Source organism: Enhydra lutris, unplaced genomic scaffold (genome assembly GCF_002288905.1).
Source record: "Enhydra lutris kenyoni isolate GAN:26980312 unplaced genomic scaffold, ASM228890v2 scaffoldscaffold24, whole genome shotgun sequence".
Taxonomy (NCBI): domain Eukaryota; kingdom Metazoa; phylum Chordata; class Mammalia; order Carnivora; family Mustelidae; genus Enhydra; species Enhydra lutris.
Window position 1 is genome coordinate 18,578,944 of NW_019154108.1, and position 70,918 is coordinate 18,649,861.

Genomic DNA, 70,918 nt, shown 5'->3' on the forward strand with positions numbered 1-70,918 from the left:
CCTACCCCAAACACAGTTCCAGCCAGCCAGCCAGACAAAGTCACCAGCCACACACAGACTACACAGGAAATGAACATACACAAGACCATTCTTTCAAGTTTAGGAGAAGCAGGTGTTCTGCCAGATTCTTAGAAATAAGCACAGAAACACAGAAAGTAAAGCTAAATTAGGAGATAGAGAAATAGGATCCAAGCAAAAGAACAAGCCAAAAATCTCAGAAAAAGAACTAAATGAAACAGAGATAACCAATCTTCCTGATAAAGAGTTCAAATTAATGGTCATAAAGATATTTACTGCACTGGAGAGAGGAAGAGATGAATTTAGGACTTTGACAAAGAGAAAATTTAAAGAAATTTAAATTGAAGAAAATAATAACTGAAATGAAAAATACACTAGTAGGAATCAACAGCAGATTAGAGGATGCCAAACAGATCAGTGACCTGGAGGACAGGTAATGTGAACACCCAAGCTGAACAGCAGGGAAAAAATAAACAATAAAAAAAAAGAATAAAACAAAAGGAAGATAGGTTAAGGGATCCTTGGTCAACATTAAGCAGACAACCATTTGCATTATAAGGGTCCCAAAAGGAGAAGTGAGAGAGAGAAAGGAGCAGAAAACTTAGTTGAAGAAATAATATCTGAAAATTTCCCTAACCTGGAAAAGGAAACACATATCAAGGCTCAGGAAGCACAGAGAGTTCCAAACAACATGAATGTAAGGAGAGCCACACCACAGACACATAATAAAAATGTCAAAGATTAAAGATAAGGACAGAATTTTTAAAAGCAGCAAGAAGCAACTAGTAATGTACAGAAGAAACCCCATAAGTCTATCAGCTGATTTTTCAGCAGAAAGTTTGCAGGTCAGAAGAAAGTGGCATGATATATTCAAAGTATTGAAAATTAAAAACCTACAACAAAAAATACTCTACCCATGGGGCACCTGGGTGGCTCAGTGGGTTGAAGCCTCTGCCTTCAGCTCAGGTCATGATCCCAGGGTTCTGGGATCGAGCCCCACATCGGGCTCTCTGCTCAGCAGGGAGCCTGCTTTCTCTTCTCTCTCTCTCTGCCTACCTCTCTGCCTACTTGAGATCTCTGTCTTTCAAATAGATGGATGAAATCTTAAAAAAAAAAAATACTCAACCCACAAGATTATCATTCAGAATAGGAGAGATAGTTTCCCAGACAAACAAGAGTTAGAGTTCATCATCATTAAACTGGCCTTGCAAGAAATGTTAAAAGAATTTTTCCAAGTGGAAAAGAAAAGTCCATAATTAGAAGGAAGTTATAAAAGGGAAAAAAAAAAGTCATCAGTAAAAGCAAACATCTAGTAAAGGTAGTAGAGCAATTATTTATTCAACTACTATGAAGGTTAAAAGGCATAAGTAGTAAAATCAATTATATCTTTAAATTAGGTAAGGGGACTCAAAAAAAGATATAAAATATGAAAACAGACACATCAAACATGGAGTAAAAATGAAGTTCTTCTAGAACATATTTGAAATTAGGTTATCATCAACTTAATATGGACTGCCATACACTGAGGATGTTATATATAACTTCATGGTAACCACAGACAAAAAACCTACACAAGGAAGGAGATTACAAGAAGAAGAAAGGAACAGAGAACTACAAACACAAATGGAAAACAATTAAAATGGCACTACATACATACTTACCAATAATTGCTTTAAATGTAAATGGTCTAAATGTTCTGATCAAAAGACACAGGGTGGTTGAATGGATTAAAAGATTAAAACAAAAGACTCACTTCAGACCTAAAGATACATACTAAAAGTGAAATATCCCACATAAGTGAAAGCAAAAAAACAAACTGGGGTAGCAATACTTCTATCAGACAAAATAAATTTTAAAGCAAAGACTGTAATAAAAGACAAAGAAGGGCATTACATAATGAGAAAAGTGTCAATCCAACAAGAGAATGTAAAAATTGTAAATATCTATGCACCCAACATTAGAGCACCTAAATACATAAAGCAAATATTAACTGACATAAAGGGAGAATTTGACAGTAACACAATAATAGTAGGAGACTTTAACACCTCACAAAGATTAATGTAAAGATCTCCAGGCAGAAAATCAACAAGCAAACAGTGTCTTTGAATCACACATTAGACCAGATGGACTTAACAGATATATACAGAGCATTCCATTCAAACACAGCAAAATACACATTCTTTTCAAGAGCACATAAAACATTCTCCAGGGTAGATTGCCTGTTAAGCCGCAAAACAAGTCTTGATAAATTTAAGAAGACTGAAGATCATATCATGCATCTTTTCTGGCCACAATAGTACAAAACTAGAAATCAATTACAAGAAAAAAAAAACTGAATAAAACACAGATGCACAGAGGCTAAACTACATGCTACTAAGCAACAAATGAGTCAACTGAGAAATCAAAAAGGAAGTTTAAAAAAAAAAAAAAGACAAACAAAAATGAAAACACAATGGTCCAAAATCTGGAGATACAGCAAAAGTAGTTCAAAGAGGGAAGTTTATAGGGATATAGGTCTACCTCAAAAAAACAAGAAAAATCTCAAGTAAGCAATTTAACCTTACAGCTAATGGAACTAGAAAAAGAAGAACAAAACCTAAAGCTCATAGAATGGAGGAAATAATAAAGGCCAGAGTAGGAATAAATGAAATAGAGACTTAAAAAAAAAAAACACAAGGAAACTAAGAGCTAATTCTTTAAAAAGATAAACAAAATAGGTAAAACTTTAGCCAGACTTAGATCATCTAGCTGGCTCAGTAGGAAGAACATGCAACTCTTCAGGGTTATAAGTTCAAGCCCCACATTTGGGTGTAGAGATTACTTTAAAATAAATAAATAAAATAAAATAAACTTTAGCAAGACTCATAAAAAAAAAAAAAAAACAAGACAGAGGAGCCAAATAAATAACATCAGAAATGAAAGGAGAAATAACAGATACCATAGAAATACAAAGTAGTATAACATACTACTGTGAAAAATTATATGCCAACAAATGGTCAACACAGAAGAAACAGAAGAATTCCTAGAAACATACAATCTTCCAAAAATGAATCCAGAATAGAAAACCTCAACAGACTAATTACTAGTAACAAAATTGAATCTGTAATCAAAAACTCCCAACAAACAAAAGGTCAGGACCAGGTAAATTCTACCAAATATATAAGGAAGAGTTAATACTTATTCTCAAACTATTCCAAAAAACAGAAGAGGAAGAAAAACTTCTACATACATTCTATGAAGCTTGTATTTCCTTGATACCTAAACCAAAGACTGTACAAAAAATAAAATAAAATAAAATAAAAAAATAAAAACCTACAGCTCAATAGCCTTGAGAAACGTAGAGGTAAGAATCCTCACAAAATATTAGCAAACCTCATTCAACAATATACTAAAAGCCTCATTCACCATGATCAAGTTAGGAATTTATTCCAGGGATGCAAGGATGGTTTGATATTCACAAATCAATCCATGTGATACATTAACAAAAGGAAAGATAAAAATCTAAGATCATCTTAATACATGCAGGAAAAGCATTTGACATAATTTAACAGCCATTTATGATTAAAAACTCTCCTCAAAGGAGTTTAGAGGGAACATACTTCAACATAATAAAGGCCATATATAGCAAACCCACACATAACATTGTATTCGGTGGTGACAAACTTGGAGCTTTCCCTCTAAGTTGAGAAACAGGAAAGGAAGATCCACTCTCTTCCCTTTTATTCAACATAGTGCTGGAAATCCTAGCCATAGCAATCAGACTAACTAACTAAATAAATGGTATCCAAATTTGTGAGGAAGTAGTAAAACCGTCACTATTTGCATATGACATAATATTATACATAGAAAACCCTTAAGATTCCACCAAAAACTATTAGAAGTAATAAATGAATTCAGTAAAGTTCCAGGATCTAAAATTAATACACAAAAATCTGTTGTGATCCTATAAACTAATAACAAAGTACCAGAAAGAGAAATTAGGAAAGCAGTGTCATTTACAATGGCATCAAAATGAATAAAATACCTAGAAATAAATCAAAGAGGTAAAAGATCTGTACTCTGAAAACAAACTATTGATGAAAGATACTGAAGATGATACAGATGGAAAGACATATCATGTTCATGGATTGGAAGAATTAATATTGTTAGAAGGGCAAAGGATATACAGATTCAGTGTAATCCTTCTCAAAATACCAACAGTATTATTCACAGAGCTAGAACAAATAATCCTAACATTTGTATGAAACCCAAAAAAAACACAAATAGCCAAAGAAATCTTGAGAAAGAAGAACAAAGCTAGCAGTATCACAATCCCAGATTTCAAGACATACTACAAAGCTACAGCATGGTACTTGCACAAAAATTAAAACATAGATCAATGGAGGGGCACCTGGGCAGCTCAGTTGGTTAAATATCTGACTTCTGCTTAGGTTATGATCTCAGGGTCCTGGGATTGAGCCCTGCATTGGGCTCCCCACTCAGCAGGGAGTCTACTTGTCCCTCCATCCCTCCCTCCACTCATGATCACACCCTGTCACATGCACATTCTCTCTCTCAAATAAATAGATAAAATATTTCTTTAAAAAAACATAGAGCAATGGGATAGGACAGCCCAGAATAAACCCAGACTTACATGGTCAATTAATAAATGACAAAGGAGGCAAGAATATACAGTGGGGGAAAAAAATCTCTTCAATAAATGGTGTTAAGAAAATTGGACAGCTACAAATGTTTTTCAAGTAGACCTTGGGAAAATATTTGATATTAAGGCTAATTTAATGTTGTTGGCTTAATTAAACAGGTCTTTAGATTTATCAATATTAAATCTGACACTCTTATTCTTGAGCTTACTAGCCAAATAAGTTTATGTTACCTCTTATAAGATCTGTCAACAAAAAAAGAATAGCTTGGAAGAATGGTTAACATTGTCTGATAGCTCATAAAATTTTCATGGGTAATTGAAACATAATTATTGAGAGCAAAATGATTTACACATAAGTAAAACAAGAGTTTGTGGATACATGTTTTTTAAGATTTTATTTATTTATTTGGCAGAGAGAGAGAGACAGCAAGAGAGGGAACACAAGCAGGGGGAGTGGGAGAGGGAGAAGCAGGCCTCCCGCCTAGGAGGGAGCCCAACATGGGGCTCAATCCCAGAACCCCGGGATCATGACCTGAGCCCAAGGCAGCCCTTAATGACTGAGCCACCCAGGCACCACTATGCATATATTTTTCAACTATTACATCTTATGGTATATGTAGTTAAAAACGGTTTCCCCAAATCTTTGTGGTAACCTGAATCGAAGTTTTACTAAATCAACTGATGAGTTAAATTCACTAAATAACTAGATTATTTCCACATAAGATAAGCTACTAAACATTAATTAATGAACATAGGTTTATGTACTTTTGGCTTCCATTACAGAGAAACTAAAAATAAATTCGAAAAATTAGAAAACATATTTTGTGACTTATTGAAAGCTACTAAACATTAATGAATATAGGTTTATGTACTTTTGGCTTCCATTACAGAGAAACTAAAAATAAATTCAAAAAATTAGAAAACATATTTTGTGACTTATTGAAAGACTGTACTATGAAGAAGGATGTTTCTAGAAATTATAAAATGTGTACATAAATTTATGAATCTAAAGAATACTGGTCTAACAGTTTACAATTGCTTACTACTGAGTTTTACTGAGTTAAGGCTTCTAACGGTTAAAAATTCCAATTAATGTACATAACTAAAACTACTAAAAATAATAAGGGAAACATCTCCATATGCCAGGAAAGTACCATGTGTTTTCAGTACCAGAAAGTATAAGAAATGGAGATGCAAAACAAAGAGGCAACGCACGGAATGGGAGAAGTTATTTGCAAATGAGACTACAGATAAAGGGCTGGTATCCAAGATCTATAAAGAACTCTCAAACTCGATACTCAAAAAAACAATTAATCAAGTCAAAAAATGGGCAGAAGACACAAGTAGACACTTCTACAAAGAAGATATACAAATGGCTAAAAGACACATAAAAAAAATGTTCATCATCATCAGCCATCAGGGAAATTTAAATCAAAACTACATTGAGATACCATCTTACACCAGTCAGAATGGCAAAAATTGACAAGGCAAGAAACAACAAATGCTGGAGAGGTTGTGGAGAAAGGGGAACCCTCTTGCACTGTTGGTGGGAATGCAAGCTGGTGCAGCCACTTTGGAAAACAGTGTGGAGTTTCCTCAAAATGTTAAAAATAGAGCTACTCTATGACCCAGAAATTGTACTACTGGGCATTTACCCCAAAGATACAGATGTAGTGAAAAAAGGAGCCACATGCACCTCAATGTTCATAGCAGCAATGTCCACAAGAGCCAAACTCTGGAAAGAGCCAAGATGCCCTTCAACAGATGAATGGATAAAGAAGATGTGGCCCATATATACAATGGAATATTACTCAGCCATCAGAAAGGATGAATACCCAAATTTTGCATCAACATGGACAGAACTGGAAGAGATTAGGCTGAGTGAAATAAGTCAAGCAGAGAAATTCAGTTATATGGTTTCACTTATGCGTAGAATATAAGGAATAGCATGGAGGATATTAGAAAAATAAAGCAGGGAAAATCAGAGTGGGGAGATGAACCATGAGAGACTATGGACTCTGGAAATCAAAATGAGGTTTTAGAGGGGAGTGGGGTATAGGGATGGGTTAGCCCAGTGATGGGTATTAAGGAGGGCACGGATTGCATGGAGCACTGGGTGTTAAACGCAAACAATGAATCATGGAACACTACATCAAAAACTAATGATGTACTGTATGGTGACTAATATAATATCATCATCATCATTATCATAATAAAAAGAAATGGAGATGCATTTTTTTGTAAGCGTAAGAGTGGAATTTTGTTCCGGGGGAGGCTTGTCATTTTTTAAAAAAGAACAAAATCAGAATGTAAAAAAGAAAGTTATAAAAGTTTTGTGGAAAATAAATCTTATAAAGAAAAGTTAATATGTCATCAGCTGATTTTCACGTAAAGACAGCAAAAACAGCACCTATAAAGATTGTGGCATATTTAAAGTCCACTCTGAGTCTAGAAAAAAAAACGGCCCCTCACTGCCAGACTTTTGCCATCCTTATAATATAGCAACACTGTGCTCCTGAATCAGAGAAATTAAGGTGCATTAAAAATGGCCGTAAATTAAATAAAAGTCCGGCCTATGGAAAAACCAAAACCGTCACCTGGTTCTTCCCAGCTCCCTAACAAACCCCATTGTTTGATGTTTACATCCCTTCACCCCTTTAAGTGCACTTAAGAGGACTCAAATTATAAATACACATTAGTGGAGAAACTTCTATAAAACACAAAAACATTCTACAAACAACATCTGACTGCTCAGGTCCATAATCCTGGAAAAAACAGCTTTTGTCCCCAGGAAGCATCAGACCTCCTCCCTCTGGGCCCTTTGTACATCTACATCGAGACTTCTTTCAACTGCCATTTGGTTTGCATTACTAATATATTTTTATTATTGTGTGTATGTTTTTCCGGAGGGGTTAAAGCCTTTCCTGGCCATAAGGCTGATGCCTTATGTGGGGCGGGGGGGGGGGGAGGTAGGGGGGGTAAACTGTTCAAAAATATGTTTCCCATTTAGGATATATGTATCTTTAATCTCCAGTACCTGAGGCAGCAACTTCACTGGGCAAATCACACAAGCCTTAACAAAACCTTACAAACTTAGAATTGTCCCATGCTGGTATGACCAGCTCCTTAAGTCTCTCACATGTTATGTTCACACCTATCATCCGCAGGCTAAAGAAACCTTACAGATTACAATTCAGTGGATCCCGTTGGCCACAGTTCAGAGCCTGGTGATTTCAATATTTTATAAAGTTCAACAGAGGAAAAAAGAGCTCTTGAGCCCCATAGGAAGGGACTTTACCAAGTGCTCCAGATCGCTGACACTGTGGCCAAATTAGATGGTATTGAGCCTTGGTTACACATCACATGCCCCAAAAAGGCTCCAACTACCTCCTGGTCCTGTACAGACACTAAAGGCCTCCAGATCAAATTAACGAGGAAGAAATGTCACTGACATTGAGGCAGACTATTTCTACCCAAGACAACGAATCAAAATTTCATACTTTAACTGAACATAAAACCCCTTCTCCTCCTCCTTCTTTCCTTAAGTCTGGCATTAGCCTGGAAAGATAATACCCTCATCTTTATCCCCCAGGCCCATGCTAAAGGGGGTAACCTCTGGAACTTAATAAAACCTTTTATTTCAAGCTAGGAAAAGAGCAAAATAAGACTTCTCATTGGCCAACTCCCCTGACTTTACCTTGTTGAGTTACAAAGACCAAGCAGGAGGTTTTCACAGGATTCACTCCTTTGGGCAGGTTCCCACCTTCCTGGTTAGGGATAAATATAAATGAGGCTAAAATTAAAAAAAAAAAAAAAAAAAAAAACTTCTCAATTCTTAAAATTATTGCAGAAACTGCAAAGAAAAAAAGCTGCTCAACAAAGATCTTTAGATTGGCCAAAGTTGTTCTTGATAATAGGATGGATCTTGATTATTTTCTAACGAGCAAGCAGGTGTCTGTGTTGTGGCCAACAGCACCTGCTAGGCCTGCCTGCATTAACACTGCTGGGGAAGTGAAAACCCAATGACATCAGGTCACAAAACAAGCCACTTGGCTTCAGGAGGGGACTCCTTCCATAAGGGGTTTTACTTTGACTTGTTTAATTTTAATTGGTTTGGGTCTTGGGTTCCATGGCTTCAAACTGCTCTCCAAACATTGGGAATTATGGTTATAGTAACCCTAATAACCCATCAAAAGCTTTAAATACATCTGTAGAGCCACTAACCACCAAGCAAACGATCACCCTAAACCTGGAATGTCAAAAAAAAGGAAGAAGAGGGTGGCCAAATTAAAGAAAGTAAACCTCAAGTCTTAACCTGTAAATATCACAGAATTTAAGCCAGAAAGTCACGACCTATGCATACCACGCAAAGGAACCACAGAAACATCAAGAACTGTAAGGCCGAGGCTGAGAGCGGCGCTAAAGCCTGAAAGTTTGATCACAGCTCTCAGTTAACCTGGGGCTGATCAAAAGGGGAAATTTTTTAAAAAGAAAACCGCAGGCCCAAAATACCATCACCTGGGTCAAGGAACCAAGTCAGTAAACCAAGACTTAATAGGCAACCTAATTGCAGCTCCAACCCCCCCACCCCCACCCCAGGAATGTGACCTTAAATCAGCCGACATGGAATTTCCTTGTCAATATCAGGAAATTGACCCATAAACCTCTTCCACTCCCTACAGAAAAGCAACCTTACCTAAACATAGCATTCCTTGCTAATAAATTCCTTTCTCTCTCTTTTTTTAATGACTTCTCTCTGCCTTTAAAAGCCTTTTTCTTGTTTAGCTCAATGGAGATCTCCTCTGCTTGCTAGACGGGTTGCTGCCCAATTCACAACTCATTTAATAAGGCCAAGTGGAGCTTCAGATTTACCAAAAAACATTTGACACTGGCAAGGCAGTGTGGTTTCCTGCAGCCTTGCCTTCTGTGGGTACACGCACATTTGTGTAGGTTAGAGCTTTGACTATGCAGGTGCTTTATACCCCACCAACCATCCCTTGTGACCAGGCTTCTCCAGACACTTCCCCTGCAGCGAGGCCCCGGCTATCCTAAATGCTCAATCCCAGCATGCACAGAAGGCACTCCATCATCCCTCAATCCGCCCTGGGCAGCCAGGAGACTTCAGGCCTCTGCACCTCTGGCTGGTCCTCAGCCACCTGCATATCCTCTAGGGTGGAGGGTGCACACCCCCTGAGAATAACTTCTGAGGCATTCTAGAAAGAACCAGCCCCCGTTTGGACCGGCTGCCTGATGGGGTCCCAGGCTTACCAATAATCAAGACTCCCAGGTGTTTCAGTGGAGGATAGCCCCGGACAGGCCACCTGCCCCCCTTTTGGCAAGGCTATCCAGATGATTCCAGCTTTTACTAACTTCGTGTGAATTTGTGTACATTAAGGTTTAAAATTAGGTCGATGCCATGGACCCCCCAAAGAGCCCACTCATGAGACCTGAATCCCCCAGTTTTGCCGAGGTGCATGTCCCTGGCTGTTGTGAGATGTCAATCCCTTGCATGAACATTATGCACCCTGTGCCCCAGACTTGTTGAGCCGTGGTCCTCCTGGCCTATGGAGCTCAGGGTAAAGAGCCCACATGGAGAAATCATTCTGAAGTGGCAGCTTTAAACTGGTGACTGTCAGTCCAGGTGTGGACCGACTGACCAGCTTTCTGCTGGTGTCCTGGGCTTTTAAGGCTTCAGCTGTCCCTTACTGGAGCATACCCTGGGCAAGGCAGTCCAGAGTCCTCCAGCTCTGCCTTCAGCATGAATATGTCCATTTGTGTAGGCACCTGCTTACAATTAGGCAGAAGCCTTGTAAGGACAAGAGCCCACTCCTGCCACCTTCCTTCTGACAGGTTTCTGACTAACCTGACCTGGGAGGCCCGCACATGCCCGCAGACAGGCCTTGGGGAGTCATGGCCATCCAAGTCTTTGAAACTGGCAGGGCCCCAACCACCTGCATGCAGGCTTCCGAAAATCACTCTGAGCCCAGAGCTGCAAATGGGTGATAGTTAGTCCCCATGGGGACCGGTAGCCAATAGCCCCCTACAGTGACCCGGCCTTACCTGCTCCAGAAGCCTGGCTGCCCGAACCTGCACAGTCGGCCCACTGTCCGCCAAACTCGGGCTGCAGGGGCGCTCCAAGTCTGGGTACTGTCGGCCAGAAGCTGACCACCTTAATGGCCTCAGGATGGAGGGAGCCCACTGCCCCAAATCCTTCTGAGGTGGCAGGTTGAAACTGGCAATAGGCAGTCCCCACTGGGACTCGAGGCCTGATGGAGTCCCCGGCTTCTCCAGCAGTTAAGTCTCCCAGGGGTCTCTTACTGAAGGATGCACCAGATAGCCTTCCCAGCCCATAATGGCAAAGCAGTCCAGATCCTCCCGCTCTGCCCTCAGCGGGAACGTGCCCATTCGTGCGGGTGAAGGCTTAGAATCAGGCAGATGCCTGGTACTTCCAAGAGCCTGCCCTTCTCACCTAGCCTCTCTCCCTCTCTCCAGGCTCCCTGAGCAACGCATCTCACACCTGTGTATTTCCTAGCCCATCAGCCATCCTCGGGAGGCGGAGGCCCTCCAGGCCTGTGCAGCTAGAGCCCATCCCTAGTCCCGTGTGGACTTACTGCGCGCTGGGCTCCCAGGTGTCTCTTATTCACGATACCCAGCCGGCCCGTGGGATCCAGCCCTGGCGAGGCAGTCCTGATGATTCTGGCTTGGCCTTTGGCGGGAATACACACACTTAGGTAGGTGAAGCTCATCACCAGGCCGTTGCCTTGTAACCCCGAAAGCCCGCTCCGGGGACCCAGCGGCTCTGGAAGCGGGCGCTCCAGAGGCTTGGCTACCCCAGCCAGCACAGCCCACACATGCGCAGTAGACACCATAAGCCAGCCTCGGGCCAATCCGAAGCTCCAGCCAGGCCGTAACCACCAGCAGAGCCTCAGGCATGGAGGGAACCAACATTCTGAAAATCGCCCTGAGACTGCAGCTGCAAATGGGTGACTGACTCCGTGCTTGTCGGATGGGGTCCAGGGCTTCTCCGGGAACGAGGACTCCCAGGTGTCTCCAAAACCAGGATGCCCTTTCATGCCTGCCTGGCCCCTCCCTCACAAGGCCGTTGAAAAACTCCCGCTTTGCATTAGAGTAAATATTCCACATTGTTAGACTGGCCTTGAGATTAGGCCCACGTTTCGGACCTCCAGCAGCTCTCTGCTGGTCCCGAGCCTGTCCTGATGCTTGCCCTGTTCCTGGTCCCTGGCGAGCCTCATTGCGCCTCCCACGTGCCATATATAAATACATATATGTACATATATGTACACACACACACACACACGTGTGTGTGTGTGTGTGTGTGTGTGTGTGTGTGTGTGTGTGTGTGTGTGTTTCCCCCCCATCAGCTGCACTTGGGCCGCTGGGACCCTCAGGCCTTTGAAACTGGGGCTCATCCCCCAAACACCTGCATTGTCTTGAGGGTGGAGGGAGCCCACCCCTCTGCCCTTCCCCCGCCAGACTGCTCTGAGGCGTCCGCTGAAGTGGGCAACAATCAGGCCCCCGGTGAACTGTTTACCTGATAGGGTCCCAGCTTCTGGTGCCATCAGTTCTCCCAGGAGTCTCTTATTGGAGGTTACCCCAGCCAAGCCCACCAGATCTAGCCCTGGTAAAGCGGTGAGGCCTCCGCTTTCAGGGTACGATGCGCGTGTGTGTAGGTTAAGGCTTAGAATTAGGCAGATGCTTTGTACTCCTAATAGGCCCCTCCTGTGACCGCGCCTCTCGGACCTTGCCCGGATCCGGGTGCCGGGTTATTCCCCATCCGCAAAGCCAAGGCCTGTGCAGTCGCGGGCTGTCAGCCAGTTTTGGCCTGCAGGGGGCACTCCAGGCCTGTGAAACTCAGGACTTACCCCAAGCACTTGATTGGCCTCAGGGTAGAGAGCCCTGCCCATGGAAATCATTCCAAGGTGCTGACTTTTAACGGGTGAACTAGTACACCAACCCCCAACCTTCGTCTGGACTTCCTACCTGATGCAGTCCCAGGTTTCAGCAACCAGCGCTCCCTGGTGTCTCCTGCTCGCACGTAGCCCAGCAACCCAACCCGGCCCACCTTGGTAAGAAGTCCAAACACGCCCAGCTCTCCCTTTCAGGGGAAATATGTCCACTTGTGTAGGTTAAGCTATGGAATTAGGTAGATGCCAGGTTATTTCCTGATAAGATTTTCCTGATTTCCTTCACGATGTGGAAGAAGTTGTTTTCTAAGTGTGAACAAATATGTTTGATAATTTCCGGTAATGATTAGTGCTATGTCTTCAAAAATAATGACAGTTGTGAACAACTCTGGAGAAGGAAGTCCTGTTAGAGGACAGTAGTTGAGGCCTAGCATAGGAAAAGGAATTACCACGCCAAGATCAGCAGGATAAAACTCCAGGCAGAGGGGACCACAAAAGCCACGGCCTTTGAGAAGGCAATGGTGTCAGCATTCTTGAGGAACAGAGATAAAGTCAGGATGGGAGGAGGTGAGCCTACAGGACAGGAGAATGAAAGCAATGGGCCGTGCATGTAATGGTGACTGTTTGGTTTTATCCTAACTGCAATGAAAAGTCATTGAAAGATTTTAAGCAGGAAAGTAACCTGATCTGATTTCCTTCTTTTTTCTTTTCTTTTCTTTTCTTTTTTTTTTTTTTAGAGGAAATACTTGTTAGGGAACAAGTATGGAAACCCAATAATCAGTTTGAGGCTTATGCTTCAGCCCAATTAAAAAAAAATCATGGCGGCTTGACCCAGCCAGTGGACACTAAATGTTGTGAGCAGATTTGGGATTTATTGTAGATGGGGAACCAACTGGACTTAATAGATTGGATGTTCAGAGGTTGGAAAAAAGAAACAAAACTAATAATTTGGGGGCAATTAGGCAGAGGATGGTAGGAAGAGTCATAGATAAACCTGCATTTCCAAACATGGATATCATCTGCCAGTTTGTGATATCAGTCAGTCACGGTATTTGAAGAGGTCATCTAAGGAGAAAGGGAAAAGGTGAGTTGTTCAGAGATTAAGTCAGGGACACTCAATGTTTAGGGATGAGCAGAGAAGGAGCTGGCAAAAAAGGACACTGTGGAGGAGCAATCAATGGAGAGAAAAAGCAGGTGAGCATGGTGCTAAGGACAGGTGACAACGCAGAAGAGTAGCCAGCTGTTAGATGAAAACAGAGACGTGCCTTTGGATTTGGTGCTATGAAGGTCATGGGTAACTTTGACCATCTCGGCTTCACTGGGGGAACAGATAAAAGCCCCAATAACCACTACTCACAGTGATCATCCAACCCGTCCGAACTCACTGTGTCTGGCACTCCAGCAAGCCCACACCCTATGGGCTTGCAGACCTGGGTTTTGCATCCTGGCTCTTCCATTTACCACGTACATGAACTCGGGCAACTTATCAATTCTTTCTGCACAGTAGTTGCCTATTCTGTAAAATGGGAATAACTGCATCTCATAGCATTGCCCTGGGTGTTGCCAGATGTCATGTATGAAAGCAAAGCATTCGGCACTGGAAACCAGCAGGTGCTCAAGAAGTGGAGATTGTGACCTTACTGTAATTTTCTCCCCTATGGGGCTTGTCCAGTACATTCCAGGCAGGCAGCCTCCCCTCAACTCTATGTAACTGATGCTTCTGCCTGACAAGCTCAGGCATAGAATCACCTTGCCTAACAGAGCACCTAACACGAGCCACATACTCAATTAAATGTTTGTGATAATGACGACTGCATGAGAAATATTTGCAGAGTGTCCACAGAAACCTTCAGAGAATTAAAGCAAAGGTTAAAACGTTGAGTTCCTTCCTTCCCTCTCTACAAAGACACCCAAGCTGCCTATTGTTACAGAATTACTGGAGGGCTGAAAATAGGCTCCTTTTCCCATTACTAAAGAGCAAGTTGCCCTTTCTTAAAACTTACCCAGGCATTACTCATTGAACATTTTCTATTATAGCTATCACTACTCTTTCTAGTGAAAATATCACGTTGAGAAAATCACACTTAGATGATTCCAAGTTTTATTAAATATGCTTTATAAATGGGCATTTTGATTGATGTATCCAGAGATTTACAACAAATTGGAAAACCAAAACGTAATTTTAAAACCCAAAGCAATATTCCTGCTCCTAAAACCTTACAGAACAGCCTAAAATTTCTTTCTTCCAGTACTTCCCTTTTTTTAGCAAGGAGAGAATGACCCATACAGTTACGGATGAGCGGAAGACATCAACGTCAATTTTGTTTACTTTAACTCCAGCACTTCTCGACTTTAAATGAAGTCAATGAAGTCTGGTTCAGGCCACCATCTCTTCAGAAAGAACCTATGATACCGTGTTTGTTTCGTTTTGTTTTCCTTGATCTTCCCATTACAAAGCTCCACCTTGACCACCACAACAAGAATGAGTGGAAAATACATCAGACTTAATGCCAAAAATATGCTCAAATCAAGACACTGGTACTTCCTAGCTATGTATTAGAGTAAATCAACATGTCTCTATCCTTACCTGCAAAACGAGGATAACAGGACCTACCTCACAGGATTGTTTTGAAAACTAAGAGAGAAAATATGTGGGTGTAATTTATAAATTATCAAGCACCATTAAAATGTAAGGTAGCATTATTATTCATGTATGAAGATGGTTCATTCATTTTTCAATGAATATGTATGTGGCAGACTTTTGCTAGGCATTAATGATACAAATAAATTATAGATATCTGTCTCATTTTCTATATCTATATATCTATATAGATAGCTATATAGATATATAGATATATAGATATCGATATCTATTTATCTGCTATATCGGCCCTTAAGATCTTACATTCCAGTAGGGAAGAAGCATGCGAAGGTGGAGAGAAGCATGCTCTGGTGTGGCTATGGGTGCTAGGGAGCCAGAGAGAGCCCCTGGACTGGGGTGTGGAAAGTGAGGGTGTTCAGGGGACTTCTTGGGAGGTGACACTGGAATTGTTTCACTACAAATTCAGAAGCAAGAAAACAAATCCAAGTCACTCCTCTGTGAGGTGGTCCACATAATCCATGGTCCTGGGCCCCAAGTCAGTTCCAAGGTGTCCCAATCCCTTAAGGCAGAGTTTCTCAGTCTTGGCACCACTGATATTTTAGGCTTCCGGATAATTCCATGCTGTGGGGGGCTATCCTGAGCATCGTAGAATATTTGGCATTATCCCTGACCTCCACCTGCCAGATGCCAGTAACACCCCCTTATCTCCCAGATTTGAAACCAAAAGCATCCCCGGACACTGCCAAATGGCCCCTCAGGGGCAAAACTGCCCCCAGTTGAGAACTACTGCCATAAGGTCATGGAAAAACCAATGTAGGTGGTTCTAGAAGGAATGCAGTTCATACAATGCAGTTCATACAGTTCCTAGGCTTATTCTTGGTGATCAAGAAAGAGTGAATGAATGAATAAGTCGACTCAGTGAATGAATGAGCTTCCTGGAAGCCCCTTGACATATTCCTTTTGGGATCCATCCAGAAGATCCCTGGGCTAGTAATTAAGTTCAAAAGTACCCACATGAGAGATAACAATAACACGACATGCATTTATATAGGGCTCTGTGCACGTTGTATGATCTTGGGCAAGTAGGTCCAATTCTCTGAGTCTCAGGTCTGCCAGTTCTTGTGGGTTTTTTGGTGTTTTGTTTTTTTTAAAGATTTTATTTTTTAAGTAATCTCCACACCCAACATGGGGCTCAAACTCACAACCCCAAGACCAAGAGTCGCATGCTCTACCGACTGAGCCAGCCAGGTGCCCCAGGTGTGCTAGTTCTTCAGTGGAGATGAGAAACCCTAGCTTGCAAGGCCATTGGGAGAACCGAATGAGATAATCCAGCCCTAGAGGTCTAGGCACTGGTTCCTTTGGTTCCACTGACAAAAGAAGTCTTAGCAGGGTACCCCACCCCCCAGCTCCTGCCAGTAAGCTTTACCTGTGAGAAGGTCCCGGAGGGTAGTTTGAGCGTATTTGTCTGGTCATAAACATGTGGGGAATACTGAACACTGTGCCAGGACCTGTCACATCCTCACCAGCAATCAGGTTAATTAAGAGGCCCAGAGAATTGTGATGTGCCCAGGATCACACAGCTAAATAAGGGGCTCCCTGAACTCGAAAACCTCAACCACCATGCAGAGGCTGACCTGCATCACGCCAGTGCTTTTTCGGATTGTGAGTTTTTGGGGAAATGCTTTCTGTATTCCGTGTTCTGTAGTTTTTTATAGACATACATGACCAGATCGGGAAATGTCTTTTGCAAATACTGGAAAGGTTCTCCAATTCTCAACTTCATGCTGAAATGAAACATAAATATATTCACGTGATTGCACCCCAGATCGTCTTCCCCCTTTATAGCATCTGGGCCTGGAGATTTCTTTGCTCCCTCCATTTCTAGAGCAGAGCAAGTAAGGATTTTGGAATCCAACAAAACAAGATTCATGTCCTAACAACTCTTCAGCTAACTAGCAACTTAATTTTTGTGAACCCCAGTTTTATCATCCAGAACATGAAGATGATACAGTTTCACAATCTCTTACCTACAGTTCCAAAATCCAAAAGAGCCATAAAAACTGCAAGTTTTTTTGTGAGTTTGCAGCTACCATTTTGGGTCGCAAAATCTGATTTCACTAACACAGGTCTACTTTTTAGATGTTTACAGCACTACATTCACCTTACGCAGCTGCTCGGTCCCCAACATTGCTCCCCACAAGGGAGTTACCACCCTTCTGTTCAAGAGGGCTCAGCAAAAGCTAAGAAGGAAGAGGAGAGCTTGCTGGGCATGTCCATTCATTGTAAGACCCTTGTGTTGGCCCTTTTCCAAATAGGGGAAAGGAATTACTTTTCATTTCATCAAAATAAATTTTCTTCCTTCTAACAAATAGCAGATATCAATTTAGAATGGGATTTTTTAATCATCCTCGTGTCATATATGACTTCCAGGAACAGAAATAATACTCACTCTTTATTTTTGTCTTCATTAATATGTTCTCCCAAATTCCGGATGAACTTTAACAGATCACTCAGAGTGTTCTTATAAGTACGCTTTTTGTTAGCTCTATAATACTTATTCATTTCACGCATAACATGTCTGTCAATCTAAAACACAAAACATTACACAAAAATGTGGTAGCACCACAGAATAAATCCTCATGGGACGTTAATACAAAGAGGCAAATTGCAAATTTGGATATATGCCCAAATTACCACTAACTAATAATGCAAATTAATAGAAAGAAACAAATGGAAGTAAATACCATACACCAAAATGCTATCCATAGTTTTGTCTGGATGAAGGATCATAAGTAACTCTACATTCCAGTCTCTATTTTCCAAGCGAACTATTTTCCATGAGAAATTAAATGTATTGAAACATGGTTTAGGAATTCTTTGGCTACTGTACTGAGAAATTTGTTCATCATACTACGCAGTATTTTTATCCTTGTGGCCATCCACCCGAGTTGGTAATTGGTTACGTTTTCCCTTTGAAGAGGATTCATTCAGACTAACATCAGACCTGGCAGCCATTGCCAAAACGAGTGTCCTTGTTTTTGTTTGGCTTTGTTTTGAATTCTATTTCCAGAGGTGTCATGTTTCTCCTTGCCTCTAAGTGTCCCAGAGCAGCTTCTCTCAAGTCAATGCCTCTCTCTTTGTGCATGCACCCGTGTCGATAGCTGTCATACTTAGAAAGCGTGTCTGTGTGGCAGGATGGGGCGGCCTCTGGAGAGGAGGCAGCAGCAAACACGGGAAAACTTGGCTTCTCCATGCAGTCACAAAACTGAACAACCAACCATGAAAATGGGCAAGTCACAAAAAGCAAATCAAAATCTCACGGGGGAACGAAGAGATAAGACTTGAAGTCCTCAGAATTCAACGTAAGTCAGTGAAGCTTAGGGGAAAAAACTGATGAATTGGGAAAAGAAAGAATGGGTTTTCCATCCCGGTTGTGCCAACCTCCACCTCTCCAGCCCTGCCTATTTCGGATCACGCGTCTGAGTCTCCATGAGCTCAGCCGTGTAATGCACTGGTGGACTTGATGGCATCACAGTGTCCTGCAGTGAGCAGCTTTAGCACACGGCCTCAGCAGCCAGACTGCCTGGCAGCAGATCCTGAGGCTGGTTCTGGACCTTTGGAAAAATGCTTTGTCTGTGCCTCCGTGGACCCACCTGTGACATGAAGGTAATTAGCTCAAAGGCTGTTATAAGGATTAACTGTGCAAACTCTCAGAAAGTCCTGGGAACTGTAACCACCGTCTAGTCAGCACCACAGAATTGTCAGCTGTTATTGTTATCTGCTTTGGTTTCCAACATCTCTGTTCCTACAAGTTTACATTCCAGCTCAAGTTTTTCTTCCAAAAAAAAAAAATTTATTTATTTATTTATTTATTTATTTGAGAGCGAGAGAGAGAAAGCAGGGGGAAGGGGCAGAGGGAGAGGGTGAAGCAGACTCCCCGCTGAGCAGAGAGCCCCCACATGGGGCTCAATCCCAGGACTCTGGGATCAGGAACTAAGCTGAAAGCAGATGCTTAACTGATTGAGCCGCTTAGTCACCCCTTTGCTGAAGTTTTATAGACATTCATTAGCAGAGTTATGGCACTTTTACTCCATGCCAGGAATTCAGCAGTGGACAAGACAATGGATAGTCTCTTCCCTTGTGGAATTTAAAGGGGAGCAGGAAAGATGGACGCCAAAGCAGCAATTATGAGTGTGATGTATCATCTAGAGGTAAGTGAGGGAAGGAAAGCAAAATGAGACCCAGAAACAAAGAGGTGTGGGAGAAGCCGTCCTAGATCAGGCATAGGATAGAGCTATGGGTCTCAGTCAAAGACCTGAGGATTATGGATTTTCCCATAGTGCTTTGCACAGTCTCTGAGCTCCCCAGCGTGCATCACACAGGCAGTGCTTCTGTGGGTCTCTCAGCCCCCCATGGACCATTCTGTATTCTGCTTCACATGCCCATGGGCTCGCGTAGGTTCAGCAAGTAACCGGTACTTGATAGATGTCTGCTAAGTAATAATAATGAAAATTCTGGGGGGCGCCTGGGTGACACAGTTGGTTAAGCATCCAACTCTTGGTTTTGGCTCAGGTCCTGATCTCAGAGATGCAGCCCTGCCTTGGGCTCCATGCTCAGCGTAGAGTCTGCTTAAGACTCTCTCTCTCTCTCTCTCTCCATCTCCCTCTCCCTCTCCCCCTCCTACCTCCCTGCTCTCTCTCTCACACACACACACACTCACTCTCTCTCTCTCTGAAAATAAATAAGTAAATCTTAAAAAAAAAAAAAAAAATGAGGGGCGCCTGGGTGGCTCAGTGGGTTGGGGCCTCTGCCTTCGGCTCAGGTCACGGTCCCGGGGTCCTGGGATCGAGCCCCACATCAGGCTCTCTGCTCCGCGGGGAGCGTGCTCCCCCCGCCCCTCTCTCTGCCTGCCTCTCTGCCTGCTTGTGATCTCTGCCTGTCAAGTAAATAAATAAATAAATATATTTTTTTTTAATGAAAGTTCTGATAGCACTGACTAGATCGAGATGATGACTGATTTGTTATGTTTTAATATTTAGTTCATTAGATGGACCCTTTCCTGAAGAGGAGGAATTTGAAAGATCCCCTTTTCTTCATGGTGTGTTTTCTCAGGCGGAAGGGAGGTGTGTGCAGCTGCTCAGAGCTGGGTTGTATATAGCGGCGGCCGCCAGGCTCTCCCTGGATGAGAAGCCTCACGGTGGGGCAGCTCCTTGGGGATAACCTCATTTAATCAGCTACTCTTGTCCCAACGGTAATAGGATCATTAGCCAGGCCTCTCAGAACCAGCGCTGGAGGGAAAGAGCCCTAAGAAAGGAAAAAGTCTCCTGGCCTGGGATAAGGGAATCCTAAGGAGGAGTCTAGGTGAGAGTCTGTCTGTCAGGAAGGCCTGGCCTCTGACCCAACAGGGCAGAGGGGGACTGGGCTGGAGAGGAAGGCAGGAAAATCACCTTTTCCACCCCTTGGTTGAGCCAGGCCTACAATATAAAAAAAAGTTAGAAAAACTAACATAACACATTACATAGATCCTTATTCCTGGAATAATTTCCACACCATAGGAATGGTTCATACCTTAGAAGTCCACTTGGCAAAACTTCTGGAAAATTCAGATTCTTCAGGTTGCAGTAGTTGGACAATCTTGCTTTTAACCACACCCTTTTTAATGTCAGATTCATTTCCCACATCTCTCAGGGTCCTAAAGCGGCTGAGGATGACAGAATTATCATGGTCATTCCATTCTGCCCTCTCTTTTCAGAAAGAAAACAATGTTACATTTTGGTGTTTGATGAAAGTAGTAAAACCATTCTCTAAAAATTCTCTAAAAATTCTGCGTGATGGGAGAGGCAGGCGGGCGTCTTTCTCCCTCTTTCTCTCTCTCCCTCTTTTTCTCTTCTTCAGAAAACAAAACCAGAATTCAGAGAGGTTAAGTCTCTGTTCCAAAGATACACAGCTAGGAAAGGCCAAGTTGAGAGGAGAGCCTGGGTCTGTTGACTCTCAGCCTGACTCCTTCCCATACCACCCTACCACTATGGTTAATACTAGGTGTTAAATTGTCTGGCCACAGGGGGCCCAGATTAAATACTATTCTAGGTGTATCTGTGAGCTGTTTCTAGACGAGATTCACATCTGAACTGCTGAACTCAGTAAGGCAGATCACCATCCCCAATGTGAATGGGCCTCATCCAACCCACAAAAGATGGAATTGACCCCTGCTTATCTGATTTCTTCAGCTGGGCCATTAGTCTTCTCCTGGCCTCAGCCCTTCCAGCTCTCAGGCCTTCAAACTCTTACTGGAACCCACATTCAGTGCCCCTGACCCTCAGGCCTTTGGATTTGGACTCAGTTACACTGTGGGCTCTCCTGGGTCTTCAGCTTACAGAGGCAGATGGTGAGAATTCTCAGCCTTCATACTGCATGAGCCATTTCCTTATTTAAGCTCCTAAGTAAAAAAAAAAATATATATATATATATATATATATATATAGGCACCTGAGTGGCTCAGTTGATTAAAGGGCCTGACTCTTGATTTCAGCTCAGGTCATGATCTCAGGGTCCTGAGACAGCACCCCACATCAGGCTCCCTCCTCAGCACAGCATCTACTTATGACTTTCTAAATAAGTAAATAAATAAAATATTTTTAAATAAATCTATATTTATATTTATCATTTGGATATAGATAGATAGATATCATGACTAATACACTCACTGTCTCCCTTCTGGAGGAGGCCTGGAATATGCAATAAACTTTTACTTACTTCTCCCAACTCCAAAAGAAGGGATGACCCAGCAGGCCGTTCAGGTGCCCCTGCACGTTGTCTCCTGTGTTAAACAGGCAACGAATGAGGTCTCGAGTTTCCTCATCTGGAGAAAGTCGAATCACCTCTTCATTGCTTTTAGTCTTCAGTGTCTCAAAAGGGAGTTCTCCCTTCCTTACCACATACAGGACCAGCCATCCAAGGGCCTGCAGGAAAACCACAAATCAAGTCACAATTCACAAAGTTATCTGTGAATCATCACTTTGTATGGAGGAGTAATGCAGGTTATGACCAAATGGAAAGTGAGAGAAATCTCGAGGAGTCCACAGGCTTGGTAGGGACAGAAGACACGGGTTCAGCATGGAGAACCCTTCAAGACAGTATATAGTCCCCATGGTTTAGGATTATAAGGAGCAAAAGATAATCCTAGGTCAGAGAGGTCAGGGAAAACTGCTTAGAGGAAGAGGAATTTGAGCTGGACCTTAAAGTTTGGATCGAATGTCAATAAACAGAGGAGAGGAAAACTGTTTTCAACAAGGGAAATGCCAGGACTCTGGCTGGAAACTGGGACTTTGGGTTGGGACTATGTCAAGTGGCAGAAAAAGGAGCCAGTCCAGGTCCATGGGACAGGATGACAGCCCCAAGAGTTTGGGCCATGACAGGGAAAAAAGGCCAAGGAGGGGGCCAGCATAGGCACTTCCTATAGCAGAGAAGGCACCACTCAAGGAAGGAGCTAAAATCCTTTTAGCAGCAAGGGCCAGAGGTGGCTGGAGAGCTCTTGCCCCAGGGTTGAACGTTCTGCATCCTGGACAAGCCCCCAGGACCAAGTTGCCTGGACAGTGTCAGAGTCAATCTGGGAGCTTTGGTCCCCAGGGGTCAGGCTGTTTCTGCTGTCTCCTCCCAGGAAAAACAGCTATTTCAGGCTCTTCACCTCTGTGGCCAAGATTAGTCTCTTTCAAGCGGGGGATCAATCCCATCCCTCCCATGGGTTTCAGAAGGCCTCCGTATCTGGCCCTCCTAGGAGTTCAGCATACAAGTTCGAAGGAGTGGGGAGGAAAAATCCCATTTGCTTTGTCTTCAGGCAGGAAATACCTCCTGCAGGAACTCTGGAGGTCACCTGGACATATCTCCTGGAGGTAATTTTAGAAGCGGTGTGGCATGCTCAATTCATTTACTATCTCGCCGGTGGAGGAAGAGAGGGAACCAAAGAGATACAGAAAGGAGCCTCTGCAGCCCAGAGAGATGCCATTGTCTGCAAGGGCATGAAGGCAGTGAACCCTGAGGGAACACCTTGAAAGTCAGTTAGAAGAGTTAAAATAGAAATGATGTCTAATTGACCACAGGCAATAAGGGAAGGAACGAAACAAATAAGGAAGCAGAGAGATGGGAAAGTAAACCAATTGTAGAAATTACCTGTAGATCTCTCTTGATTTCCTGCGGCTCTCCAGCCCACTTGACACTTTCATCAAAATCTGCCAGGCAAGTAGCATTCTTGAAATCTAAGGAACAGTTTGTAGAGATGCCATGAATATCCTCTCTCTTCACCTTGTAATTAACTTAAATAAATATGTACCACGATGCGCTATCCTCTCTGAAGAAGGCAATAATAAAGCTTATATCTGCATGGCTGTTTACTCCTCAAAAGAGTCATGTACACTGTGTCATTTGACCTGTTAGGTATCTGCCAAGGGCAGGATTTAAATTTCATTTTTTTCTAGACCTGGAGGTGGGGAAGGTTGAGGATAAATTTAACCAGTTCCCGCTCGGGCAATTCCTGGGGGCAGTGAGCACAGATTTATAAAGGAACTGCTGGCAGGAGATACGGCTGACTTCCTGAAGCTAAATAACAACTAACCAACGAGACTCCAAATCCAAGAGCAGCTCGCCACAGCCCCCCACTCAGTCAAGCCCACCAACCACAGCCCCTGTGACACTGTCTTCAGTTATCATGGATTAACCATGTGCTTGGAATGAGCCACTGCTTATTTGCCCTCTTCAGAATCGTTCTCCCTTGAAGGAAGCCACTGAGTCCTCCGGAAGAAGGATGCATGGATGGGCGAGGTCGGGAACAAGACGAGAGGAGAGCAAGTCAGTGATCTGTCCTTGAAGGAGGGGCTCCTGCTTCTGGCTTGAAGGTATCTAGGAAAGCCGCTGGGTAACTCTGGGCGGTAGGATGGTCAGCACAATTGTGTGCTTCTCAAACCCCTTTGGTTCTGAACTTAGATATCAAAGTTGGGTGGAAACTCACAGTCTAGCGAAAACAAACCCATTAAATTATTCAACAAGGGTCCAGAGAGGGGAAGAATGACAGTGAAGGAGGAGAACACAGCACAGGCCCTTTGGAGTTCTGAGTCTCTGAGAAAGGAGACAAATGCCAAGTGAATGTAAAATTACTTGCAACTTTTGGGGCGCCTGGGTGGCTCAGTGGGTTAAGCCACTGCCTTCGGCTCAGGTCATGATCTCAGAGTCCTGGGATCGAGCCCCGCATCGGGCTCTCTGCTCTCTAGGGGAGCCTGCTTCCTCCTCTCTCTCTGCCTGCCTCTCTGCCTGCTTGTGATCTGTCAAATAAATAAATAAAATCTTTAAAAAAAAAAAAAATTACTTGCAACTTTATCTTTTTTTAAAGATTTATTTATTGACTTCCGAAAGAGAGAGGGCGAGGAGGGAGGGGGCAGAGAGAGACAAGCAGACTCTGCATGAGAAGCATAGAGACCCATGTAGGGCTCAATCCCAGGACCAGGGGATCATGACCTGAGCCAAAGGCAGACCCTTAACTGACAGAGCCACCCAGGTGCCCCAATTGCAACTTTAAAAATGCTAGTCAAGGCGCCTGGGTGGCTCAGTGGGTTAAAGCCTCTGCCTTCAGCTCAGGTCATGATCCCAGGGTCCTGGATCGAGCCCCGCATTGGGCTCTCTGCTCCGTGGGGAGCCTGTTTCTTACTCTCTCTCTGTCTGCCTCCCTGCCTACTTGTGATCTCTGTCTGTCAAATAAATAAATAAAATATTTTTAAAAAATAAATAAATAAATAAATAAATGAAAATAATAAAAATACTAGCCAAAAGTGCAGAATGCTCGGAAACTGTAATTAACAAGAGCCACATGGCTGTGTGTGGGAGAGAAGTTTCCTTAAGGAATGACGCTCGGACAGAGAGCAGTAGAATTCACGTGGATGAGTGGAACAGGGAAGAGAGAATTCTAGATAGCATTTCCCAAGGCAGAAAGGAACCTGAGGAATTCCACTCTGACAGAAAGGAGGCCCAAGAGCCTGGAGAGGAGGGATGAAGTTGGAAGTGGCCTGCAATGAGGTTCAAGCGGTAGAGGGTGCACCTTGGAAACCTGGGACTGGTTTCAGCTACTGGAACTGATAAATCCCCTTCACTATTTAAGCCACTGTGAGTTCTCTTACTTAAATTTCAAGTGTCTAATGGAACACTTCACATCTCTTCTAACACTTAATTTTTTTTAACAAGCCCCAGGTTTGTTTGTTTTTTTTTAATTTTTAGATTCAATCGACTGTTAGAGTGCTATAAAAATTTTTAACTCTTACACTTAGTTTCTGCACTTACAGAATCACAGACTGCTAGGAGTTGATGGGCAGAGTTAGGATAAGATTTGCACACCCCACCCCGCTGTCAGTGAATCAAGAACCCCTTCCTCCTCACTCCTACCCGAGGGATACCATCTAAGATGATATTTTTTCATCAAAAATGTTAATTAAAAAATAATTTTTATTAAAGAAATTTTTAAATAACACATAATTAGGTTACTTAAACAATTTTTTTGTTTGTTTGTTTATTCTGTGCTGCTTATAAGTCACTGTTTTCTTCCAGGCTCTTTCTCTCCTTCCTTATGCGTATCCTCTAGCAGTTCTTTCATATATAGTCTGTGGGTAGAAAGTCTTCCTGGATCCTTAAATGTTTAAAAAAAATCTATTTCAACAAATGGTGCTTAGGAAAACTGGACAGCTACAGGAAAAAGAATGAAACTGGACCACTTTCTTACACCATACACAAAAATAAACTCAAAATGGATTAAAGACCTAAATGTGAGAACTGAAACCATAAGACCCCCAGGGAAAAAAAAAAACAGGCAGTAATTCTTTTGACATTGGCCATACAAACATTTTTCCAGATATGTCTTCTTAGGCAAAGAAACAAAAGCAAAACTGAACCCAAATAAAAAGCTTCTACACAGCAAAGGAAACTATCAGCAAAACGACAAGACAGCCTACTGAATGGGAGAAGATATTTGTGAATGACATATCCGATAACAGGTTAATATCAAAAATGTATAAAGAACATATGCAACTCAACACCAAAACAAACAAACAAGCAATTTGATTAAAAATGGGCAGAAGTCCTGAATAGACATTTTTCCAAAGAAGACATACAAACAGCCAACAGACACATGAAAAGATTCTCGACATCATTCATCATCAGGGAATGCAAATCAAAACCAGAAAGAGATATCACCTTACACTTGTCAGAAAGGCTAGAATCAAAAAGACAAGAAATAGTAAGTGTTGGCAATAATGTGGAGAGAAAGGAACCTTTATGCACACTGTTGGTGGGAATGTAAATTGGTGCAGCCACCGTGGAAAACAGTATAGATGTTCCCCAAAGAGTTAAAAATAGAGCTACCCTATAATCCAGCCATCCCACCACTGGGTATTTACCCAAAGAAAACAAAACCACTAATTTTAGTTAACCACTAAGGTTAACAAAACCCTTATGTGCTCAGCGTTATTTACAATAACCAAGATATGGAAGTATCCCAAGTGTGTATTAATAGATGAGTGGGTAAAAGAGATGTGGCATATATATATATATATATATATATATATATATATATATATATATAATTACTCAGCCATCAAAAAATAAGATCTTCCCTTTTGTGATAACATGGATGGTCTTGGAGAGTATAATGCTAAGTGTAGTAAGTCGGTTAGAGAAAGCCAAACACCGTATAATTTCACTCATAACGTGGAATTTAAGCAATAAACAAACAAAGGGGGGAAAAGGACAAACAAAAAACCGGACTTTTTTTTTTAAGATTTTATTTATTTATTTGACAGAGATCACAAGTAGGCAGAGAGGCAGGCAGAGAGAGAGAGGAGGAAGCAGGCTCCCAGGGGAGCAGAAAGCCTGATGCAGGGCTCAATCCCAAGACCCTGGGATCATGACCTGAGCCGAAGGCAGAGGCTTTAACCCACTGAGCCACCCAGGTGCCCCAAAAAACCAGACTTTTAAATACAGAGAACAAACGGGTGGTTTCCAGAGGGGAGATCAGTGGGGGAATGGGAGAAATAAAGGGAATTAAAGTACACTTTTCATGATGAACACTGAGCAATGTATAGAATTGTTGACTCATTATACTGTATACCTGAAACTAATGTAACACTGCATGTTAAAAATATCAAAATATTGTATTTATTTTGAATCATGTGTGAACAATAATAATTTGATAGTTGTCTTAGTCAATTCTGTATCCTATAACAAATTACAGTAGATGGGTGTGGCTTAAACAATAGAAATTTATTTCACACAGCTCTGAACATTGGAAATCTGAGCTCAGGGTATCAAGAGCATTGGCTTCATGGTGAGGGCCCTCATACTGGTGTATAGACAGCCACCTTCTTTGCTGTATCCTCATATGGTAAAAAGACAACTAGCTAGCTCTTTTTATAATGGCACTAATCCATCCAAAGCAATTTTGAGAAAGAACAAAACCAGAGGCATCACACTTCCTGATTTTAAACTACATTACAAAGACCAAGTAATCAAAATAGTACAGTACTGGTATAAAACCAGACACACAGATGAGTGAAACAGAATAAAGAGCCCAAAAATAAACCCACCACACATATGCAGTCAACTAATATTTGACAAGGGAGCCAAGAATGCTCAATGGGGAGAAGAAAATCTCTTCAAATAATGATGTAGGATAAACTGGATAGTTACATGCAAAAGAATGAAAGTAGACCCCTATCTTATGCCACTCACAAAAACTAATTTGAAATGGATTAAAGACTTACATGTAAAACCTGAAACCATAAAACTCCTAGAAGAAAACATAGGGAAAAAGCACCTTGATATTGTTCTTGGCAATGATATTTTAGATATGACACCAAAAGCACAAGCAACAAAGGCAAAAACAAACCAGTAAGACTACATCACACTAAAAGCTTCTGCACAGCAAAAGAAACCATCAACAAAATGAAAAGACAATGTATAGCATGGAAAAAAAAATTTATGAATCATGTATCTGATATGGAGAATAAATTCCTACTGTTTTAAGCCACCACGTTTGTGATCATCTATTCCAGCAGCCATAGGAAACTAACATACTCAGTTAGCTTTGTTCCTTTGGGTCTAAGTTCTTCTCTTTCATGCACCTCTTTTATGGTATCAGCACATCATAAATATCTTCAGTGATTTTTGACCATAAGCCTTACTTTGCAGTTGAGAATCCCTGATGCCCTTTGAACTGCTTCTGTTAATGCCACCCAACACAGCGCAGAGATGGAGGCAGTTGTCAGAACTTCTGCTTTGTGTTCTACTCAGTGAAACTTGGAGGTAAGCAGGACGTGCCACTTAGTAGGGTATTTTGGCAGAAATCTTATGGATTTAACTGCTCTTTGTTTCTCTTGAGATCATCAACCTCTAGTGTCTCAAGTAGTAGCCCAGTCTGCAGACAGGCCGGGCACAGATGCTTGGTCTGTGGGGAATGCACAGGGTGTGATCTTCCTAGTTTTTACTGATGCAGCAATCTGCCTGTTAGCTGGTCTTGTGTCCTCTCCTGCTTCTGGCTTCCATTACTCCTGAGTGGCATTTCTTTGCACTACTCCCACTTTCATGAGTAATATTTAGTTGTGGCATCCTGCATCTGTCCTGGGCTCCTGTGTCCTTCTCTCATCCCATCCTATCATGTTCAGTCTCTATATAATTCCTCAAAGATTTTGTCCTATAAAACTTCTTTCGTTATTTTGTCCCCAGCTAGGAATTCATTTAACAATCTTCTCCTGTCATTTTAGGGATTTAATACAAGGAATAGATTTAATACAAGGAATAAATAGATTTAATACAAGGTATGTGTTAGGCTCACCACCTGGAGGCAGAAATATAATCAATTCTCAATTCTCTATTGTTCAAGGTTAAGAATAGAAGAGGTGGGGTGCCTGGGTGACTCAGTGGTTTAAAGCCTCTGCCTTTGGCTCAGGTCATGAACCCAGGGTCCTGGGATCAAGCCCTGCATCGGGGCTTTCTGCTCAGCGGGAAGCCTGCTTCCTCCTCTCTCTCTCTGCCTGCCTCTCTGCCTACTTGTGATCTCTGCCAAATAAATAAATAAAATCTTTAAAAAAAAAAAAAGAAAGAAAGAAAGAACAGAAGACATGGTATCAGAAATGCCAAAGAAGAGGTAGTGATATGTGGCTGTGAACTTGATATGTGAACATATGTGACTCTTCTGTATCAAGATGAGCGGTTAGAACTGAAAAGGACCCTGCCTTTGGCTGCATCTTGAGGACTCTGCCTCACTTTGTAGAGCTGCACATATTTCTGGCCTTTGTCAGTCTCCCCAGCAAAGTTGCTTAAAACCAGGAAGGAGTACCACTAACCCTTGTCCTCAAACTAAAAGCCAGATTCCAGTTGTATTCTGATGTCCACATACTTCTTTCCAGGTCTCATCCAGGACCTTAAATACTGTTCTCTGCTCTCAATACCTGAACCCTCTTTTTGTCTTGTTCCCTTACACCTACCTTAAATCTCAGTGCATGCCTGTAGACTAGGTATCTGTTTCTGCTTAGCCCTCTGGGCAAGTACCTGGCCTGTGCTGAGCACCTACAACATATAGGTAACTTGTCTAACACGCTGCACCTCATAGCGACCTTATGATGGACATATGGTCCATCTTACGTGAGGAAACTAAGGCTCACAGAACTAAGTGACTTGTTGGAGGGTGCAAAGCTACAAAGCAGCAGGACTAGGCTGCCAGCCTCCCTACACGTGACCAGACTCTTTCTGCTGCACCACATGGCCTGGGACTGGACACTCAGCTCCGCTTCTTTCCGTTAATGTTGCTTTCATTGATTTTGGTTTTGGCTGAGGCCAGTGGGTGCTGACTCGTCTGCCCACTTGCTGTATCTTATCCTGGCACGCCCAATTTTGACCTTGGTTTTGCCATTAAATGTGCCTGTGTGGCTCAATTAGTTAAGCATCTGCCTTCAGCTCCGGTCATAATCCCAGGGTCCTGGGATCGAGTCCCACGTTGGGCTCCTTGCTCAGTGGGGAGCCTGCTTCTCCCTTTGCCTGCTCTGCCTGCCACTTCCCCTGCTTATGTGCCCTCTCTCACTCTCTCTGACAAATAAATAAAGAAAATCTTAAAAAAAAAAAAAAGTTCACAATGGCTACCATCTTAGCTGAAGGAATACACCTTCAGGATTCTCTGATTTGCAGGCTACTTTAGGAACTCAAAATTCTGGAGCTGACGCCATCCAAGACATAACCTTCATACGTGTATTTGCCAAAGGAAATCTGAAGTTAGCCTGGTATCATTGGAATCTGCAACCTCCATGTGGGGTAAGGTTCTACCTGGTAGCAGGAGAGACAGCACTATAATCCTGAATCTGTTGCGTTAAACCTCACACTGAATGATCCACATTTACTCTACTCCTTTCCGACCTGTAATGAATATCCTTTCTTTCTGTAAATAAAGACCCCACGATTTGTAGGAGAAGACTGGGGACTCACCTATTAAGATGTTTTGTGGGCATAGATCCTGGTGTGTGTATCCACACAGCACATGGAGATTCTCAACAGCCTTAAATACAGATGAGAGGACGTTTCGGGCAAACACGTCTTCCTCATTTTCCACAGCCTCCCCCTTGCATGTAGCGAAGTGTTCCTCCAGGGTCTGCTCACAGAGGGCAAGACACACATACAGACAGTCCTTGTAGTTCTCACTCCCATAGAATGTCACCAAGTCACTGTTTGCTCGGCTGCTCTGCAGACAGGACACTTCCTGTTGTCCGCGTGTGCTGCCTTCAGAGAATCGTTTCACAGCTACTTCCTGCCCTTCGTAGAACCCAAGGTAGATGCCCCCTTCAGAAGTGTCAGCGATTTTATATTCTTCATCAATAAAGATCTTGAGATTGCCAATCATAGGGCGGTATATTATGCGGAGATGTTCCAAGGCCTCCCCCCAGCGTGAGCTCTGAGGCTTCCAGTCTTCCACAGGAGGGCGACCATCTTCTCTGGCCCCATGAGAGAGAAGAAGCTTTACAAGGGGAGCGTCATAATTGCGTCTCGCTATCGTCACAAGATCCCCACAGTCCATGCTGGCTCCTTTGGTGCATAAGAGTTGAGCAATTTTCTTCAGTTTGAGTTCGACAGCCAACAGAAGCGCTGTTTTGCCCTCACTGTCTGTGTCATCAATCTCTATATGTTCTTGTTCCAAAAGCATCTGCACTACATCCGAGTGCCTCCTTTCCACTGCCAGGATCAGGGGTGTCTTCCCTTTCTCTCCCCTCACATTGACATCAGCCCCGTGGTACAGCAGAAGGCGAGTGATGTCCTCCAAGTTTCTATCATCAGAGTTCCTAAATGCATAGATCAAAGCATTTCTGCCCATATTGTCACGGGCTTTGACATCTGCCCCCATCTCATCAAGGAGGATCTTCAAGATGTCTGCGTGTCCATTTTCAGCAGCATCCATTAGAGCTGTGGCCCCTCCTTTTCTAAGCCTCTTCTGATTCTCCGTTGTCTTTCGACTCAAATTCACCTCTGCCCCATTCTCATACAGGAATTTTAAGGCTTCCTCCTCACCATGCACAGCAGCTTCCATGAAAGCTGTGAAGCCATTAGCATCACACTCATTGACATCTGCTCCTTTAGAAAGGAAAAGTTTGAGCAGCTCCACATTTCCCACAATCCCAGCAATGATGAAGGGAGTGGCCTCATTCTTCTTCTTTAGACAAGGGTCTGCACCATAGTGAAGCAGAAGATTCACCATGTCCTCCTGGCAACATTGTACCGCGTTATGCAAAGGTGACCAGCCCCATTCATCCTGGAAGTTGACCTCAGCCCCTCCTTCCAGCAATTGCTGGAGCAGCTCGATGTTTCCTTCTTTAACAGCTTTGAGTAACTGAATGCCATCCCCTAATGTCCTCTCAGTGCCGGAGGGTGTGGGACTCTCCTGAAGGCTGTTAGGGCTCTTGGTCTCCATGACGGTAATTACCACTGGCTACAATTCTGTGCCTTTTCTTTGAGAAAATGAAAACTTCTCTCCTTGGGACTTGATCAAAGAGACATGGAGCTCTTTGAACCATCAGGATAAATAGGGACTATCTGGCTGTGGACCAGCAACATGAGGAAGGAAATATTCTTGGAAGTCTTCTGACATCCCACCAGGAGATGAGCCATTTTGTAATTTTATAAAAGTGAGAAAGCATTTGAATCAGAAAAGTTAATTTTACTAGCGACTTCTTCAAAATACATCTACTGATTTATATAGAACTTTTTACTATAGAATATTATGAACATATATAAATTAAAAACAAGAAAATTATGACACTGTAGTCCCACCACCCAGAAATAGGTGTTAAGATTTCAGAGGATGCCTGGGTGGCTCAGTCAGTTAAGTGTCTACCTTTGGCTCAAGTCATGGTTTCAGAGTCCTGGGATTGAGTCTTGTGTCGGGGGTCCTTGCTCTGTGGGGAGCCTGCTTCTCCCTCTGCTCGCTGCTCCCCCTGCTTGTGCTCTGACAAATAAAAAAAAATTTTTTTAAGACTTTAGTATATTTCTTTAAAGATTTTTTAAAAATTTATTTAAAGAGAGAGAGTGTGCAAGCAGGGGAGGAACAGAGGGAGAGGGAGGGGGAATCTCAAGTAGACTCTGCACTATGCACCCGCCACAAGGCTCAGTCTCACAACCCTGAGATCATGACCTGAACCGATATCTAAAGTTGGGTACCCAACCAACTGAACCACCCTATTTTAGTATATTTCTATAAATTTTTAAAAAATAGTTGAGATCGGGGCGCCTGGGTGGCTCAGTGTTAAAGCCTCTGCCTTCAGCTTGGGTCATGATCCCAGGGTCCTGGGATTGAGCCCCACATTGGGCTCTCTGCTCAGCGGGGAGTCTGCTTCCTCCTCTCTCTCTCTCTGCCTGCCTCTCCACTTACTTGTCCACCTAATCTCTGTCAACTAAATAAACAAATAAATCTTTAGAAAAAAATAGTTGAGATCATGTTATGAGGATACTGTATAAATATCCTGCTTTCTTTCATTTAATGCCATTGTATAAACAATTTCCTATTTATCACAAGCCTTTGCAAACACTTTTAATGGCTCTGCAATACGCCACCAATCACTTGTTTCATTTCCCTGTTACTGAACAGTTTTTAAAAACAATTTTTGAGCAAGATTTTTTAAATTAGGATTTTTTAACAATTCTAAATAATGTTGCAGTAAATTTCATGTTTTAAAGCTTGTTTTCTTATGCTAAATCTTATCATAGATTTCTTATGATAGATTTCCAAGAACTGGATGACTGGTCAAAGTGTAACAGCACGCCAACAGGTCTGAAGTGTTCATTGACTTCAAGCTTATCCGCTCTTTGCTTGCCGACCTAAGTTCCCTGACCTGTAGCAGAACTAATGTACTTTCCTTGAGATTTGCAGACCACTGGCCTTGAGGAGTGAATTTCCCAGAAGATTAAGTCCTGACTACATTCCGGAACAGCTGCCAGAGATGCCAGACTGCCTGTTTAGGGTCATACTGACAGGACTGACTGGCCACCTGCCACTCCTGCTCACAGCTTCCACCCACCCCCACCATCTTTCCCATCCCTTGCCCCCTAAAGCCCTCCTGCTTCCCCTAGGATGGCCTTTTTTTTTTTTATATCTAAGATTTTATTTATTTATTTGGCAGAGAGAAAGAGAGATCACAAGTAGGCAGAAAGACAGTCAGAGAGAGAGAGGGAAGCACGCTCCGGGCTGAGCAGAGAACCCGATGCAGGGCTCAATCCCAGGACCCTGGGATCATGACCTGAGTGGAAGGCAGAGGCCCAACCCACTGAGCCACCCAGGTGCCCAGGGAGGGTGGCCTTTGAGACATGAGTCTGCCACCTTCCCAGGCTGCCACTTTCCTGAATAAAGCAGCCTTGCCTTTCCCACCATCACCAGCCTCTCCGGTACAGATTCGTGAGCAGCCAACAGCCAAACCTGAGTCTAGAACCCATTCTCTGTCCCAGTAACAAAACAATATCATTGTTTCAAAAATGCTCAGGCTATGTTAATAAATATCTTCCATATTAACATACTCTCACTAGAAATAGATGGTCTCGGGGCGCCTGGGTGGCTCAGTGGGTTAAGCCGCTGCCTTTGGCTCAGGTCATGATCTCAGGGTCCTGGGATCGAGTCCCGCATCGGGCTCTCTGCTCAGCAGGGAGCCTGCTTCCCTCTCTCTCTCTCTCTCTCTCTCTGCCTGCCTCTCCATCTACTTGTGATCTCTCTCTGTCAAATAAATAAATAAAATCTTAAAAAAAAAAAAAAAGAAATAGATGGTCTCTTAAAAGAAAAAGTACCCTCATATATAGGGGGAAAAATATGTTTTGTATCAATTTGCATTTCTTACACCTATTTGCATGTCTTAGAGCTCTCGGTGAATTTGCTGGCTCTGGGCCTGTCTTCTTTAGGCATGTGCGCTTCTTTTCAAAGTAGTAGAGAGAACTGGAAAGAGCTTAGACTCCAACCTCCCAAGATTGAAGTTTTGAACCGCTGCTCATTTGACTTCAGACCGTTACTTCCTAATTGTGTAACATTAGGTTATTCTCAATTTTCCGCTCCCTCTTGCTGTAACGTAAGGCGAAAATCAGGCATTCAATAAATGATAGACTGAACCACGGCCCTTCAGGAAAAACAAAATTCAGCGATTCCTACTCTCGCCCTCCGAGCGCGCACACACGCAGCCCAGATGGAGGGGCTGGTGGTGCGGAGTCCAGCTGCCCTCGGTCCCTTGGGGGCAACAGAGCGGCCGTTCAGCCATCGGTCAGCACCCACCCCCTGCTGCCAGCAGATCTGTAAGACTCCACCGGCTCCGGAGCCCGGAAGCGCCCGTGTTCCTGCCACCCGGCCGCGGGGACGGTCGCCAAGCCCTCGCCGGCAGAGACCGAGATCGATGGTGCTGCAAAAGCGCCATCACCGGCAATGAAAACTCGGAGACGCCGGTTTGTGCTCCAAGTTCCGGCTACCACAGGTGTGAGGCAGGCAGGTGGGAATGAGCGAGCAGCGCAGGGGAGGAAGCCGAGGACCCCCGCTTCCTCCCCGCGCCCTGCGGGAGCGAGGACACCCCGCCTCGAGGAAGGGGCCGCTTCCGGTTCCGTTTTCTCGGTTCCGCAGCGGGGTTTCCCGGAGGGGGGGCCGATGGCGCGCCGGGGGGGCTGCGGCCGAACCTGGCACTCCCCGGGGTGCTCCGTCAGTGAAGCGTCTACCTTTGGCTCAAGTCATGGTTTCAGGGTCCTGGGATCGAGTCTTGTGTCGGGGTCCTTGCTCTGTGGGGAGCCGCACACCCGCTGCCCGCCCCGGAGCCCAGGAAATCCCTCCGAGAAAACCACCTCCCGAGCAGCCCCGCAGCCCTCCTGGGGCCCCTCTTACCTCCTGAACTCGGGTGCCGGGCCCTCGGCTCTTCCGCGGAGAGCCCTCGGTCGCCGAAGGCGGAAGCACGCGGGAAAGCACCTCCTCTGGCTGTCGCCGGGCCAGCGGGGCGGGGCTGAGAGTGAGCGAGTGAGGAAGGAGCCGGGGCGCATTTAACCCTTGGCAGGACGGCGGAGGGCCCATCTGAGGGTCCGACTCCCAGCCCATCGCCTTCCCGCCCTTGAGGCTTCCAGGCCACAGCTTCCCGCGTCATCTAGACCTTATTCCAAGTCCCCTACCTGCTTGAAGGAAATGAGTGGTAAAGAAACATTTCCTGCCCATTGCTTTGCAAGTGACAGGACCCCCGTTAACCCCTGACAATCCTGATCATGACACACCTGAGGCTCAGAGAAGCTCAATAAACTCAGAGCCCAAGCTCGCTCACTCATCTGGGCACACGCAACGCTCTCACTGCCCAGAAGGCCACCAGCCTGGCAGTCTAGAGAGCTGGTCCTGTAGCCAGCACTTCTAGGGGAGTGACTTCAGGTGGGTGGATGGCTTAACCATGTGGAGTCTCAGGTCTCTCATGCATCATGGTTTTTTAACATTCCTTCTGCTCTAGAAGTTCTGTTCTTGCCACTTTCTTAGCACGGAGATGCGTACTGTGTACTGAAGGCTGCCATGGGAAATATTCCGGTCCTCAAGGAATAGCCAGTCTTGATGGGGAGACCAACTCCTGACCATCTTGAGCCAGGAGAATCCAGGAGGGGTGGCCGAAGAGACATGTGGGGAGTGACACCTGTTCTGGTAGGAGGAGACTTGAGATTGCCCAGAGACCCCAGCCACAGGGCTGGGTCCAGAGCTCCAGACCGAAGAAGGAACCACCTCCAAGAGCAGAAGCAAGCAGACCCAGGAGCCGGTGGCAAACCAAGGGGGAGAACATGCAGAGAAGCCTAGGCCAAGGCTATAAATGTAAGGCTGTCCCCCGCCATCCCTTTGGCATCCCCTTTCCACACACAACATGTTGATATGTGGACACAGTGTCCTCACCCTCCCCTTCTTTGGTCCAGAAAGATCGCTCAGGCTGCAAGGATGTGCTCTAAGAGTGAGAGAAAACTGCATTTGGCTCACCAGAAGCTCTTCTTCAATCTTGGCCAGGAGACAATGGGGTCAAATTGAATCAGACGTATTACTGACGTTCTCACAGCTTCATCATAATTTTGCTAATTAAATCCAGATTTTCCCACTTCCCTGTGACTGCAGTAAACAATCATCTTACGTATTCTGTGACGTGTTCAAAATAAAAAGATGAGGAAGTAGAGGTGCAGCTAAGATAGGAAACTAACAATTGCAAGCAAAACAAAACAAACAAAACCAGAATTGCTCAGGATCCAAGTGATCATAAAGCAGAACTCCAAAGGAATAAACAAAGGATTAGCAAGAAATGTAGGCAAAGCAAAACAGCTGGCACAGCTAGAAACTCTAGCACTTGCCGGTGCATGGAGGCTGTTGACAGGGCATTCCATGCCCATGGGTAGGAGCAGGAAATGGCGAGACTCTGGCTAGCAGAGGTCAAGGCATTAAGTCTCCAGAATGCTTCAGAGCAAGGACTCTGGCACCAGACTACCCCCCTTCAAATCCAGACTCTCCCACTATTTTAGAATAATTACAAAAAATAGCCACATTTTTTTCAACCCTCTCTATACGCATGCCCTCCACAATTTAACTTCATGCTTTTTCTCACTAAGTACTCTCATTACTCCCCCTCTTTGAATCTGAGCTGGGGACCCTGCCACCATAGAATGAAGCCTGGTCTAGCCTGCTGGGTGATAGGAAATACATGGCCCAGACACCACCATTGCCCAAGCCAACAACCAGCCAATCCTTAGATATATGACGAAGGCCATCCTAGACTAGCCCACTCCCGTCAACTCTCACCAGCCCTCCAGTGGGTCACAGACACAAGAACAAGCCAGTAGAGATCAGCTGAGCCTGGCCCAGATAAGCAGAGGTACCTAGCTGACCCACAGAGTCACGAGAATAATAAATGCTTATTATTTGAAACCACAGAGTTGTGGAAGGGTTTTTCATGCAGCAATAGCTCATCAATACAGCCACCGGCTAACTCTTTGAATTTGGGCAATTTTCTTAAACCTTCCAGGCCTTGATTTCTACATCTGCAATATGGTGATATTAAACAATATTAAACAATAACATAATTTACCTCACGGGACTATGGTACAGAATGCAGAAATGGACCTACATGAGGCACTTGGAATAGCGCCCATCACACATACATAGCTACAATTTGTGCTGAGTATTTCCCGTAAATTTCCTCCTTCTGTCATCACAAAAGTCCTGTGAAGCCAGTCCTATTCTTATTCACAGGTTACAGGAAAAAGTGAGTCTCTGAGAAATCCAATAATGTGCTGAGATCATTTGGCTAATAAGGAGCAGATATGGGACTGAATTCAGGGCCTGCTGTCTAAAGCTTGATACTACCTTGTCTGTGGAACCACCTCTGGGAACTGGCAAGATGGAGTAAGTTAAGGCAATGATACTGTCCAGCACAGAACTCTCTCTTAAGTGGGGGCCCAAATTATAATCCAAATAAAGGATTAATCCACACATTATTGCTTTTCTTGAAGTTTAAATCAAATCCTTGTCTAGGTTGGTGACCAAAGCTTGGGAATCACCAAAACTGTAAGTCAAGAGGTATTGTTTCTAAATGATGGAGATTCAAACTTCATTATCTAGCCGCTAACGGCATTACATCCCTCACCCTTGGGATTTCTTCTCCGTTATTTAAATTTCAAATCTTTCTTTTCTTCCCTAAAGCAATTTGAAAAGCTGGACCAATTTAAAAGTTTCAGTGAAAGGGAATTACCTTGAGATCAGCCCTTAATATGCCCGAACACCTTTCTCTCTTTACCTAAAAGCTTCAGTTTCTAAAGTTAATTTTGCCCTATTGACTAAAGAACTCTTGTTTTAAACCTTGTACCCACTGGTTCTTAACAGTTATTCTAATTATTCGCATTTATATTAAATGTTCACATATTTACTAAAATGCGTCAGTAAACAAAACTATAAATTATATCTCTTGGATATCATTCCAGAGGAAGGAGCCAAACAAAATAGGACAAAAGTCAAGCAATACCAAGGAAAACGTTTGCATTGCCTGATATGGCCACAGGGAGGCAGCAGAGGGTTGAGGGATGGGCCAGAGTTGGGGGCCCTACCCCTCAGGTGGGAGCCACAGCCTGAATTTGGAAAGAGTGCCGGCTGACCGGGGTTTGAAGGAGCTGATGAATGGCTCAACCCTTGATTTCCTCATTTGAAAAATCTGATGTGATGCTCTGCATGTCAGATGATATACGATATGAAACAGCTGTACTATTCTTGAAAGAAACGTAGACTTGGAATCTGGTTCTTCCATTCCAGATGACTGTCAGATGCCTGTGTGTACCCGGCACTGTGCTGAGTACTAGGAATCAGATGATAATAATAATAATAACTAATATTCATGGGACAACATTGTGCCAAACACTTACTTCATTCAATGTCCCCTCGGAGGGGTTCACTCTTCTATTTTCATTGTACTGATGAGGGAATGACCCTAGTAACTTCCCAAGGTCGTAGAGCGAATGAGCCAGGATTCCAACCATTTTGATTCCACGGCCAGGCCTGTGAGCTGCTTTGCTGCAGTCTGTTCTGTGCCATCTTATCTAGGTGAATAACATGGCTTCTGGTCTTAAAGAGACCAGTTTAGGGGAAGAAAAACATGTGAAGTGCTTCATGCAGAATGGGCAGCAAAGTCAAGAGTGTGTCCTAGAATCACAGATGTGGGGGAGATTAACTTGGCGCAGTAGACATCTGGGAGGGCTTCACAGAGGAGGTGATGCTTTTGTTGCATTTAGAGGTGGGCATTCCCCTCCACATCACTCCCAGTTAAAAAAAATAAGAGAGGAAGAGGGCATCCCAAGCAGAGAGAACAGGATGTGCATAGAGGCCATCTGGGCAGGAGACAGATCAGGAGAGGGACTTGGGTCAGCTCAGGGTGAGCCTCAGATGCTGTGGTCAGATCCGGACTTTCTTTTGGAGTCAAAGAGGAGCCATTGAAGGGGTTTGAGTGCAGCCACGATGTGGTCAGATCTGTGCTTTAGGGATAAAGACTGGTAGCATGGGCAATGGGTGGGAGAGGCCAGGGACGGGAGACCAGGTGGAAAGCTATCTTTATGGCTCAGACTGGAGAGGACAAAATGCTCCTCTAACGAAGTCTCGGTGAGCCCAGAGAGGAGAAGCTGGACACGACCCGTTTCCAAAATGGGATGAGCTGACATGCAGAAGAGATGGCGCAGCCTGAATTTGGGTGGCCAGTGCCTCTGTGTACGTATCAGGGTTAGAGAAACGGAAGGCAGTGCGCATCTGTGGGGGACGACGGTGACCTTGGTTTCAAATGTGTTATGTGTAAAGAACCTGTTGGGACATCCAGGGACAGGTCTGAAGCTCAAAGTTGTAATCTGAACTTTCCTCCTGCTGGATTTAAAACCAATCAGTAACTTAAGAGACATTTGCTGAACGCTTATTTGCGAGGCCCTGGGGAGAAAGAGACCTGCCTCGTCCCAGGAGCTCACCACAGGGGCAGAAAGGCAGAAAGCAGGGATCTAAGTGCTCCAGTTCAGGTGAGCATTGGCAGCGGTGGGACATGGAGAGGCATCCGTAATCAGACCCAAAGGCTCAGGCAAGTCTCCCCAGAGAGACCCTTGAGATGGCTTTTGGAAGATGCCTCCTTAGCTGATTAAGGAGGTAGAGGACAGCAATGAGGAAACGAGGGGACCCAGCAGCGGGGTGGTCCAGGATAAGAAAGCCAAGAAATGTGAGACAGTAACAGCAAATCTGGGAACTGGGACAGATTTGTTTTCAAGGGACAGGGTCGAGAGTAGCAAGTGAGGTCTCGGAGGCCAGCCACAGCCTCCTTAGGAAATGCTTTCCCTGCTGAGCCAAAGCCTAGAGTGTTCTGGGGAGGGGGCAGAGGTCTAATGACATCAGAGCCACTTGCTAACAGTTTGATCTTCAGGAAATCCCTTAAACCCTCAGTGAAGCATTACAGCCTGGGATTGCTTTGAACCTGTCACCTGGGACATGTAAAAGGTCAGCAAAGGACTGTTCTTCTCTCTAATGTGGACCTACCACCTTCAGCCACAGCACGGAAGCCAAGACCACTTTTTATGTGAGAGGGAGGGTTAGGGGGATGCGGCCCTTGAGGATGGTCTCACTGAACTGTGTGGCCTGCTAGCTAGCACACACACACACACACACACACACACACACACACACCCCGCCACTGGTTGTCCATCGTTCTTTTCTCTATCACTCACTGACTACACCTGCCTTTTCCTCCTGGCTGACCACATTGTTTCAAAAAGCACACATCTGTGCCCTTGTCTCACCATATTCAGGATCCCTACCCACTACTGAATAAAAGTAGTTACTGCTTTTGGTTTTCTGCCAGGCACGTGGGATGCACTCAAAGGCATGTAAAATGGCGAAAAGATGGAAGGAAAAGAGGACATGTGAATGCCTCCCTGCCTCCCTGGGTACCCAGCTTTCTTCTTTCCCCATCAATCCTTCCCACACCCATCTCTTGCACACCGGATGACCCCTGATGCTGTAACTGGGTTCCCATCGCTCCCATCCAACCCCACTGCTCTCTCCAGCCAGCTGCCTGGGGTCCGTTCCTTGCCCCATGAGCCCCAGCTCCTCGAATCACAGGCTAACAAACCTCATGGAGCTGGTGGAAAGACTCCCTGAGATCAGGGCCCATCCGTAGCCTCTGACCGTATCTTCCTTCTCAGGCCCCTCAATTCTGAGTCCCTCCTGGAGATGCCCACAGAAACATTCCTTAGACCTGGTTTTCCAGCCGACATTCCTGGAGTCTGGTCACTTACTCAGACAAACAATAGGGGAGAAATAAAAGCCAAGAGAAGGTCCAGATCTGTGGATAAACAGGTAATTCAAGCAAAGGGCTTGGGAGGATTACAGTAGGAAGACCCTCGGCTCACCCCGTCCCACATGGTCAACTAGATATCATCCGCCTGCAAGTGGATGAACCAGAGAGTACAGACAGGTAATTCGATAGAAAAGGATTTTCTAAATAGTGGTAATGGGGTGGGGGAGAGGATCAGTGGGGTAAGAAGAGAGAGAACAAATAGGCTATTGGCGAAGGAAGAGCTGATACGATCCTTGCAAACCCACCCCCAGATCCTTTCAAGCCCAGCTCAACGCTCTGGCATCCTCAGCCCATGGGATGGAACAGTGTCACGTACAGAGTAGCTTCCCAGCGCATCTCAGAGCCGTCTATGAAATTATTTGCAAAATACCAATGCTTTGAATTTCTGTGAAATCCTAATGCAAATTAAAAATGGGCAAAAGTGAGTATGCCCTGAAAGCTACCTTGTCTAACTTGTCACCTGTGGCTACTGGACCAAGGGGAGCCTCCCCTCGTGTTGTGAGAGGCCAAGTTGGGAATGGTTAGCTCTGGGTGAAGGACATGGGCTCTCCAATGACAGCAGGCTGACTGGGTCCCTTTGACACGACACAACAGCCTGACACAAGTTGGGACTATCATCGGCTAAAGGAAGTTACCAATCTCGGGGGCCACCCTTAGCACCTGGGCCCTTCTCATCAACTCTACCAGGCACTAGACAAACATGGGTCTTCCCCTTGGGCCTCTGCCTGTGACCTGAGAGCTCTGGCATGTGCGGGGAGGGCTCTCCAGAGGCCAGCTCCTGCCCCAGGCTTCCCCTCCCTCTTCCCACCTGCACAGAACTTACAGCCAAGATCTCGTATTTGGGTTTTATTTTTATTTTACAAGAATATAACATGCTAAAACAGGGAAACAAGGGTAAAGTACATCCTTCTTATCTAGGAAACCAGCTCCATTGTCAACAATAAATAAATAGTTAAACAGTGAGGAGTCCCTGACAGGCGCTAAGAGGTTCCCAGCACGTTCAGAGGTAGAGTCTGGTGGAGAGGGAGACAGGCTGCCAGCTCCTGCTGAGATTCTCCAACAGAGGCAAACTGAAATTACAATAAATAACAACACCAACAACACAACAGTAATAAAAATAATATGCTATGACAATTGTCACAAAACCAACAACACATTATACTTAAATAATTTTCTCCTGGAGGAGCTCAGAGCGTAGAGAGAACAGTGTTGCTTTTCCTGGGGTCGAAGGGGGCCGCCTGGTTCATTCAGTTCCTGGGCCCGGGCTCCACCAGGAAAATGCGTGTTTGGGGTTGCCCTGAGGTGACAAGCAGGTCCTGATTCCCCGCCCCCACCCCAGCCGGGTTCTTCCAAGCAGCCTCTCTCTCCAGCTGCACCCCTGGCTTCTGTCTTCCAAGGGCCACCGTGGTCCCTGGTCCAACTTCCCCCAACACTCCAGTAAGTGCACCTCACATCCACAGGAAGGAAACATAAGGTTCCCCTTCCATTCTGGGCATCTCTCTTTCCCTGTTCTCACACCCAGAAAAAATGCTGGCTTGATTTCAACGGAACTTTTGGGAACTGCGAAGAGATTTCTTAGGATCCTTTTCTTCCTCATTCCATACTGCAGAGCCCAAGAGCTGAACTAGCCACTCACTGAGAGGCCCCACACCTTCCGCCTCATGGGCCCTATGGTCTAGGGCAGCACGGGGCCAGGCGAGGGCACACCGCCCCCCCACATCAGGCCCTACTCACAGATGGACCTTGCTTCAAGCACAGGGCCGGGGACCGCCTGCAAAGGTCACCAAGAGCACCAAGATTAATTTCACAGGAGCACACTGGCCCCTTTTCCAGGCTCTCTACTGATGTGGAAAGGGGCTCAAAAGGCCAGTTTTCGAGGTATTAAAAAAAAAAAAAATCTCATTTTGGGCAAGTGTCAAATTGTTCTCTGGCCTTGCAAAGACCATGAGGCTGGACACAAATGTGGGGAAGGGCAAGCTAAGGGAGCCCCAGGCAGCCTGGAGGCAGGTGAGGAGGGCAGAGTGGGAAGGCACCGCATCCGCAGCTCCCTCCTGGGCCTGGGCACCCGGCAACTAGAAAAACAGGATGTAGCCGGAGTCACCTCCTCCCCGGAGGAAGAGCTGGTCTGGCTGTCCTGCTCTCCTTTTCAAGTTTCCTTTATCCGTGTTTCCCAGTCCACCCTGGAATAATTCTTGCCCGTGGAGAACGACAAGAGCAAGGATAACTCCTACGCTGCCTTTCCTTTCCCCAGAGAGCCCCACGCGACCCTCATCTTCGGTCCTTATCCGCTGGTCCTGGAAGTGGGGGTGGAGGGGGCCCTCTCGTGCACGGAGCCCAGTGCCACAGTATCTGGAGGAGAGGCCGCTTCCAAAACAGGCTGCCAATGGGCTTTTTTCTTCACTGTCCTCTCGCGCTTGCTTGGTGGAATCTGCCTTAGGGATGGGTGACTCCACCTCTCCCCCCGGGCTGGCTCCCTCCCCGCCATGAGACTCAGGTGTGCAGGGGCTCTTCGTGGCTGCTGCTGGCCAGAGAGGCAGAGGTGGCCGAGGCTTGGGCCACCAGGTCCCGGTAAGCAGGGGACTTCAGGAAGCGTGGATAGGAGTCCTTCTCCATCAGGGTGCGAGTCTTCCCCTGAGCCACGTCAAAGCACGTGGCCGTGGCAGCCTGCAGGTTCATCCTGGTCAGCTCCCTGGTCTCGTGGTCTATGTTCACCTGTGGGAAGGAAGGCAAGCATGTGGGTGAGGGGAGGGTGGGCCAGGCAAGGGGTCCAGAGGGCCATGGGGTTGGGGAGGGGGGAGGGTGATGGGCCTGAACCAGGAACCTGGGGTCTCCTGAGTTGACCATTAACTGGCTTTTCAACTCTGGGCCCGTCCGTGCAATTGGACGCAGGATCTGCCCTCCGATCTTCCAAAGTTATCAAGGATGTATGAAGAATGTACAGAGCTAACGCCTTTTCCTCCCCCTTCGGACAGTCCTGGCTCAGTTCTCCGTTGCCTCTCTCCTCAGGTTAATGCCAGAGCCTGCTAACTGGTCTCTCTCCTCCACCCTCATGCCTGTGGCCGGTTCCCTAGCCAGCGGTTAGAGTGAGCCTCGGAAAACTCAAGTCAGGTTGCCAGCAGCAGGGCTGTCCTGTGTCACTCAGAGGAAAAGCCAGCGTGTGTGCTGGGCCCACACAGCCACCTGGGCCCACATCTGGCCCCCTGCCCCCTGGTCTGACCTCTCCTACTCTGCCTCCCTCACTCTCTGAGCTCCACTCGGGCCCCCTTCCTGCTGGCTTTTGCACTTGCCATTTCCTCTGTTGCAATGTTCTTCCCTCCCTTCTTATGTGCATCTGTTCCTTTGTCACCTAACGGGGTGGCCCACCCCTCACTTCCCTTTGTAAAACAAAAAGACCTCACATCCGGCCACCCTGTACTCCAGGGCTCCCTTTCAAATCCTGTTTGCTTGGGTCAGAACACGCGCCGTCACCTGACATGTTATTTACTCATTTAATCGGTTATTGTCATCTTCTCTCAATAGTAGAGACTTCTTGTCCCGGCTATGTCCCCAGTGACTATAACCGTGCCTTGCATGTAATGGGTGCTCAATAAGTCTTTATGGAATAACGTGGAAAAAATTAGAGTGCTCAGAAAAATACAGAGGCTACAAAAGCAAGGCATTTCTATTCTATTCTCTCTCCACAAGGTGGCCCCACTCGCTTTGCCAAATGCTGGTGGCAAGCAGCCAAGGACGGGGTGGGGGGGGGGGACGTGCAAAAATTCACCACCCACGAACCAGCCAGCCAGAGGCAGGTCAGTCAGGAGACGGAACCAGGTCACACGAGGTCCCCAGGTTGACCCGTCTCTCCGCTCGTGTGTTTTGAGCCTCTCTGCAAAAGTGGGTATGGACAGAAGCCAGAACCCCTCCCTGCCAAGCCCTCCAGCCCCCCCTCAGCGAGTCTGAGGGTGACAGCAGCCAGGAGTCGCAGGGCGCCTGGCTCTCCTAGTCTCCGGCCACGGAAGACCATTCAGCCCTGTGCCACATAAGATCGCTCTCTAAAGTCAACCCTTCCTGACTAGACCGCCCCCAGCCCCAGTCCTCGGCGGGGAAGGGGCAGCCAGGGTCTGGAGGAGCCCCGGAACCTGCTGAGGTTCTGACCTCCTTAGGGGCTTCGCTGCGGATGAACTCCTCAAAGATCTTGTGAGCCCGAGAGGCCAGCTTGGTGGCCGACCGGAGCTTCTTAAACTCCTCGCAGGCCAGCCAGAACTCCAGGTTCTCCTCGCTGAACTCCGTCTTCAGGAAGGCGTGGAAAGCGGCCACTCCATCTGGGGTTGAGGGGAGAGAGGGAGAGACAGGTCAGACAGCGGGACAGCAGGGAATAAAAGAAGAAAGACAGCAATTGTGGTTAATGGTTCTATTTTTAGGATGTAATTTTCTTGAACAAGGACCTGCCTTTGTGTTCTGAACAGAGGCTGGCACACTAGGGGATCGTTATTATTATTACTACGACTATTATTTTGCCCACGCTTTTCAGCATCCCTCAGGCTGGCTCCAAAGCACATGGGTACACATGTGCCATCCACAGACAGACACAACAGGGTCCTACTCACTTTTACTGCTCAGTAGCAAGTCAAATGACTCTTTCCACCCCAGCACATCTTCTGAGAAGTTTCTGCTAAAAAAGAAAAAGAGAAAAAAGAAAAGCCAAGATTTTCATTTTGAAAAAAACCAGCACAGTAATGCATAGCATAAATCCTATCCGGAACTCCGATGGAAGTTGTAGGATTCACATCGCCGGGTGATTATTGGAGCTGACTTCTCGAACTCTTAATTGAGGCTATAGGTATTTTTCTAGAGCACAGTTCAGTAACGAGAAACCAAATTCAAGGACCTTCTGCCCCTCAGTAAATAACTCTAAGATGGTCTCTTCGCTGTCCAAAAATTTTTCTCTTCCTCTGACTCTGAACTTTGTTTTCTACACTTCCCTCATGAAAAGCAGGGCCTCAGGGAGAGAGATGAACTCTACCCATAATGCCAGAGACCAGAGCAGCACCTGGAGATTGAACACTGGTGTTCATGTGAAAGGGCTTGTAGGCAGAGTGCACGCTAATGGAGGAAGAGTCATTGACTGAAAAGCCTCAAGTGTTCGCAGACCCTGTCCTAGCCCCGGCTGCATGGACAATGACATCTCCAGGTGGGGGAGTCTGGTAACTAGATATTCCGACCCTGTCTGGAAACTAGACAGCCCTGGTCTGTTGGTGACCTCAGAACCCAGGCGCCCCCTATCCAGTCACCCATGCCAGACCAGCAGGAATCTTCACTAAAATCTCCAGGAAGGGGTCACCAAGGCCCACCATTCATGTCCTAATTTCTCCTTGTATTTTCTTTCTTGTGGCTCTTTCCCTAAATCTGCCTCCCTCCCCTCCAGGGCCCTAGGCCGGCTAGCGGGGCTTACCCCTCTTTGCTGTGTTTGCTGCTCCACTCAAACTTGCCAATGCTCCCAGTATCAGAGCCCAGCTCTGATTTGTGAAGAAAGATCCCCAGCCGTGTCTTGAACTCTTTGGCTCTGGAAGACAAAGCAGGAACATGTAGGATCCTATACTGATTCAGCCAGGGCAAAAAGGTTTATGGGGTCCCAAAGACTTTAGGCTGGTGTCCCCTCATTCCAGCCTCAAGGGTCCCTGGGAAACTTCAGCTGTTTCCAGGGCTTAAACTCTGCTTGTCTCTTAATATCACCAACCCAGAACAATGAAAGTAATCCTTTAGCTGTTTCTCAGTAGGACTTAAACTTTAGGAGTTTAGAGCACAGCACACGTGGGCTTTTCCCCACTTAAGCCACACTGCTCTATTTTGTGGCTGTTGGTGAGCAGAAGGCAGTTCCGCACCCTCTAGGCTTATCAGGAATATCTTGGGAACTGTGCGGAAATTGATTCCTGTTTTCACCTTCTTCATCTTTTCCTTCCCAGCCACCAGCTCCAGCAAGGACCAGACGTGGTTCAGTAGCTCCCTGGGAAGTGGGCGCATTCCTCACCGGGTCCCCCCGCCGCCCCCCCCCCCCCCCCCCAAAAAAAACACCCCCCTGCCTTCTCAGGGCCCGGACAGACCTCGCTCCTAGACCTGGGCTGTGAATGGGATTCCCGGCACACAAATAGAATGAAAACCGAGTGCTGAAGAAACTAGAAAAGGGAGTTCCGCCTGCCGGTGCCACTGAGCTCTTCTGCAGCCCTGTCTTCGGCAGGTCAGCTGAGGACTGCCACTCCTCAGAAGACGGGGAATGACAGAGAGCAGTGATTCCTTTGCTTCCCGCGGTTCTTCCTTCTCCCTTCTCTTGGCCCGTCGCTGCTCTAAGACTCTAAAGGAGGCATCTGAAAACCTGGAACCAAGGTGACCTCTGCCTCTCCACTCAAGTCACTAGAGTCCCATTCTCCTGCCCGCCCGGTCCCCAAGCCTGTCCCTCTACTCCCTAAGGACTGGTGGGACTTGGACTTGGTGCGGGCAGCTGGAAGACCCACGGACAAGCTCCTCTTACCTCTCCAGGCAGGTGGTGGGGAAGGCGGCCAAGGTCCGGCACATGGCTGCGGGTTCGGGGCAGCACGTCGCGGGGAGGATGGTGACGGACTCCAGCGGTCACGGCGAACGAGGACCAGGGCCGGCGGCTGGCACTATCCAAAGCTTCTTAGCTTTATCGGGTTGCACGCGCGGACTCACCGCTACCCCCGCGGCTTTTATTCCCTCGGAGGGAGCAGGGCGGGGCTGAGCGCTGCCGACCAATCGGAGAGCGGGACGGCGAGTGGGGATGGTGGAGGCGGGGCCCGGGAGCTCGACGGGGCGGGGCGCCCGCAACTTGCCCCCAGCTGGGCGCGCGCGGCTGCCCTCTCCACCCGGCTGCACCGGCGTGCGGAAGGAGAAGCGGCGGGGAAGTCACACGGCCCGAGAAGCGCCCACTCAGTTTAGTAGGAAAAAACCCGTCCGCCTCTAGTAAAATCAGAAAACCAGCTCAGCGGCAGCGGGCGGATTTGCGTAGGGGGTGGCGAGCCGGTGAGGCACGCACAGTGGGGATCGCAGCCTGCGCCCGAACCTGCCCCGTCCGCACCGACGGGAGCCGAAGGCGCAAGCCGCGCAAGGCGGCGTCGGGATTACACTGATTACTACCCTTTACTGTGCTCCTTCATGCTCGGGGGGCTAAGGAAGCCCTTTACCGCAGTTCGTCATCTCATCTCCTCCGTTTCGGAGAGGAAGAAACGCAGTCAGAAAGTTAGAGACTTACCCAAGATCAGAGGGTTGGAATTAGCAGACCAATGGCCGGGGGGGGGGTGGGGGGGGGGCTGGACGCTTTCTTGAGCATCTGTGTGCCAGGCATCTTTGCTAAGAGTCAGGTTAAATAATTTGCTCAGCGTTACGCAATTAGTGTTACACCAGAATTCAAATACGAATTTGCTACGCTTTTTCCACTGCCCTCCCGGCCAAAATTAGAATCCCCACTCCTCTGTAAACTGATGAATGATCCTGGGTTTAAGCAGCAGCTAGTTCAGTGTCCTTATCTCTGAGGTCAAGGTAAGAAATGCCCTCCCTCTCTCACCTTCCCATAAAGGCCTTACAGCTCCCTTCGCCTCCCACCGTTCCCCCTCAGCTCTCCCTTGGGATTACTATTAATGAAGTTGTCTGTGAGGTTTAGAGTGTGGAGTCCAGAGCTGGATTTCCAGGTTTCCAGTCATGGCTCCACCACCTACTGATAGGAGACCTTGGGCAAACTTCCTAATCTTTCTTTGCCTCGGTTTCCTTATCTCTAAGATGAACATATGATACACCTATTTCATAAAGATGTGAGGATTACGTTAATTCTTAGTTTGAGTTCCCCAGGAGATGGGAAAGAGTTGCCCTGAGGCAGAGTCTTGCTGGGGAGAGTTCTCAGACCAGAGAGAGAGTGAGAGAAACAGGGTTGCTCAGAGGGAAGAGTTAAATGCCAGGTTGCTGCAACAGAGAATGCAGTTGGCCCCAGGGCCTTTGTATGCATTGGCCATTCATTGGATGTGGTTGTCCCAAGAACGTGGCTTAATCTTAAGCAAGGCAACCCCCTCTGTTAAGGCCAGAGGGACTGTGCTGACAGCCTACAGCAGACAATAGGTTGGACAGTGAGGGCTGAGGTCCTGAACAGGGGATGATGGTCGTGTACCCCAACATCCCCAGTAAGATGCTTAGATCAGTGCCAAGCACATAGTTAGCACTCAATAAATGTTAGCTCTCAGACTTACTTGCTAGGGACACAAGACTTGCTAGACAATAAGGAAAAGTAGTATGTTTTTTGTATCTCTTGGAATTTAGGTTTTTATTTCATGAGGGCCATCTAGGAGTTGCGGTTCTCCAGCAAGGCCTTGAAATAAAGGGTCAGAATAGAGAAAGAGAGATAAGAGAAGAGATCCCCAGCTTAGACAGCTGGGTGAGACAGCCCAGAAAAGTTGGTCGGGGAAGGAGAGGTTGAAACCACAAAGGGGGAGGGGACAGGAAGGCCTGGAGATAGTAGTTGAGCAAAAGAGGCCCAAATCAGAGCAACGTGTGGGGTTATCTGTCAAAGCAGATTCTCTAGTTAACCCAGGGCCCGCAGAAGGTGACTCAGTTCATCAAAAACATAATGTACCCTGAAAAGGAGCGTCAAACCTTTCCCAAACCTGCCAGTGGGTTCATAGACAAGGCGGGTGTGGAGAAGCTCACACGTTGGCAGCCCCATACCGGATGCCAGCGATCCACCTCCCACCCCACCCCCCATCTCTGCTTCTTCCTTTCTCACGAGGCCACAACTAGGTTGGCCTAGAGCAGGGAGAGGCCAAGGGTTGTGGTGTGCAACCAGGCAATGGAAGGACGCCTTTTGAACATCTGTGTTTCTCAGCATAATCCTCCATCCACACAAGGAAGCAGCCCACTGCCCCACCAGCAGGATGTTCTCTGGAGGCATGGGTCCGCTGAGGAGAGACCTCCTGTGTCACCTGGGCTCCTCAGGGGCCGGGGCACGACTGTATTGTGCAGCTGCCAGGTGGAGACGTGGGTGGTGTCTGGGACAGCTTCTCTTCAAGCGATGAAAGCAAGTTTATGGATGAAGTGAAGCGAATGCCGGTTCCTGCCCTCAGGAGTGCCATGTTGGAATCGGCCCAGACATGGCCACACACAACAAAAATCGTGATTATGCTCAGAATCTCCCTAAACCTTCCTGTTCCATCTGCATCCCTGTGAATAAGCCAGAGGAGCCTTTTAATTTCCATTTTGCAGACAACACAACAGCCAGTGCCTAAGGTACCCTCACTTAAGTGCCCTGGATCGGAAAAGAGCTGAATCAGGACCAGCTCTCCAGATTCCTGAGCTGTGCTTTCTCCCACTGGACAAAGAAAGCAAAAGAGGCAAGAGAGACAAAGCACATCCAATCCAAGAGCACAAAGCTCTGGGCTCAAGAGGAAGAGCCCTTTCTGAGTTCAACCTGCCTCCCGGTTGCCATGGTTACTCCTTCGGTTTCCAGGGAGAAACTTTTTGAAGTTCACAATATATCCCAAATTCTCTCCCCAGCAGGTAGGCTGGTTCACATCTGCAATTTCGGTAATGACTCGACAGTTGCTGTGAATCCAGTAAATTGAGCCCACCTGTGAGCCGCACTGGCTTTGACGTGAACCTGACCTCGTTTTTTTGCCCAGCACTCGCTGCACAGCTGTGATGTGTTTCATGGAGGGTGTGGGGACACAGCTCCACAGCCTGGGTCATCTGAGATCGGGATTAACTATCCCATGACATCCCAGCCACACTGCCCTCCACCCGCCTCTGCTGCTCCATCCACCCCATCCCCAGCCCCATGCTCTCCCCCGAGTGGAAGTCCAGGGAGGACCTTTAGCTCCTGAAAAGGGTCAGTGGAAATGGATACACTTTCTCGACTTCTGATTTGGCACGGATGGTCCCCCACAGGGGTCTGGATGTTCCCAATTCAATCATCGATCCACTGATAAATATTTATTAAGAATTTATTATGTTCCCTAGCCGGTGGGGAAATCACACAGCTTTTAGGCTCTTTGCTGAGTTTAATGACCTTCTATTTCCTCCTCGCGGAGGAAACGGAACTAGCATGGCGGGGAAGGAGAGGTGAAAGGAAGTTATTGGCAGGATTTGCAACGGAAGTCCTGGAAGGGGCGAGATCAGGGAGGGTCTGCCATGTCGAACGACAAGTGAGTGGGATTTGAGCAGGATGGAATACATCCGGAACATGCCGGACAGGTAGGAAGGAGGATGCTCCACGTGGGAGAAATAGCAACGAAAGCCAGTCGTAGTTTGGCGGTGCAGAAAGACTTAGGAATTCCCTATATACAGCAGAGGCTCTCAGGCGTGTAGGTTGCACACCTGGATGTCACTGTTTGATAGAAGCAAAAAAACAGCAGGAGCAACACATATCGTGAGGCAGCTCAAGAAAGAGAGAGATCCCTCCTGAAGACAGGAAAGAGGGACCATCATCCTGGAGGGTCACGACAAAAACTCCAGGTACTGTCCCTCCTGGGCAGGGGGAGGAGTTTCAGGAATTCAGCCTGGATACAAGATACAATTGCTTCTCACCCCCCACCCCCACCCCCATAATCCTTCAGCGCACTGGGTACATGTCACTGTGACGGCTGTTTTATGCTTCTCCCAATTCTCTTCCTCTTTCCTCCCTCCTGTTGGGAATGGGAGTTTGGGAGGCCTGCTTTTCTCTCCCTAGCCAGGCCACCAACCCCTAGCTTCCAAGACAGGGCAGCCTCAGCCACTTGGGGAGGAGGCTGAAAATTGTCAGTGGTACCCATGGCTTAGAGGAGCATGTCTAGACTCCTCTGTATGGCATAGATGGCTCTGATCACATGATGTCATATCCATCATCTTTTTACCCTAAATCCCCACCAAACTTGGCAGTTGGCAGGCTCCACCCCGCCTTGCGCGTACAAAGCCCTGAGCCTGAGGTTCTCTTGGCCCAAATATCCCTTTCCTCTCTGTACTACTTGTTTAAAAGAAATGTCCTTCCTGCTCCTTCCAGCCCGTCCTCCCTAGCCCCCATCAGAGGCAACCGCTATTCTTACTCTTAGAACCGTGGGACCAGTGTTGACTCTTCTTAACTTTTTAACTTAATTTTGAGGGCTAATTTTGATTTCCAGCCTGTTTGCTTAGGAGCTCCTGGAGGGTAGGGACCATTCCCTTGGTCACCTTTTCTTCTTCAGCCCGTAGCGTCACACGCAGTTCGGAATGTGTTCTAAATAAATGTTGGCTAGACGGGAAGCTTGAGTCGACGCAAATCGTAACAGCTAGCCCGCCTCCGACTCCTGAATTCTCCGTGACTGCCAGTGCCCAGTGTCCCCTGCACAGCAAGCCTGTCCCCGGCCTGTCTGCACACTCGTCCCTTGCTGCCTCTGCTCTCAGCTACAAATGCTTCTGCCATCATTTTGATGCATTCCCGAAAATACCAACTAAATTCACGACAACGAATGAGCCCTGTCTCATCCTAAGACTGAAAATAGGAGAAGTACTCAAGCACCCTGGGTGTCTAAATGTCTTCCCCTTTCTCGCCCTCTCTCCTCATCCCTTTGTTCACTTCTGTCATGAATGTCCCTTCCTGAGAGCACTGCACTTCCACTCCCTGAGACATAGAAACACGTTTATCGCAATGTGAATTTTTCTCATTTAATAATTTTTCTTTTTTTTATTTTATTTTTTTTTAAGATTTTATTTATTTATTTGAAACAGAGAGAGAGAGATCACAAGCATGCAGAGAGGCAGGCATAGAGAGAGAGAGAGGAGAAAGCAGGCTCCCCGCTGAGCAGAGAGCCCGATGCGGGCCTCGATCCCAAGACCCTGAGATCATGACCTGAGCTGAAGGCAGAGGCTTAACCCACTGAGCCACCCAGGCACCTGTCATTTAATAATTTTTCAAGGCCCCAAGGAACCACTTAGGTTGAGAGAGCAGAGGCACAAAAAGGGAGGTCTGGGATCTGCGTATCACTGAAAGGTGTTGTTTACAATTCCAGCTCCCTGCTCCTTCCCAGGCTGAGTGAGGACTTTTGGATTCCAGAACTGGAAAGTCTTGCAGGTGCTGCATGCTGGGATGGGTCTCTTTCCAGGCGGGAAACAAGCCCCCCCCCCGGGGGGGGTGGGGACAGCGAGGGGGGAATTCTAACAGACACCACCCCCAGTTGGGGAGGAAACGGGGATTCTGACCAACTCATTTTGCCATATTCCTCAACCAGGACAGCCACCTGTGTTTGAAATGAATAAGGAGAAGGCATACTGCTATCTGGGAAGACTCTGACAACAGCCTGATTGTTGATTCAAGGGGGAGAGGGGTACAGAGTAGGTGAAGAGGAAGCACTGTTTTGCTTTCACACTGAGTGAGTGTGAGTGTGTGTGTAGGGAAGGGGACTGGAAGCCCCCCACAGAGGGAAGCCTCGGCTGTATCAATTTCAGCCCCAACCCACCTCACTCCTACCCACCTCACTCCTTTCTCAGGAAACGTCGGCACATCAGATGATCCCTGATTTCAGAGACACACAAAGATCGCCACCTTTGCGATCTGGATGCCCGCTTGGGCAGATCTAAACCGGTCTCAGGGAGGCTTGGCCCCCTGAATCTTGGTGCCCAGCCCAGTGCCCGGCACAGCACGGAGACTCATTAAATGGCAAATGAGGAAGGAAGGAAGGAAACGCATCCCGCTCTAGATGTGGCGAATGTCTTCAGGGACCTTGTCAACCCAGCTTCCCAGGATCTTGGGGATCACAGACATTCTTGGCTGAATTTCAACCACACAGCTTTCTGGAAATGGGTCACACACAGGCCAGATCATGCAGGGAAACATGACGGAGCACCTCCCAGTCATGCCTCCCACGGTGGCTTCTGGAGTCCCCCAGTGCAGGCAAACTGGCACTGAGCCAGGGAAGGGTCGGGCCAGAATGAATGGCTCCAGAGCCCAGCTTAAGTTGGAAACAGGGCACCAAACAGGCATGGAATCTGTGCCACCTCGTCCTTCTTCTCTGAAGATCTTGAGCAAGGACACCCCAGCCCACCTGGTCCTCATCTCCCCCTCCCGTCAGCATTTCGGAGAGGCACTTGCTGGGAAGAAGCTGGGGGCTGGACGCGTGGGAACAGACGTCAGCTGCTTGGCTGGCACCTGGCCCTGCTCTAAACCCCACCTAGGAGGAAGGGTAACTGCCATCTGGAGGCCTCAGCTCGATCTAATGCTGAGCTCAGTGCCGTATAGACACGGCCACAGACAGGGAACCAGAGGGTCCTGGCTAAGTAATCCAACCAAAGGGACACACCTAGTAAACAGAGGTGCTAGGACTGGGATCCCAGGTCCCAACGGGCTACTCTAGGCTTGTCCTCTTGCTTGTGAGTGGCTTTCCCACCACAGGCGGGTGCTACTTCAGGCCCTGTGTCCACATGCCCTAGTTAGGGATTTCTGGGTGCTTACGTAAGCTGCAGATGAGATGGCAGGCCCATGGGACAGCAGACCCAACACGTGAAATCACACACACGTGCAGAGATGTTAGGTTGGAGCCCTAGGAGGGCTTTAGCCCGTCTCCTGGGAGTTAAGGACCTGCTGTCCGTGCGGCCTCTCCCCATCCTTTGAGTCACCTTCCATGCACCCCCATGTCTGTAGAGAGGAGTGGGTGAGGGTGCGGAGGGCCATTGCAGGGAAGCAGAGGAGAAGCAGTTTCGTAGGAAACTCAGGAGGCTCGAGGAGCAGCGACACTGGCTGCGAGCGCCGGCCAAGTTGCAAGGAAACGTGCCTCTTACAGTGTGTCCGCAGCACCTGAGCAGAGGGAGAAACGTGCTGTGCTGTGTGAGCGGTTGGAGGCTGGCGCTGGCGCGGTTGGGGTGGGTGGGGAGGGGGCAGGGGCAGCCATGGGAACAGGTGGTCCTTTCACAAGCTCCCAGGCCATCAGCCCCTGACACAGCAGCTGTCCTAGAAACAGGCCCAGGTGGACAGAGGGAAGAGCACAGTGGGGGGTCCGTGATGTTTTGCCGAGAAAGAAATGAGCTCTCCCTAATGGGCCCCACACATCTGAGCATGGGGAGACACGCGGCGAGCTGTGTGACTGAGCCGGGCGGAGCCCCTCCTTCTCCACCAGCCGTCTGGCTGTGCTGCTCCAAGTGTGGCCCGAGGGGAGCTTGCCAGATCCAAATCCCCAGGCTTGCCGAACCCCCGGGCTGCAGTAAAAACGGTGATCATCGCTAGCCTTCAATGAGCATTTTCTGTGCTCTACGTTTACGGTGATTCTGGTCTTCATCTCGTTTAATCCTCGCACTAACTTCCGGAGAAGGTATTCTCCTGTTGTTTTACAGGTGGGGAAACTGAGGCACCGAGAGGTTAACTGAGGAAGGAACAGAAGGCAGAGCAATGGCCTGGGATGGGGTCATCTGATTCCAGCCCCCGTGCATTAGCCACTCACTCCACACACTGCCCCCGCCTCCTCCAGAGTTGCAGAAAGCTCTTTTCTGCCCTGGGTTTCAAAATGCTCATTTCTCCAGCTCCAGGAGGATTTGAGAGATGAAGATTTATCTTCTCTCATAGTTCAACCTGGTCTTCACCTTTTGGGGAGGGCAGAGGAGGCACAGGAAAAGAACGTTCTGCTTCCAAGACTCAGTTTGTAGAGGGCCAGCCTTGGGACCCCCCAGCAGCTTTTGACCCTGGGGTCATGCTGTTCATCTAGAACGTCCCTCCACTCTAGAAATGGTTCTTCACTTACCGAGCAACTCACCTGGAGTTTGGAATTTCACGCATATGAGCTCATATGTGAACCTGCCAGGTGGGGTGGCCGCGGTGACCCATCTCCCAGCTCAGTGGCAGCTCCTCTCGCTTTCTCTCTGTCCATCCGGTTCAGGTGCTGTCCAGGGCTGTGGCCTTGACCCGCCTCTCCTCTTGTATGATAGCCTCTTCCACACTAAGTTGTTATTGCTATAACCACGTCTTGTGTGCTGATGACCCCCCAAACCTATCTCTCTGGCCCCTGCTAGAGTTTAAGGCAAGTTAGGTGCCTTCATACTTAACTTGTCCAAGACGGATTCCGTATTATGTACATACCACCACATTTGACTAGATTAATGACGTTAATTAATGGCAGTAAAGCATCTATTCAGTTGCCTTTGAAAGAAATCTCACTCACCATCAGTGATCCCTCTCCTCCATCCCTCCTAATTCCAGTCTCCAAATCCTGTCTACTCTGATCTGATCTCTGGAATCTTCTCCTTCCATCTTCACTACCTTTGTCCCCACCCTTTCGAGGGCTAACCAGTCTTCTCCATCCTACCCGTTCCACCTACTCTGGTGCCAGACAAAGATAAATCAGAGCATGGCATCTCTCTCTTTCAAAGCCTTCAGTGTCTCCCACCTTCCCCAGCGTCACCCTGAAACTCCTTACCAGGACGTCCCAGTTCCTCCACAGTCTGGTTCCCATCAGTTGCTCCAACCTCCTCTTCTACCGGCTCCCACACCCCCTCAGCTCTGGTCACCCTCAACCTTCCCACCGGATACTACTCCGTGCTTTTGCTTGCATCGTCATTGCTACCTCGAATGACATTCCTCATTTGTCTGAAAAACTCCTATTTAGGGGCGCCTGGGTGGCTCAGCGGGTTAAAGCCTCTGCCTTCAGCTCAGGTCATGATCCCAGGGTCCTGGGATCGAGCCCCGCATCGGCTCTCTGCTCGGCGGGGAGCCTGCTTCCTCCTCTCTCTGCCTGCCTCTCTGCCTACTCATTACCTCTGTCTATCAAATAAATAAAATCTTAAAAAAAAAAAAAAACTCCTATTTATCTGACAAGACCCAACTCAAAATTCACCTCTGTGAATGTCCTCATTCTTAGAAGATGCTTGCTGAACTGCTCGGGAGCGGATGTCACGACACCTCCTACTCACTGTCAAAGGAGTCAGCTATATGCCTCCGTCAACACCTAAGTATCCATGTGTCTGTGTCCAGTGATTTGTGTATTGAGAGACAAAGACAATATGGCAAACTGTGGTTGAATCTAGATGGTGGTGGTCATCGTCTTTCAATTCCTCCATATGCTTGAAAAAATTCATGATTGTAAGTTGGAGGGGAAAAAAATGACCTCATCCCTGATAGTTTCCTCATTGCCTCTGACAAAATGAATTGGCCCTTTCTCTCTATTCCCATAACACTCTGTGTTTGCAACAGTACAGCATCTCACTACATTTTCCTATAATTTTCTCTTTGCATGGATTGTGAACCTGCAAAGCCACAGTTGCTGCACACAACGGACACTGTTTATTTGTGTAGTGACTGTCCTCTCCTGTAGGACCTAGAAGCCATAGGAAAGGAAGTTACCATCCTCCAGCTGCCCTCCCATGCTCTGCTCTCCATCACGTGTTTGATCATGAGCACAGGGAAGGCACCTTGCTATGGAGAGAAGATAATAAAGGACCATTTATTGGGATTGACAGAATGTAATTTAAAACTCAGGAGAGCTAGCCCCTGTGACTGGTTCTATGACTAAGCGAGCTGTGTGACTGACCATGGGCAATCACCGACTTCTCTGTGTCTCAGTTTTCTCACTTGTAAACGGGGGGGATAGTGATGTCTGTCTATCTTGCCCAACAAATGGGAGGAAAGTGTGTGAATGAGGTCTGAGAAATCTAAGATACATGCAAAGAATGCAGTGCTATCCTGATTTTTTGTTATTAAACTGAGCAAGACTTTGTCCTGACCTTGACCGGTGAAGAATTCTGAGTCACTAGGTTTTAGGGCAGGGGAGATGCTTTTTGTCTGTCAAGAATGGGAATTTCCACCCAGCTGGAAGTAATGAGTGACTGTGGCTTGGGCCTCCTTTTCCCCACCCCACTTTCCCTTTCTTCTGACCAAGTGATGATTGCTGGGAAACAGACAGAACTGGGGACCTTAAAATAGAGCAGCAAATGTTTGAACTCTCTGCCCCAGGCTCAGTTGCGCCATCATTCAACTTACACAGCACACACAGAGCGAAATCGGCTCACGCGGCACCCAGCCCCCTGAGCCGGAAGACCGAGGCCATGGAAAAGTCACTCACTGATTCCAGAGAAAAGCGGTCATCCAGGAATGCAGTATTTTGGGTGGCTGCCCAACCCCAGCTCCCTCCGTCCGGATGAGATGCTTTGCCCTGATGCTCCTGTATCCTCTAAGGCCAGGGGCTCCCCCAAGGACCAGCTCTTCGCGGAAGCAGTGGCAGTCCTGCTAGCCGTAGCAGGCTGGGGAAAGACAATGAGAGGCCTCTGGGGAGAGGCTCCAGGACTCACGGGTTTCAGAAAAGCTTGACTTCCCAGGCTGTGAATGCTTAAGTTGGGGATGCTTATGTAACAAAACATGGGCAGACTCTGGTGTGGAGAGATGCCTCCAAGCCTGGACCCTCAGCTCTGTGACCCAACAGACCCAACAAACTCATCTGGTAAACTTTCAGCCTGATCCTAGGGAGAGGGTCCTTCCGGAGTGTGAAGGTTGAGGTGATGAGACAGGAGTCATAAAATCCTAAAAAGCAACTGTTATTCTAATTTAATTTCTCCTAAGTTCCATTCATTCATAAACGATCGGTGCCAGGCAACTGATCACATACATGTATTCATTTAATTGTCACAACTCTATGCAGGAACCGTCCTCACCCCTGCTTTACGGATGGGGAAGCTGAGAGACACAGAGGTCCACAATCACCCAGTGGCAGCACCATGATTCAAACCCAGTGAGTCTGGTGCCAGGGCCCATGGGTATCACCGATACCCTAGACCAAGCAGCTGCTGGGCCCCTGGCAGTTGAGGGACCCCGGGGGAATATGGGGACAAGGTCCCTCAGGCAGCTGACTTTCAGGGAAGGAAAACAGGTCATGAACAAATATCAAATTGGTAAAAATCATTGCCAATAGTGATTAACACGATCAAGGAACTAGAAACAGGGGGAACTACTTTAAGTCAGGGGGTTTTGAAAGGCATACGAGTCAAGTTCCTGTTGCTAAGGACAGAAATGAACTTTCTCTGACTTAAAGAGAGAAAAAAATTTTGAAGGGTGTTTGGGGTAACCACAGAATTTTCAGGCAGTCTCAGAACACAGATCAGAACAAAGGGAGGCTCAGCAGCCAAAAATCCCTCCACAAAACCACTCTGATGAACGCCCAGCACGTACCAGGGTTGAGGGTTACAAGCCTCAGTCTGCTCAGCACCACAGCTGGAACTCCCCAGACCCAGCCTGGAAACCGGATGCAGCCGCCACCGCGAACCCCAAAGTGGATTCTCCACCACCCCATGTCTTTGCATCACTGGCACCTGACTCAAGGTCCCAGAGGGGTGTGTCTGATTGGCACCATGCTGCTTCTGATGCAAAGTTCCAAGCTGTGCCTGCCAGGCATGGGCAGCTTCTGGCACTGGCCCCAGTGCTGCTGGATGTGCAGGCCTGCACTTAAGGCATGGGGAGGGGGAGATGCGAGGGGGTGCTGACTACGCATCCATTCTTTACTGAAGTTCCTCTCCCAACCCAGTGTGGCTGAGGCAGCCTTTCTGCACCACCTCCCCCCCCCCCCCCCATGGGATTTCAGCCTCTCTTCCAAGAAAAGTAATAGCTACCAATTTTGAGGGCCTGTTCAATGCAAATCCTTCACAGACATCATCTCTGCGGCGTACCACCTCCTTGCAAGGTAGTTAATTACGCTCTCCATTTTCAGATGCAGAATCGAAGGCTTGGGGAAGTGAGAAATCTCTTTGGCAAGTGGCTGAGCCCGTATTCGAACGCTGGTCTGTTACGTTCTCAGGAGCACACGCTACCTCCCAAGGGGATTAAAATTCGGGCAAATTTTCAGCACTAAAGCGATCCTGCATTTCTGAATCCAAGACATCCTACATGGGAGGAAGGACCAGTAAACTCCATCTGGATTTAGGACCAGAAGCTTTACAGCCCTTTACCTGCCCATCACCTATGGCCATCTTGACACTCAAGGACTGCAGCTTTCTCAGCCTCTCAGGCAGCCAGGTTCTATAAGGCCGTTTGGCTAGGATCTCTGGTGTCTTCTTTATCAAGAGAGAACCCTCCACCTCGCTGAGCCTTACCCCACAAAGCCTCCAAGCCCCTCTGGGGTTCCACACTTCTGGGTTTATACCGCTACAGGCAAGGCTCACTTTCATAAACTGCATATGGCCCTAAAACTGTACGTAAGTTGCATTTTTATGAATCAATTTATATACTCATCGGCTTACACCATCATTTCAGAAATCGTTGCTAATCTCCAACTGCTCTCTGCTGCTCATTGACAACCAGGTACTTCAGCTTCAGATAGCATCCCCCTCTGCCTTCTCTACTTTTCTGTGAAAAGATCCAGCAGCCAATATTTAAATGTACCAGGGAAGCTTACCATTAATGGACTTCCAAGGGGAATCATCTTTTTTTTATTTTTAAGATTTTATTTTTATTTATTTGACAGAGAGAGACACAATGAGGGAGGGAACACAAGCAGGGGGAGTGGGAGAGGGAGAAGCAGGCTTCCTGCTGAGCAGAGAGCCTGATCCCGGGACCCTGGGATCATGATCTGAGCAGAAGGCAGATGCTTAATGACTGAGCCACCCAGGCGCCCCCAAGGGGAATCATCTTAAAGTGAAAAAATTGCTCCTTGATAAGAAAGATCATCCCCTAAGACATTCGTATTACGAATTGGGCGTTTTTCCCCCCTTGGTTTTAATGCATCAGATTCCATGTATATACTTAGTGGTCTAGTAATAAAACAGACTATTAAATGGATAATTTGCTCAAAGACAATGAAGAAAGAAAGAGAGAGGCAATGAGAATAAATATGGATTTCTGGGCCTTTTCGTTACAGGTTAATCGTGGGTCCCAGAGCCAGTCATTCAAGACTCAGTTTCTCTCCTTGACACACGGAACACAGAATCTTTTGTATATTTCATGAGGCTGTCATGAGATTTTAATGAGGCTCTCTGGTCAAGTCCTTTGAAATAAGCAGAGTATTATTAGAATGCAATCGGTATGCATCTATTTAGAGAGCAGCATCTCACCTTATGGGGATGATGAAGAGGTTCCTGCCACTGCCTGCTAAGTGTCCCCCACCCCTGGCCAGGTTTCTACCTTCCCAAAGTGCTGGTGTCTGAATCGTTCCTAGCAAGGAGGGTTGGGACAGCATCGTTCGCTTTTTTCTTCAAGGCCCCAACAACAAGACAAGCAAAATGGCTGGAAGGTTGAAGACTTAGTCTCTGGCTGCCACTGGAAAGCAGCACAGCAGTGTTTCCCCTGACAGCAGACAGCTGCCGTGTTAGGTGTGAATCAAACGTGTAAACCTCTGGAGATTTGTCTTTCACTTCTCCGAGACATAACTTAGCAGAATTGCTGAAAATATGGTGACACCTTGCCTCAGCATGAGGACTCTCGGGGAGATGGAGGGGAGGAGGGAAGGTTGCTCCGCACTAGTGCTCAGGAGTGATGCAGCCCCTATTAGCGTCCTCCCCTGTGCCTCCATGCCCTGACGCCATCTCTGCTCTTTAAGAAGCTCTAAGCTGAGCAGGCCCCCAGTTACCCCAGACACTTGGTGATGACATCTCTGGAGGCACGGGGGCTCTGCCCGGAGACCCCTGGGCTGGAATCAGGCTAGAAGTGAGCTTGGTTCCCCCATCTGTCCCCTCATTACCTGAGTTAGGAACCTAATCCATGTGTGTATACATGTGTACCTGTGTGCACACACATGTGTGATTCCTAAGCTAAAGGACCAAAATTCTCTCCAGAAATGTCAGCGGCTTCAGCTGCATTCATTTGTCTTCCCTTTGGAGGGCTGGCAAATCCCCTGATGACAAGCAGGAAGACATGTTCTGCAGCCTCTTCCAGTGGTGGAAGTAGAAGCTGGGGGCAGCCAGGGAGCCAACAGAAGCCTATCCAGAACTCCTGCACCCGAGGCCTGGGAATTTATTTTATGTCAATAGTATTTGGGACACTTGGCATTAGTTTATATGCAAATGTACATGTAGCAGCTATGAATCCCAGTCCATAAACTATTTTCTTTACTTCCTATAGCTTAACCTAATCTTTTCAGTTTGAGCATCTATTCCACAGACTGCTTGAGAAGCAAAAAAACAAAATAAGAATCAGATCCACCTAAGGTACCTCTCTGCAAAATGATATCAGTGTTATGAAACTTTCCGTAGCACCAAGACATGAAGCAGTGGGAATGAGTAGCCCTCTTTGAGCCTGTGTCCATTCAAGTTTCTGCTCAGACAGCTACAATCCCTATCTATGATTAGGTCCAGCAGCCCCCTGCTACTGTGCTACTTTTCTTGCTGAACAAGAACCTTTTACAGTATTGTCTTATGGACTCCTTGCCCTCCCAGCCCTTCCTTTCTAGCATCTTGCTACTCCCTGGAAGCATCCCTGGAAAACAGATCACAGGCCCCCTCTGCTTTGATAACCAAGAAGCTGTTTACTCCTTCCTGCCCAAGCCCCAGGAGAATCTCTTTTGAATGGTAAGACCAAACTCCTCCAAAAAGGAGACTTACAGATGCCGACATTTGAGGCTCCCCATGGAAAAAAAAAAAAAAGAAACAAACAAACAAACAAAATTGTTCTAAAAGCCCTGTTCATGCACATAGAGCCTCCAATGACACTCTTAGTGTTTTGCTCTTAAATATGAGTGAACAACTAAGGATTGCCAGACCTTAAAGCAAAATCTCAAACATGAAAGAGACCAAAACAATGGTAAAAAGGAACCTGGGAGAAACAGAAACAATGGAGGGAACAGAATAAAAAGTAAACAAACTAAAACAAAACAAAATCCATCATTAGTATCCTTAGAGAAGCAGGAGAAAATATTGCATTTGTGAAACAAGAACAGAGTTTTGTTTTGTAAAAAATAATCAGAGAAAAAGTACAAGCTCTTGGAAGTTAAAAATATGTTAGCAAAAAAGAAAATGAATTAGAGTATAAAGACTAGGGGCCTTATTTCTAACTAGTAGGAATGCAAGAAGGAAGTGGGGGGACAGAGAAAACAGTGGGAAAGAAATTATCAAAGAAATAATACAAGCAAATTTTCCCCAAAGTCAAGCATAAATCTCCAAACTGACAAGGCCTACCATGTGTTCATATAAAATGTAAAAAGCCCCACATCAAACCTTACATCCTTATAAATTCAGACTCTGAAACAAAAAGGGGATCCTAAAAGTTGAGAGAACATGGTGAGGGGGACTGGGGGACAGAGCAAAAATGATGACTAGGGATCAGGATGACATCAGTTTTCTCAATCACAATATTGAAAATGGAAGACAATAGTAATGCCTCCAAAATTCTAAGTGTAGACCATTTCCAGCCTGGAATTCTATACCACCCAAGTCAAGAATATGCAGAGAAATAGATTCTCAGTGAGCAAGGTCTCAAAAAAAAAAAAAATGATCTCCAATGTACTCTTTCTTAGAAAGCTACTTCTGGAAAATATGCTCTGTTGAAATAAAAACAGAGGACGGGTTGGAGAATTAGGAGACAAGAGAGAGGTGAAAGGAATTCTCAGGAAGTCAGCAAAGAAAAGGGTTACAACAGATAGACAGCCAGAAGATCAACCAACTTCTAATAAGGGAGTCAGAGAACTCCAGGAGAGCCATCTGGATGTGGGATAACTGACAGTCTTAACAACGTGGAAATGTTATTGAGCAGAGTTTCACAGAGCTATGAGAGTATGTAAGAGAACTTAGTCAAGTGTTGACATAAAACTACATAAAGGAAAATTAAAGGCAATTATTAACCCCAGGAAAAACAAAAAAAAATGTGCTAGAACTGATATGTAATTAAAATACATTAATTGGTTTAATAGTAAACAATATTTATACAATTATGATAACAAAAGTATTGTTAACCAGAAATAGGGGAGGGCTAGAAGAAGAGAAGGAGGGAATGTACATGAGTTTAAAACCCTCATTACCATTATCAGAAATCTATAACTAATGTCTAAAATTGATAAGCAAACAGCAAACTCTGTGAGTTGGAAATATAGGGGACATAACAGATGAATAATTTGGAATTGAAAGTGACTTTCTCTTTGGAAAAGGAAACAGGACAGAGGGAGAGGAATAAGAAATCGCTAATTTTTATAATGTTTTTTTTCTTACATATATAACTTAAAACTAATTACCCAATAATGTTTTTATTTAAAATAAAAGTATATTAAGTAAATAATAAAAATGAACCCCACTGGTCATGTACACAAAACAGATGCATAAACAGATCAGTAGAGAAAAGAATTACAGGTCCTACCCATACACGAGGTGTATGGTGTGGACATAAAAGAGAGAGAAGATCATTCCACCAAAGGGAGGAAGGCCAATTAAGTCCTGACTTCTGCTTTTCCATCTTATTCAGGGACACTGCTGCCTATGTGCATATACAGAGGTGGCTCACTCGAAAAAACCTGAGAAGCAAGGTAGAAACTCATCAAACGTTCCTGGAAAGGTGGAACGGTCTGAGGTTAATACTCCAAACCCGAGCCTCACACTGCCTGAGTTCGAATCCTGTCTCTACCACCTACTTGTTACATCGTTTTGGACAATCTACTTATGCTCCTCAGTCTCCTCAAGTGTTTCTACCCCACAGGATTATTTCAAGGATTAAATGAGTTAATGTATAAAGGGCTCAGAACGATTATTGGTACATCTCCGTATTCTCTCAGCAGCCACCAGGTGAATCCGCTGAATGCGGGCACCGGATAAGCAGTGCGCGCGCGCGCGCGCGTGCACGTGTGTTGGGGGTGTATGTTAAGGGTGTGTGGATTACAAAGAGCTCTAAGCCTATCCCTGCCCTCCAGGAGCTTAAAGAGGAGGTAGGATTTGGGGAAGAGGGAACACCTATAAATAAGCATATTATCAGCAATAATGACCAGTAGCACGATGCAGAATGGGGGGGCTTGTTTCCTAGAGACAGTGGCTGTCGATATGTGCTCCACTCCATGGGAGGGTCTAGGAGACACTTTTTATTTTTTCCTTTTTTTTTTTTAAGACTTTATTTATTTATATGACAGAGAGAGCAAGAGAGATCACAAGTAGTCAGAGAGGCAGGAAGAGAGAGAGGGGGAAGCAGGCTCCCTGCTGAGCAGAGAGCCCAATGTGGGGCTCAATCCCAGGACCCTGGGATCACGACCTGAGCCAAAGGAAGAGGCTTTAACCCACTGAGCCACCCAGGCGCCCCTAGGAGACACTTTTTAGATGCCTCTTCATACACTTTTCAGCAAGTACCCCTTTCTCTAGGAATTTGCCTTCCCCTCTTGCCTCCACACAGTAGCAGCAGAAGCTGCTATGTCCTGCCTCCTTGCCTCCTTGACCCAGAAAACACACCCAAATCAAGCTGAGCCAGTCAGGCTCTTACCTGAGAATTTTGGACCCAAGACTGAGGGATAGAATGTTTTCTCTCTTGACTTCTTTGTGTTAGGACTTATATGTAAACATGAAAGCTATTGGCCATTTTTTGCCATGGGAACTGGGAACAAGGAAACAGAAAAACAGTCTGTAAGCAGAGAAAACAGTGTGGCAGATACACAGAGAGAAACCAAAGCGGGAAGAGAGACAGGGCTTCTGGATTCCTGAGGTTTTGCTCACTGTTTCTGATCCCAACCAGGTTACAGCCCTGTCTAAATTCCATAGGATGCCCCAGTACTCTGGCCAATGACCCCCCTCTTTTTAAAAATTTTATTTATTTATTTGATAGAGAAATCACAAGTAGGCAGAGAGGCAGGCAGAGAGAGAGGGGGAAGCAGGCTCCCCACCGAGCAGAGAGCCCGATGTGAGGCTCGATCCCAGGACCCTGAGATCATGACCCGAGCGGAAGGCAGAGGCTTAACCCACTAGACACCCATGGGCCCCCCAAAGCCCCCTTTTATTAATGTTTGTTCGAATTGAATTTATATTGCAAACCAAAATTTCTTTAGTAATAGAGGAGGTCTTCCCACTCCTTGCTCCTGTACAGGCAGGGGGAAAAAAAAAAAGATATGACCATATTCCTTGGTCTGGTGAGACATTTGGTAAATCTAAACTTGGAAAAACCCAAAGGAGTCCTGAGGGTTTCACTGAGATAGAATCTGGCTCTCGGCCCAGGCCAGAGCAGCTCTGCTTCCTGGGATGGACCTGGACAATGGAATGGGCTCAAAACAAAGAGTGAACAGAGACTATAGGCTGTGGGAGAAGTCAAGGCCATCTGGCTGAGGTTCGTTCGCACTTGAAGTCAGAGGCGGAGGTTGGAGGACTGACAGGGGAAGGCAAAGAGGACCAGTAACCACAGCAACAGAAAGGTGAGAAGCAGGGTCAGTAGCTACTAAGGCAAAGGTGAATTAGAGGAGGAGGTGACAAAGCAGGATTCAAGTGAAGACCGATAAGTGGTACCCTTGTCACCCATTAACTATTCCTCTTCTGCCCATTGTAAGGTAGGCAGTAAAATTTGGGGACAAAGGAATGAAAGACCAGCTTTTCAAGACTCTACTGTGGAGATGAGTCATGGAATTATGGAGAGTTTCCTTTGTGTGTCCCTTGGTAGGCATGGCTGAGGAGTCACTGATGAGCAGTCAGAGGCACCACACAAATCTACAATTCAAATACTCCAAAGAAGCAAAGATCAGAGATCATGCCTGACTGGAAAACCTGAGAAGCCTTCCTAAAGGAAGTGGACCTAGAAAGATCTATAGAATTTAGACATCAAAGACCAAGGTTTGCAATATCCAGTCGCCAGGTAGGATTCCTCTCTGCAGCTCCACCTCCTGCAGTCCTAACACAGAAGATGCTCAAAAACTATGTACTTAATTAAGTTGGATTCCAGGCAAAAGGGATAACATAATAAAGGCAAGGGTTGGAGCTATATATATTGGAGCAATGAATAGTAGTCCTGTTTGTGACCATATGAGGCCACAATGGATCAGTGGAAGACATATTGAAGAGGCAAGTTGAGGCCAAAGCTGTAACTCAAGAATGGCTGATCAGTCCTTGAACTCCTTAAGGACAAGGACCATGACATTTAGCTTAGCCTGTTTCATCATGGGCTCACCTATGCAGAATAGATGCACAGAAATTAGTCCATTTAATTTAGGACCTAGTGCACAGAAATTATTTTTGCACACAACTTTTAGCATGAAACCCACTGACATAGTAAATGCTTTGGAGTGTAGACCTATGTCTGAATCCCTCCTGACTGTTGGGGGTATACTTTTTTCTGATTCCTTGTGTTTTCTTGTGAAGGGACTGCCCTAAAGTTATTCTTACAGATTCTCCCCCCAACTTGTTCCCCAACTTTACCCAGTCCTACCCATGGAAGTAGCAACTCACTGGTCCGTGAGTTTGGAAAAAGGAAATGGGCATGCCCAAAGTGGTTTGTCTCCAGGAAGCCTGCAAACCCTACTCTGTGCTAAGTTTAGTGGGGCCCCGGGGGGGAAGCTTGCAATTTCAGAGTTCAGTTCAGTTCAGGAGAGCCTATTAGCAGACCCATTTGGCAGCACCCCTCAGCCAAGCCTTCCAAACCAGCTTTTATAGGTAATAAAGTTGACATTTTCATCATTGTACACCTGACTCCCGAGTCAGAGCTCAGAAGTCAGGAAGTGAGTGGAGAAAAGGACTGTTAGTTATTGTCTCCCTGAGACACCAACTATCACTGGCTTGAGCATTTCTTACCAATATGATGGATGTGATGGTAATGGCCATCACATAGGGCTCAATGAAAATTCTCAAAGATAATACATTAGATGTTTCTTAGTTCAGTGCTATTAACAAAGATATCATAGACCAGGTGGCTTAAACAACATTTATTTCTCACTATTCTGGAGACTGGGACGTCCAAGATCATGGTATGGATACTCTGCAGAGAGCCAGCCTCTTTTCCCTCTACAAGAGGGCCACCTTGGCCTCACATGGTACAGAGAGTGAGTACCCTGGTCTCTTCCTCTTCTCATAAGGACACGAACACCATCATAGGGGCTCTGCCCCCTTGAATCATCTTTACATATCATCTCCCAAAGCCCCCACCTTCTAATACCATCCCAGTAGGGGCTAGAGTTTCAACATATGAATTTCGGGGAGGGGACAAAAACAAGCTGTTCTTTACAGATGCTATGTAAATGTTGGTTCTCTTTTTTGACATCCTCTTCTATAGGCATATCCCTACAAAGGCAGAGTCTATATTATTCTGTAGGTCTAGCATGTTTTTTGATGTTTTGTAGAAGTTCGAAAAGTGGAAATGGTAAACGTAGGGCTTCCCTGCAACTGATTCATTTCTGGCCATATTGTTTCAAACGGCTTTATTGTGGATAATCAACACACAATAAAGTGTACATATTTAAAGTATAAAATCTGATGTTTTGACTTATGTAAACACCAGAGAAATCATCACAAAAGAGTGAGCAATCAGGGTGCCTGGGTGGTTCAGTCAGTTCAGTGTCTGACTTTGTTTCAGGTCATGATCTCAGGGTCCCAGGATGGAGCCCTTCTCCACGCTCAGCAGGGAGTCTGCTTGTCCCTCTGCACTTCCAGCCCTCGTGCTCTTGCTCTCTCTCTCTCTCTCTCTCTCAAATAAATACAATCTTTAAAAACCAAACAATACCAAAACAAAAAATCAGTGAGCAATCTATTACCCCCCCAAAATTCCTTCAAGTCCCTTTGTGATCTCTGCTTCCCACTTGGCCCTGCTCTCCTGTCCCCAGATAGCCACTGATCTGCCTTCTGTCTCTAAGAATTAGATTACATTTTCTAGGATTGAATATAAAGGGAATCACAGCATATTCTTCTTTTTGTCTGCCCACTCATATTTTTGAAGAGGGGTAGTAGTTATCATTGAATGGTGGAGGAACACTGATCATAGAACCGAGGGACCAGGGCTCTTGTTCTGAGTAGATAGTAACAGGCTGTGTGACCTTGGACAGGTCATGTAACACTTCTGTGCCTCAATTTCCCTTACCAGTAATATAGGGAATAATAGTGTCTGTACTACCTCACAGATTCATTTATGGTAGAAAGACTACATGAGGTACAATACTAGAAGATATATTCCGTACCCCATGTATGTAGCTAGATGATATTTGACAGTATTAATTTGAGGGGTTTTTATCACTACCTAAAATCTCCTCTTCCCCTTCCTCTTTTCAAGCAAATAACTGACTCTGTACCTTCTTTTGTCAGGGAAGTAGTGTATAGAGTGGGAAAACAGAATCAATCTACAGATCTACCTGGCTTTAGATTTCTGGACTCTCAGCCTTGAGAAGGGTATGGGTTTGCAGAAAAGTAAAAAAAGGGCTTTGTGGGTTCATAATGATGGTGGCTTAGGGAAGTAGTGGGGAGGGTGTAGAGAACCAGGTTCTCAAACAGTCCTTCTGCTACAGCATCCACCCCTCCTTCTCCCTCCTGATTCCTCTGGTACCCGAGCCCTTCTGGGATTCTGCAGGCCAATGAACTGGACTCTTGTCAGTCAACAACCCCATCCCTTCACCTTTTCCCCTTTGGGGTCAGGTTTGACTCCATCCTCTCATAAGTCATTCATCATTTCTCCATCTGCTGTCTCCACATATCGTTGTGGGTTATCCAGTTTCACCAAGCTAAAGTTTATTTTGAAGCTTCTTGTTCTCCTAGTTGTTTGTGAGCTATTCTCCAGAGAGGAAGGGTCCAGAAAGTTATTTACACTGCTTTCTTGACATTGAAAACTAATGAATCCTTTGCCTAACACTTTTTTATGGAAATATCATCTACATGAGCAGGTCTTACCTGTTTTAGTTCAAGGAGTTTTAACAAACATATCACCCATGTATCCCATGTCCCTAGTAAGATCTAGAATATTCTCATCACCCCCAGATAGTTTCCTCATATCTCTTCCCAGTTTCCTGCTCCCATCCTACCCCATCTGTAACCAAGTACTTAACTTTTGTTTTTGCTCTTATTATTGTTTTAGCATAGATAAGTTTGCCTGTTGTAGAATTTCATGTAAGTGGAATTATAGAGAATGCAGTGTTTTGTACTTCGCTTCTTTTTTTAATTATGTTTATCAGTAATACATTCCTTTTCATTGCTGAGTAGTGTTTCCTACGATATGATAGACCATGATTTGCTTATCCATCATCCTGTTTATCTGGGCCATTTCAAGTTTTTGCCTGTTGTGAATACAGCTGTTATGAACATCTGTACTTGTCTTTTTGTGGACGTGTTTTGAGACCCGTGAGTGGAGCAGCCAGGTCAGAAAGTAGATCCATATTTAGCTTTAAACAAACTGTCAGACTGCTTTCCGAAGTGCTTTGTACCATCTTGTGTTCCTACCAGCTCTGGATAAGAATTCCAGTAATTCCCCATCCTTGCCAAACCTTGTGATTAGAATTTTCATTTCACATATTCTAGTGGGTGCGCAATG

The 70,918-nt window shown here is 46.2% G+C and overlaps 2 protein-coding genes across 4 annotated transcripts; both read right to left on the reverse strand.

Moving 5' to 3' along the window:
- Positions 1–16,398: 16,398 nt before the first annotated feature.
- LOC111150728 (ribonuclease L) lies at positions 16,399–35,657 on the reverse strand. 2 transcript variants are annotated; one of them, XM_022508293.1, is made up of 7 exons: positions 35,595–35,657; positions 30,692–32,335; positions 23,354–23,439; positions 21,941–22,146; positions 20,756–20,888; positions 17,637–17,773; positions 16,399–16,971 (listed from the first exon to the last, which is right to left on the reverse strand). In XM_022508293.1, exons 2-7 carry the CDS (start codon positions 32,163–32,165, stop codon positions 16,827–16,829), a joined length of 2,181 nt encoding a protein of 726 aa, XP_022364001.1. In that variant the 5' UTR covers positions 32,166–32,335; positions 35,595–35,657; the 3' UTR covers positions 16,399–16,826. The 2 variants fall into 2 exon arrangements, with proteins under 2 accessions (XP_022364001.1, XP_022364002.1); XM_022508294.1 differs by lacking the exons at positions 16,399–16,971; positions 17,637–17,773; positions 20,756–20,888; positions 35,595–35,657 and adding an exon at positions 21,069–21,610 and having other exon boundaries at positions 30,692–32,587.
- A 6,771-nt stretch (positions 35,658–42,428) lies between these two features.
- Positions 42,429–48,247, reverse strand: LOC111150757 (regulator of G protein signaling 16). Of its 2 annotated transcripts, none has more exons than XM_022508344.1 (5): positions 48,092–48,247; positions 47,018–47,128; positions 46,173–46,234; positions 45,721–45,887; positions 42,429–44,295 (listed from the first exon to the last, which is right to left on the reverse strand). In XM_022508344.1, exons 1-5 carry the CDS (start codon positions 48,133–48,135, stop codon positions 44,074–44,076), a joined length of 606 nt encoding a protein of 201 aa, XP_022364052.1. In that variant the 5' UTR covers positions 48,136–48,247; the 3' UTR covers positions 42,429–44,073. The 2 variants fall into 2 exon arrangements, with proteins under 2 accessions (XP_022364052.1, XP_022364051.1); XM_022508343.1 differs by having other exon boundaries at positions 46,173–46,237.
- Positions 48,248–70,918: the final 22,671 nt, after the last annotated feature.

What these genes read in the sequence shown, in the direction of transcription:
- LOC111150728 (XM_022508293.1), bottom strand. Translation starts at nt 32,165, where the DNA reads ATGGAGACCAAGAGCCCTAACAGCCTTCAGGAGAGTCCCACACCCTCC. An exon ending in CCCACAAAACATCTTAATAG is followed by an intron (nt 23,440 to 30,691) that starts GTGAGTCCCCAG and finishes ACTGTTCCTTAG; the next exon opens with ATTTCAAGAATGCTACTTGC. An exon ending in AATGAAGACAAAAATAAAGA is followed by an intron (nt 16,972 to 17,636) that starts GTGAGTATTATT and finishes GTTTCATTTCAG; the next exon opens with CATGAAGTTGAGAATTGGAG.
- LOC111150757 (XM_022508343.1), bottom strand. Translation starts at nt 48,135, where the DNA reads ATGTGCCGGACCTTGGCCGCCTTCCCCACCACCTGCCTGGAGAG. An exon ending in CCCACCACCTGCCTGGAGAG is followed by an intron (nt 47,129 to 48,091) that starts GTAAGAGGAGCT and finishes TTTGTCTTCCAG; the next exon opens with AGCCAAAGAGTTCAAGACAC. An exon ending in AGCAAACACAGCAAAGAGGG is followed by an intron (nt 46,238 to 47,017) that starts GTAAGCCCCGCT and finishes TTTCTTTTTTAG; the next exon opens with CAGAAACTTCTCAGAAGATG.